The sequence below is a fragment of the Amphiura filiformis genome, chromosome 7, assembly GCF_039555335.1.
Source record: "Amphiura filiformis chromosome 7, Afil_fr2py, whole genome shotgun sequence".
Lineage (NCBI taxonomy): Eukaryota > Metazoa > Echinodermata > Ophiuroidea > Amphilepidida > Amphiuridae > Amphiura > Amphiura filiformis.
In genome coordinates, this window is record NC_092634.1 from 29,939,589 (window position 1) to 30,011,677 (window position 72,089).

General features: G+C 36.5%; 4 protein-coding genes across 4 annotated transcripts; 3 read left to right on the forward strand and 1 right to left on the reverse strand.

The window, feature by feature from the left end:
- Window positions 1-296: 296 nt before the first annotated feature.
- Window positions 297-9,507, forward strand: LOC140156996 (retinol dehydrogenase 7-like). Its single transcript, XM_072180049.1, has 5 exons — window positions 297-409; window positions 3,426-3,652; window positions 4,872-5,130; window positions 6,430-6,593; window positions 7,134-9,507. Exons 1-5 carry the CDS (start codon window positions 318-320, stop codon window positions 7,364-7,366), a joined length of 975 nt encoding a protein of 324 aa, XP_072036150.1. The 5' UTR covers window positions 297-317; the 3' UTR covers window positions 7,367-9,507.
- LOC140156997 (uncharacterized) lies at window positions 8,706-18,423 on the reverse strand. Its single transcript, XM_072180051.1, has 5 exons — window positions 18,074-18,423; window positions 15,870-15,984; window positions 15,093-15,206; window positions 13,791-13,869; window positions 8,706-11,773 (listed from the first exon to the last, which is right to left on the reverse strand). Exons 1-5 carry the CDS (start codon window positions 18,310-18,312, stop codon window positions 11,682-11,684), a joined length of 639 nt encoding a protein of 212 aa, XP_072036152.1. The 5' UTR covers window positions 18,313-18,423; the 3' UTR covers window positions 8,706-11,681.
- Window positions 18,424-36,027: 17,604 nt separating this feature from the next.
- Window positions 36,028-36,738, forward strand: LOC140156336 (uncharacterized). Its single transcript, XM_072179309.1, has one exon. The coding sequence runs from the start codon at window positions 36,028-36,030 to the stop codon at window positions 36,724-36,726; it is 699 nt and encodes a 232-aa protein (XP_072035410.1). The 3' UTR covers window positions 36,727-36,738.
- Window positions 36,739-50,233: 13,495 nt separating this feature from the next.
- LOC140157782 (uncharacterized) lies at window positions 50,234-54,268 on the forward strand. The gene is made up of 5 exons (XM_072181030.1): window positions 50,234-50,253; window positions 50,698-50,828; window positions 51,509-51,641; window positions 52,512-52,718; window positions 53,605-54,268. Exons 1-5 carry the CDS (start codon window positions 50,234-50,236, stop codon window positions 53,768-53,770), a joined length of 657 nt encoding a protein of 218 aa, XP_072037131.1. The 3' UTR covers window positions 53,771-54,268.
- Window positions 54,269-72,089: the final 17,821 nt, after the last annotated feature.

The window sequence follows — 72,089 nt, forward strand, 5'->3', positions numbered from 1 at the left end:
ACCAGAGTATATGAGCTTATATGAACACCTAGACCTATTTTAACTACGCATTTAAACCCAGCACAGAATTCGAGTCAAGCTTTATCTGCATTAGCACCCGCTAGCTAGCAAGGTCGCGTCATCATTTTAATAACAATATGCTATTTCAGTTAAGAATCAGAAACTCCGTAGTATACATGGCGTATTAAATGCGGTCAGTGTAGTTTAAATTGTTACGGCTCAGTTGTTCAAAGGTCACCTAACTTTATACACAGGACCTGTAGAACGACGTTAAATTAATGCGTGCATATGGGTGAATAACAGTTCCTTTATTAGACATGGAGTTTTTGTCGCTAGCTTTCCTGGTTGTATTCGTGTTTCTTGTCTCGATTTGGTTGCTTGACAAAATTAAAATTAACATAAGTGGAAGGTAAGTCTTCAGTTGATTCGCAGATTCCATACCGTTATGACTGTAATAACCAGGCTTATAAAAATGTAATCCACTGAACTATATGTTATAAAAGTAAGGATAATTTGAAGTGCTAAATTCAAAAATATTATTTTGTAATACGAATATTATTTTGTTGTACGTACAGTAATGAATATACATGAATACATGTCATTTGGTGAAAACTATTCGCAAATGTATATGTATTTTAACTCCCCATCCACAAACAGCTTTTAAACAAACAATAGAACTAACAATACGAGGAGGGAGGGTGCAACCCGCCCCTAATTTTCTATCATAAACTTCTTATACTGTAATATTTAATACCGTAGCTATGGGTCTCCTGACTCTCCTCTATCTATATAGTGATACCAAACTAAGTACAAACATTCCACATATGAATACCGCTATGCCATCATAATGTGGGCGTGACGGTATAACCTAGCAAAATTGGGAAATCCCCAGCAAACACAAAACGTGTTCGAATCGATATTTCGGCAAAAATATTAAGGGAATATAAAGAGTATAAAACGTTTTCATAACATTCAAAAACATTTTTTTTACTTACTGTAAAATATTTTAACATAATGTAATTTAAGTGTTGACAAAATATTTGACAAAAACATTTTGAATAGTGTGCTATCATAGTCCAAAACATTTTAAAAACGTTTTCATGACCTTTATATAACCCAACATTTAATGTTATTAAAACGTTTTTACCAAAACCAAAACCCAAAATATAACCCGTTTAAAACATTTTATGTTTGCTGGGTCTGGCTTTGTTCAAAAGTATAGCCAAAAAAGCTATGAACATAAGATTGTCACCGACTTTTCTACTATAATATGACAGGAAATGACTATTTCAACCAAGTACAAAGTCGATACCTCTTGCTCCCTCCCCCCCCTTGCCTCCGCCACTGCTCTTGTGACCTTGTGACCTTTGACCCTACCATTGTTGGAAACATACCTCTTCATTTCCACTCCCATTCACTTGACACATCTGATTGTTTGATAATTATCCTATATTGATCAACCTATCCTATTGGTTGCCTGATTGAAAATGAGAATTGAACCGACGTCCATAAGCTACCGCACGATTAAGTCCGCGTCGGCCGGGACAATAGAGTGATTGTGAAGAGGCGTTCACTGCAAACGCCATACGGGTTACGTATTACGACATTGTACGGTAGAACGTCATAGTGCCGTTCACATCCAAACTAGTCTCCTACACAGCCAGTTTGTATCGTTCCTAACGCTCGTCGTTCCTAGTATGTTCGTGATAGCCTCATAAAGTCTGACCGGAGACTATATCTATACGCAATTGCAATAAGCTCATAGAAGTGGCGCAGCCGCTATGCTGAGACAAATATATCTAAAGATATAGGAAGCACCCATTGATTCACCTTGGGTGCATCCTTCTTCTCTGGGTGCATCGAACCAGAGAAGATGAGAAAAGATTCTCTTCTTCTCTCTTCGAACTCACTTTCATCGGTATTGATACTGGCTGTATCTATTGCTCTAAGCATTCAGACCAGATTAGCGATATTTCAGTTTTGCGGGCTCATTGGAAAATGAGTAGGCCTATTGTTCACACGTGTATGATATTTGTCTAAATAACTAAACAGTTTGGTGTTGAATGCCTCGGAAGTCGCCATGGTGTATATTATTATTCGAACAACATTATCATATAAATAGTTCTCTGTTTACTTATTAAAGCAAAATGAAAATAGATAATTTAACATGCCTAGCTAGATTACTACCCACCAAACACAAAATATTGCAGAAAACGGGAAATGTCGGGTTAAAGGGTGTGTGAGGCCAAGGGTATATAAAAATATTTTGTTCAAAACTTGCTGCAAAACATTTTTACATAATAGATTAAAGTACACACAATGTTTGGCAAATGATATTTTACTTTAGCATTTCGAATTTTGGTTTAAAATGTTGTATTTTTTTCAGTATAACACGTTTTAAAAAATATTGAATTAAACATAAAACTGATCAACTGCAACTGGACTCACATCTCAAATAAAACCCGTTTTAAAAAAGAGTTTTCATGATTATAAACCGATATTGATATGTTATCAAAATGTTTAAACTAAAACCAAAACATATGCATTATCATGTTTTACAAACATTTTGGTGTTTGTTGAATAGTATCCATAAGCAAACACTTTGACAGCTGTTTAATGTAACGAAATAGCAATGGCGAAAAATGACGTTGCACGAACTGCTGTCACCCGTCCAAAACAGACAATTCTACCGCATTATGTCGTAAGACGTCACGATCTTGCCTAAAACGCCTCTTCGCAAGCTGATTTTTGGACGGCATTCTCCACACACAAATGAATAGGCAATCTGCCCGTTGAAATTCGCGTCGAAAAAAAATCGCAATTTATTCACTTCTTCTTGTCTATACTAGGTCAAATTGTAACCCTCAAAATGGATTATATTACATGTCGGACTCTACTTGTTCTGTTTGGATACTTTAATCGGCTTCATAACACGACAAACATAACATTTTTCTGCATTTTATAATGCGTTTTTTTTTTGTCATTTTGGAACCGACGTCATTTTTTGCTACCAACCGCAACCTAATCGCCTTACGGTAATTCCACGATTGACCAATTCACAAGAGATTTCACCCTCTACAGGGCATACTTACTGATTTTCGACTAATGTAGCTTGCCGTTGGCGTTCCCATATCACGTTTCACGTAAATTTCGCAATATTGTACCTTATTGTATTTGTTCTCAACCGATCAAGATCCCAGTTGCATGTGGATGAACATTGCGGATGACGTCACAGTAATTGTCCAGTTGTAGACCGAATGCGCACTCGCATACACATACATTATATGTGCTAAATACGACTACTGCGCTATGCCCAAGAAGACCTTAACCATCATTCGGCCGTCGCATTAACTTGTCTTGCAATCCAGAGGTCACCGGTTCGAATTTCGCTCTAGTTAAATTTTCTTGACTGCATTTCTTTGCAGGTATGTTCTCATAACGGGATGCGACACCGGGTTTGGTAATCTTATTGCCAAGCAGCTGGATAAGAAAGGATGCCATGTTTTCGCCGCGTGTTTTACGGAAAAAGGTGCATCTGATCTTCGAGCAGCCAGCAGTAATCGATTGAAGACGGTCCAAATGGATGTAACAAAAAGTGAAAGTATTGAAGCCGCTTATGAGATAGTAAAAGCAGGTATACCAGCAAATAAAGGTAAGTGAAAAGCGTCGAACCACGAGTTGTCAAACCACAAGTCTCATCTGCTTTCATGACCACCAGCTTTCGCCATCTTGGGCAATTTTTTTTTAAAATCCTACCCACTACCTCCACCACACCCTACCCCGCGCCTAACTACCACAGTATACTTATCCCTCCAACTCTCTACCGCCCCCCTACCGTGCCACCATACCCCTAACCCACCTCACCCAATCCCACATACCTGTACCGCCTCCTTACCCACCCTACACCTACACAACACTCCTACCTCTTACTCCACCCATTCTCATCCTCGCCCCTACCTGTACCCCAGCCCTACTCTAACACAAGCCTCTTCCACCACACCCCTACCCATTACCCCACACATCCTACCCCACCCTATCCTACCTCACCCCTTACCCTACCCATACACACCACACCCCTACCCCGCCTTGCAGCTTTTGGCAAAATGGCCCATGTTTTGTTCTATTCAGCCACTTTTTGTCATTTCAGGCCGATTGTCCCCCCTCCATTTCAACCCAGATCGGTTCTAATATGACTGCATCCCAACGTACCTACAACCCCAGCCCCATACACCCCTACTCAACCCTATCACACTCCTACTCTACTACCCAAACATTCCTACCGCTTACTCCTCCTACCTCCAATCTCAATCCCTACCCCTACACCCTCCCCACAAGGCCACTATAAATCATACACTAATTCACACCTATGCTACACCTATCCACTCACCACAAACGGGCAACATACCAAAACGACCCTTAACCTAACCCCTTGTACTACCCATCCCTAAACCACTTCACCCTTACCCCACCCATGCCATCCCCACCACATCCTAGGCACCCTTAATCCACCACACCCTACCACACCCTAACCCCAAAGGCCTACCCATACTTACCCCATCCCTAATCTCACCACACCATATTCCATCTCTAACCCATCCAACACGCCCCTACCCCAACCTCACCCTACCCATACCCCACCCTATAACTTCACCCCTTACCCACCCCCATTTCCTGACAAATGCACTCAAGCCCGTGGCACATACGTATACCATCAAACAGGGAGAACCCTCTCCGGGCTGGCTCACTACTTGAGGTGTGCTCCATGCACTGTTTGACTAAATGAGTTATTACAATCGACAGGTAAAATGTGTGACGTATTCTGTAAGGCACTTGTAACGTATATGTGTGTATCGTTGACTCGTTCTTTTAAGGTCTTTGGGGAGTAATCAACAATGCTGGAGTAACAGGCAATCCAGGACAATACAATTGGTGGACACGGGAAGAAATTCGCTCCATAATTGAAGTTAATTTATTAGGCGTCGTAGAGGTGACCAATGTTTTTCTACCGCTCATTAAAAAGGCCAAAGGTCGCATCGTCAATGTATCAAGTTCTCTTGGGATATATACTATTCCGACAGGCGGTTACGAAATGGCGAAACATGGCGTAGAAGCTTTCTCTGATGGCCTTAGGTAAGCAAAAAATACCAGATATTAGGTAGTGTAACGAGCAAAATGTGTTCATGCATGATCAATTTCGACTGTTACGAAATTAGCATACAGCTCAGAGCTCAGCTGAGGAGGATGACTATATGATTGAATCCAACGAAAAGTGTACACGACCTTTTAGGGCCATCTGTGGTCTTTGTGTATATTTAACTTAAAGCCATATTATAACATTTCTGTAAAAATAGATTAGTATTTATTTTCCATAAAATGTTAGCTTTTACTGTCAGATAATGTCCCCTTTTAATTTTGAGCAGAACAAGTGAGGTAAAGCATAGAAAATTGGAATTTACTACTAGCGCCCATGCATGTTACTCCCGCGGTTGTAATACGGTACGGTCCTCGGAGGGTTCGTGTATGTGTATCCCGCACGCCGTGTACGTACTGTGCATACGTGCTCGACTAATATTTCCATCGTAATAATAAAACGCCGGTTACGTCGTTTTATTACAAAATCTCAGATTTTGACAAAACTACAGCACCTAAAGTCTTGATTTTGCAGAGTATCTTTATTGACTAAAGTACATTACAATCGTGTAAAAACCAGAATTTAAAATTTTTTTGAGGGCGTTCTCCTCAGCCCAAATGTTATAATATGGCTTTAACTAGAAAGCAACTTTAGACTTCTACACTACTCAAATTTCACTCACTGAACCGCTTTTACCGGGTCAACCGGCGTCTTCTGCGGATGTTATTGCTCATGTTCTTGAGACACCTCCGATGACGTCACAGATGTAGATGAAGTCAAACTGGAAGATGATATGGCGTCCCCTTGGTGCCGGGAGGTCAGGAGGTTGTCCGAAACAGGGCCGATGTCTAACCTTTTGTCACGGTTCAGTCTGGGTCTTTTAGTTCTGATATATGGATTGCTTCCAAGACCTTACGAAGGAAGTCCTTAGACTCCCTCTCAGATACTTTTACGTTTTTCCAGTCAATCTGGTACCCTTTACTCCTGTCAATATGTTCCTTGATCGCTGACTTGGAACTGGCCGCTTTGGATTTATGTTATGTTAGCCTCTTTACAAGCTTGAGTCACAGTCTATGCAGGGGATGCTGCACACAACACCAGATTGCCTTTCTTGTCCAGTTTTGTCCTTTGGAGAGACAAGGGACCTGCGTAGGGTGACGTTTAGGGTTAGGGTTAGAATAAATATTAGTTATTGGTTTCTCGGACTAATGATCTTTTGGCCTTTCCACCTGTAACCTATACTTTCGGCATATTAACCTTGACAGTACTAAAACTGCTTAAATGTCTTTTTTCATTAGAATTCTAATGAAGCCGTATGGAGTGACTGTTCACATCTTAGAGCCGGGCTACTTTCGGACAGAAGTGACCAATACAGAAGGTATATTTCCACGGATGGATAAAGCCTGGAATAGGTTGACTCCGGAGGAGAGGGAAGAATATGGAGAAGAATATTATCAAGATTGTAAGTGTTTGCAAAATAAAACAAAACAAAAATTACAAAAAAAATTAAAATAAACTGGCATTCAAAATTATTGAGTTACCGGTTAAAATACATAGAACTTTTGACGTGTTTCCCTACAACTCAAGAACCCTAAACCCTACTGAATGTTGATATCCTTTTTGACATTTTCCGATAATTTCCTTTAAGATACACAGTAACGGCACTACGGGGGGCAAGAGGGTCACCCCCCATATCCCCCACACACCACCCCACACACTTATAAGGCAAAAAACCCAAAATTACAAACATTTCCACTTTTTGCGGCAATTTTGTGCAAATTTGTTCCCCCTGAAATTCACTTCCCCAGTGCCCCCCCCCCAATTTACCATTTATCCTGCAACCATTTTTACAGGCAATATCATATCTTTATCATTTTAAAAACATTCGTTGGGGTCCGCTTTTACTGGGATACCTGCATATAGACTTAATGAACAAAATAGGAGATTTTATGGAATGATTTGATTATGAGTCCTGCCTTGATGTTTTCATTTCCTAATACAGTGAAAAATGTAATGGCTGAAATTTTGGACAACGCGACTGATAAACTCTACCTCGTTACAGACGCCATGGAGCACGCCCTCACTGCATGGTGGCCATGGCGACGCTATCTTCCTGGCTTGGATGCTAAGTTGCTTTATAAACCATTGTCAATGTTACCCGCTATTCTAACTGATAATTTAGACTCGATCTTCAGAATAAAAACACCAACACCAAAAGTGTGCAAGAAATTATAGATGGAGTCATTGGAATAAAAGCAGATTCAATACACGCTTTGAAAACAGGCTTCTATTACTCATGACGTTGGGGTCAAAGGTTCATTTGATTTCCGGTATGGGACCAAATACCTTCAAAATGATGACGTCACTTGCGCATAGGCATAATGCATAGGTTATGTAGTTATGTGTCTATATGTCCGATATCATGAGCTTTCAGGTATGGGGCCCAATACAATACCGTCCAAATGTTTGTTCTTTCGCAAAATACATATGAATTACATTTAAGCCGTGGCAATGTTGATCAAATTTAGTGGATCACTTTATGACTGTGTAAGTGTCTAACTTGACTTGGACAATATACATTGACATGTGAATTTGTAAGCGCTCTTTAAGCAAAGTCATTGTTCATTGAATTTAAAACCGTATGACAAAACAGGCAAAACTAGTAACTTTTTGCACAAGATTTGCAATCAGAATTGGGCATTGCTCATTGAAATTAAGCTAGTACATGGACAATATAAGTGTGCTCTTTCATTTAATGACGTAAAATCTGGAAAATATTCTACGGATCACTTGAGATTTTGACTTTTAGAACCAACATTATGGTCCAAAAATTGTGCTTGGATAGGTCGTTTTCGACAGATTTACCACATTTGCCTTGCAATAAACATTGAAGTGCGTTATATGTTGACGTAATGAAAAAAGTGTTTTGGGGGAAGTGTTTCGTATATAGCTTCCGTTCGATATTTAAAAAAATCTGATTGGATGAAGGGAACACTTGAGGTTTTGACAAAACCAATCACAGATGCCTATTTTCCATTAGTCACCAGCTAGAAGCTCACACAGCTCTTATGATGCTATTTACTCAACCGCGTAGTGTAAACAAAGACGTGTGTAGATAATTCACTGCTTGCTTGGAACCTTTTGGACGAAATTGTGTGCTCAGGTGTATCGAGGTGGAAACTGTGCATAGCGGATGCGTTTATAAAAGAATCAATAAATATGGTGTACTGGGTACACAGAATTGGGGTCAAAAAAAGTTCATTTGATTTTCCGGTGTGGGACCAAATACCTTCAAAATGGTTTTTCGGCTGGCAAAAATATCATCAAATTTACAGAACGACATAACAACACAGTGGCCTATGGAGCAGTTTTAGACACATAATCATGCATAACTCGTAAACGCAAAATCGGAATCATCTGACATTTTGGGAATAAAGCTTTCTTTGTTGATAGCGATTGAACAAGATCATGAAAAGAGGATACTAGAGTTACAAAATATTCGTGTTTCTGGAGTTGGGAAGATGATTGCTGATAGAAGCCTACAAAACCACTACAGAAATTCAATACCACAATATTATTGACATTGTTAACAATTTTATTGTCACAATAGTATCAAAATTATACAAAATAGACCTAACTTATATTACATAGAAAATCTGAGTAAATTATCTATCACGTTATAAGCACAATGTCGTTTTCTGTCCTGCCTCAAATAAAAGATGATGGGCTTAATTCATTTTTATGATGGATCACCCAAACACAATAATAATTATTATACTTCATCGGTCGCAACATATAGTGGCGTACATGAAGGACAAAATATGTTCCCAGACAAACGTGTTTGACGGATATGTTACTAATAACAGAGCCGATATTCCTCCACTGTTATCTCTCAATGGCCCGATTCGATTTGAAATTGAAATTCAAGGTTCAAACTATTAAATTGTATCTTTAATACGTTAAAAAGGAATAACTATTACAGGATATAGCTACCTTTAAACGTTTCCGCCACTATGTGAAAGGGAAGATTTGGAAAAATCACTCTACTACTATTTGTTGCGACCAACGAATTTTAAACTATTGAAAACAAAACACAAAACGAATAGTAAACAAAACAAAACCAATGACAACTCTCTTCGCCCAGGGCCCACCTTAAAATGTATTGTAAATGGTTCGAATTCATGCAAACAGTGTGACCTTTTACTATGAGCACTATGAGGAAATTTTTGCCCAAAATTGTGATATTTTCAGCAATTTTTGTTCCGACAGGGACAACTGGGGGGGAGAGGATCAACGATCAAAGTTTGGATTGATACACTTTCCATGTCTTGCATCGTGTTTATTTTAATGTACTTCCATTTTTTTCTGAAACTGCACCTTAAATTAAAGAACATCATTAATTTTAGCCCATTCAAACAAAATGCCATAGAGCCAAGCAAATGATATCAGATGAGGAAGCTTACAATTCTAGTAAGTCATCCTGATCTGGTATCTGAAAAATATTGCACCTTATCTGCTTTCATAATATTATTAAGATCACCAGTTTCCCACAATCAACAAACATTGCACATTCGCATAAGATACTTTAAATTAAAAGTATAGATTTGTTGTTTTGGGTAAATTTATATTACACATTTTTGTAAATTAAGACAAAAAACAAATGAAAACATGCTTTGGCCCAAAATTGGGTGCAAAATTATCTTGTTCTTTAAGTGTATCTTTGCTGACAGGTATATGTATTATACTTTCATGCTTCAGTGCAGTGACCATTATTTAAAATATCATTTTTGAAATCAAATTGAAACCAATATTCTTAAGTACAATAGTTTCAATTACATGTATGCAATCAATTAACTTAGACACAAGGTTCCCATTGGTTATTATTTTGTAAACGTGATCAGGTTTTAAGATAGCATGAAGAAAAAATCTTTGCATATCGCTAGACCTTATACATGTTTTCTGGCAAGAACATTCCAAATTTTATTATATAGTTATATCAAACTCCAAGCTATTTTGGGTAATTTTCAAAATCAAGCTCCACAATGCCAAGCACCAACTACAGGGATTAATTGTTGTGGTTTCAAATACGTCAAAGACAAAGAATCCAATTTGGTAACTACTTTCCCATCTACAATAGGGTAAAATTAAATAGAAAGGACATGGTTGCTGCAGAAAATGTGAAAATATATAAAGTGTTAGGTCCTATTATTATCTTTTTGTTTTGTTTGTTTTTGTTTTTTCTTTTATCTTTTTCATTTCTTAACAAATTTCAGCCATTAGATCGAGGGCCAGCTTCAGCAGGGAGGCTAATCGCTTTCTGGGTGCTTCCTCGTCAGCAGCTTCTAAATGATTTTTTTGTCTCTGCTGTTAATGCCCAGTTATGCCATGTCGTTGAGATTTTTTTTAATTGAGACAATTAAAAACCTTGTGTCTAAATTTGAATGCATAATAATACCACCATTGTTATCATAGTAGATTGAAAAATACTTGATCATTATTCCTCAACTTTCTGGTGATGAGAAACCACAGTACAATAGGAATTTTGTACACCCTTCAGAAAAGTTCATTTAGATCAGGGGTCCTCAACCAGTGGATTGCAGCCCCATGATGAGATCACAAACTCAAAACCCAGTGTCCCAAGGACTTCCAGGAATGAAATTGGACACACAATAATATTTATTACGACATATGGCTAAGAGTGGTCTGAATTAAAAGAAATAGGGTCGCACTCCACACCGGGTTGGGAAACCCCTATTTATATCTTGGTTCACCTCTAGTTTGATTATGATGGCATTACCTTCAAGAGGTTGCCCCGCAAATGTGGCTACAAAATGCCCTTGTACGTGTGTGCATATACTCTGCCAAATAGGGCGACATGTGCAATTTGGTACAGTGACCAGCAAAATATATGCAACTTTGAAACTACCAAACTATAGGTGAAACATAGATTTATAGGTATAGATTGATGACTGACATATTGTGCTATACCATTTAATATCCACACTCCCCCTGTTGAAGATTTAGCTTAAGTCTTCTACAGAAGGAGTATGGATTTCAAATAGAATTGACAATTGGTTATTTCCATCTGAAATACTCACTCCCCCTGTGGTAGATTTAGCTAAAGTTTAGCAGACAACTGGTTAACTGAAATACTCACTAACTCCAGTTGTGGAAGATGTAAAGCATATATAAGAGTATGGGTTTCAAAATAATTAACCCAAGCCAATGACAGTTGAAAAACATACTCCCTCTGCGGAAGTCTTTTCTTAAATCTTCCACAGGGGTGTGGCATATTTCAAATGGAATACTGTAAAAGGGGATATTTTCGCGAGCAGTTATTTTCGTGATTTAGATTAAGAGAGACATTTTCGCGAATGTTATTTTCGCAACTGCCCTATACTTGTAATACATTGTTGCATATATTCGCGAGGTGTTATTTTCGCGGTTGGAGCTCCATTCACTAAAATCGCAAAAATTAAACTCCCACAAAAATATCCCCTTTTACAGTAGCACATTGATCCACATAGATTGTAACCAAACCAGTATACATCTAGTATTTCTCACAGTCGGCACTTGAATATTGAGTGCATACATCATCACTAGTTTTCTCTACAAAGCCAGTAGTCTCATTCAAGCCACTTCCTGCATGGGAACAAAATATGAAGCAAAAAGATTACTACTCCGACTGAATATTAGCGTTTTGTTTAAAAAGGCCACCAAAAAAAAAGGTTTGTCTGAACCGGTGCGCAAAAGTATGTGAAAGCCATCCGAGTGCTCATCCCTATGCGCAGGGTCTTTTTACAGGCTTTTTTTAGTTATAAAAACAAAACAAAATAGTGCCTGCGTAGCATCAAGATTCTAGAAACAATTAAAATCGCTGGGTGGGCACTCAACTTTAGAAGTGACGGGTACAGCCTACCGGCATCGCTAAGTAGGGCCTATCGGGTACAAAACGTTATTTTTAAAAAGGGGTCATTGGGTACGCATAAAATGAAAAGGGGGTCATTGGGTATAATATTTTGAAAAAAAGGGGGTCATTGGGTATAAGATTTCAAAAAGGGGTCATCGGGTAGAAAATGTTGAAAAAATGGAGCAAAATTCTTGTTCTTGTTCCAAATTATCAACTACAAATTTGTTGAAATAAGAGAATTTGAAAGTTTCGGCATTATTTTGTGGCATTTTGATGATGCTATTCTAGAAAAAAAGGGGGTCATTGGGTAGCCGCAACCAAGAAAAGGGGGTCATTGGGTAGCCGCAACTAAAAAAGGGGGGCCATCGGGTATGACTTTTAAAAAAGGGGGTCATCGGGTATTTTCAAAAGAGGGGGCCTATTGACAGGCACATACCGTCACTTCCAAAGTTGAGTGCCCCCGGATTAAAATACATTTTTTAAATCACATATAGCAATTACCTTGTTTTACTAACAAGCACATAGCTTTTTTGCTAAATGTTTAAGAGACAAACCCTTTAAAAGTAAGCTTTAAATAATTTTCCTATGATGGTTGGGAGACTTCCATTCTATTGTATCTCCCAAGATAATCTAATGGCCCTATTAGGCTATTCCAGTTGAAATCCATACACCTCCTATGGAAGACATGACCTTAATCTTCCACACAGTGTGAATTTCAAATGGGGTTACTTGAATGGGTGACTCCATTTGAAATCTTCACTCCATGTGTGGGAGATTTAAGGTCATGTCTTCCATAGGGGGTGTCCGGATTTCAACTGGAATAACCCATTGTGCAGCATGGTTTTGTTTATAAATGAAATGATCAAGATGCAATAATTACATAATAGTTCAATAATTTTTATTATTATTTAAATCAACCTTCCGAGTGGATCAATAAATCAATGTATCGCACAGTTTCTTCGAAATACAGATATATACATACCAAGGTTGGCGCGATTTAAATCAATTGATTTAAATCGCGATTTAAATCAAATGATTTTTTTTTTTAAATCACTGATTTAAATCAACTTGTTCAATTTTTACCATTTTTGATAAATTTAAGTTAATTTCTTCCTTGAATTGACTGTTTTACTTCATTTGTAATGCTTCTACACCTTTTGGGTACAATTTAATACCTCTATGATGTCATTTTATCTATTGCTAAAAAAATAATTTTCAAGGTGCAGAATTCAACAGGTTTTTTCTCATGATTTTACCAAATTTTTCTGTGAAATTTTCACATCTGAAAATGCGTTTTGACTTTTTGTAAATATGTGATAGGATTGTGCATTATGTCTAGCATTCTACTGGTCTCTTTTGACTTTATCATGGGGTATAGCAGTTCTTGGAATTAAAAAAATCAAAAAAATCGATTTAAATCAAAAAAATCTGATTTAAATCAAATAAATCGATTTTTTTTAAAAAAATTTAAAAAATCAAAAAAATCGCCAACCCTGATACATACACTTCACTGATCTGCATCACGTTCACACTGAGTTCGGTCAAATCAGTCAAATATAATTGACTTTTACAACGTCATGATAAAAAAATAATAATATAAATATGGCATGGCTTATTTTGTGTGATACAGGAATATATTGCATGAGATTTAATAATATTGCACTTGTTTTCAAATTATATTTGTCAATCTTGTGCAATATATACTTGTATCACACTCAAGGCCATGCAAGTGACATAAATGCACTCTACCTGTTATTAGGTTATGAAGATTGCAATAATTTGTGCCAGAATCCAACACTGCGTACCATGTCTCGGAAGTGGAAAATCCCTGAAAGCAGAACAATGGAACATTTAATAAAAAATTATTATTTCATGCAGGGGTGTCAAATGTAGTCATCCATTCAAGTAACCCTATTTGAAATTCACACTCTCTGTGTGGACGATTAAGGTCATGCCTTCCATAGGGGTGTATTTGAAGAAATCCTTTTGATGGTGAAGTAGACAAATCTTTTTGATGTCATAGCAGAGACTGCAGCTGGAGAGGCAGTTTCCTGGACCAAAGTACTCACCCCACCACTGTCTGTCCCAAGTGGGGGGGGGGGGCAATTCCAGTAGACTGAGAGAATTGACAACAGGATGTTTAACCTGGGCTTGATAATTACCATAGAATTCCATCTGCAAGCATATGCCTCTAAATGAGTGTTTTTTTGACGAAAGAGATGAAAGGCAGCCACCCTTTACAAAAACAGTGGGCTTACAATAATACATGTTTGTACAGCCTCCTGTATCAGTAATATAGTTGCTCAAACTTCAAATAATATTTTTGTAGAGGGTTTCTACCTTTCGTCTATTTCGTCCAAAAAAATATGCTTGTAGATGAAATTCTATGGTACCATCAAGACTGCATGTCCTAAAAAAACCAGGGGTATGCAGATCAAGGCAGGTAGCATGCAGCCACACACAGTCATGGGTTTTAAAACCTACGTGTACATATTTTCTTCTATTAATATGCCTGTGCTTGTCTGCCCGTTTAGGCTAAAACAGAAAAATATTTGTTTCCTGGAGGGAACACACATTTCTTATGTGGGCGTAGTTTCACAGCATTTCTTTTTTTTTGTATCAGACATATAGGAAATAGGAAAAAGTGCACACTTCTATTCTTTGGTTTGCTTCAAGTTCAGTAGTGATGTCAATGCTTACGCAACCGCCCTTGTACTCATGCATTTACATACTTCGCGATTAACTGCGGCCAGCAAAATAAGCACTGTGGCCAGCAAAATAATCGATACTGCGGCCAGCAAAATAAGCACATTAATTTGTCACTACCGAACTTGAGGTGAACCAAATTCTACCTACTTAGGGACCACTCACAAACACTACTTGTTAGGGGGGCCTGATGCAAAATATTCAATTTTCTCGGGAAAATTTCCGGTCAATTTTTTCAGGGCACCCCCTGAGGGTCAAAACTTTTAAGGGGCCCCCATTTTGCATTAGGCCCCCCAACAAGTGTTTGTGAACGGTCCCTTACAACAACAACAAACAAAAACTTACCTTAACATCACACATTTTTCCATTTGGCATGAAGTTGAACGTCAAATCATCTACATAGTGCTTGACAGGAGTCTCATGGGTTGCCTGTAGTTCTGCAGCAGTTACTGTTTTCAACTGATAAAAAAAAATCAAAAGATCAATTGATGTGACTCATTGAATGCATAAAAATTGGACTCTGACCAAACTCTGACAAATGTTTTGGCCAAATCTCACATATTGCCTGTTTTAAGCAAAAATAAAAATGTTTATACAAATTTTCAAATTTAAAATTTCCCAAAAAGGATGAGGGAGGGGAAGAAAAACATTTATTTTTACTTCACTTGGCCTACATACTAAATAGAATGTGCAATATGCTCAGTGATAGGGTGAGGCTAGTTTCTTAGTTTTTTAGGGTTCAAAAGCAAGACAAATATTAACGATGATGAAGCAATATAAATGTAGAATGAGCTGGCTTGCTTACTAAGACTAGAGCCATCTGAAGGGCACTTTTTCCCTCTACCCCTCCTATAATACTGGCACTCAACTTATCACTCAACTTACAAATTATGCATGTATACAATTACAAAAAACCTTTCCAACATTCAGTAACTCAATACAGTGGGTAGCATCTTAGAAGCATGCCCCCCCATGAATATTTTAACAAAATCCCATTGAAAATTGTTGAAAAGAGCGCTGATGCCCCCTCAATCAGGATCAGTGCCCCCCACCCCCCTCCAATCAAATGAGTCAATACTACATTAATACTCAATATACTTCTCACAATGAAGTTTGACTTACTGTGTATAGGCACTTTTCACCAGCTCCACCTGGACAGTTGTCATCTGTAGTCCATTTCTTAATTTGACTCACAAGTTTATTACTCACACCTGAACAATTCAAACTTGGAAATTCCCTGAAAATGGAATTTTGAAAGAAGAGAAAAGAATGAAAGAATGTATCTTATTTCAGTTCGGGTGTTAATATACCCAACTCTGTGTAGGACGTATCCTGCTGGCTGACAGAGCTAGGGACCAGGTACGCAAGAAAGCTACTGACCATCACAATACATTTAAGGTACCGGTATGCAGGAATGCACACATTTTTGTCACCTTGAAAGTCATATTACAGATCGCCCCCACCCAATATGAAAACTATTAAGTAGTCTTAATTTTTTAATAAATGATTTTTACTACCGGTATCACATCTTTTGTTTGCTCTACCCTTAATTGATATTTGGTATTGAAAATAAAATTATCAACGATGCATGCAAGAAACAAAGATGTGGTAGAAAGTTGAGTGTATCATGAAAATATTTTGGCAAATTCCTTTTACAAAGTACGTCCTGCTCACTGTCCAGTATGTCTAGCGAGAAGTCTAGCCACGAATTTCACATTTGAGGCTAGAGACAGTTGCATTCAAAATCTATTGGGATTCGCTGAAGCATGACACCATGTAAAGCAATAGAAGTTCAGAAGTAAACACAGCCGATCACGACGGGCGATTGCATCAAAAATGTTGCTATACATATATGTGACCCCTCGGCACCACTGAGCCCGGATGTCGCCAGTGCCACTATTGAGATATGCTCCATCGAACTTAACAATAAACAATAGGAAACAAAGGATTTATTGACTGTTTTATTGATTTTTCACTACTTAAATGTCAAGTACTATAGACATGGTATGTACATCATTTTAAAGCTAATTTCAAGCAGAATATTTTGGTTGAATATCTCAAAAATGATGATTGGCGACTTCAGGGCTCAGTTGTGCCGAGGGGTCACAATATATGCACAAAATTTTGGACTGTTCAAAATAGGCAATACTTTAAGGGGTACTACACCCCTGCCCATTTTTGAACCTATTTTTGCATTTTTCTCAAAAATCATAGCGTATTGGGGACAAGTAAGATATGTATATTATAGGGGCAAGGACTACACCTACTGCACTGGAAATTTTATTTCAGCACAGACAACAGTTGTGGAGTTACAGTCAAAAATGAGGGAAAACTAATATTTAATCAATAAATCAATAACTACTTACTTTGAGTTGCTGAATTTTCAGTACAGAAGTTGTAGTCCTTGCCCCTATAATATACATATCTTACTTGTCACCAATATGCTATAATTTTTGAGAAAATGCAAAAATAGGCACAAAATTGGCCAGGGGTGTAGTACCCCCTTAAAGGTGGATTTTGTGATCTTAGCATCCTCTTTTATGACATTTTTCAGTAGATATCCACGAAAAACGCTTATTTCCAAAATTTCAGTTGATTCCGATTTTGCGTGTGCGAGTTATGCATGATTATGTGTCGTACACGGCTCCATAGACAGTGTGTTGTAATTTCGTTCTGGTGCACCAGAACGAAATTCAAATTTAGCGATATTTTTGCTAAGCGAATTAATCTGCAAGAAATATTTGGTACATAAACATAATGTATAGCCAGAGGTATCCAGTGGTGTAAAAATCTCAACATTTTTTGGGAAAAGTGGCGGGATGAGGCTGTGGATCACGAAATGCCCCTTTAATACTCAAAAGATACAGTTTACTCATCAAAATAACTTTTATCTAAATGTCGACATTTTACAGAATAAATAACTTCTGTTGCAAAAAATTGCTACACTAATCAACAGCAACAAGAGCAACATATTCTAGTCTATAGCATCGAATGCGTACCTATAATGTGTAAATTCGAAGCTAGAGTTCTCGAGCAAGGTCTATTGTCATGGTTTTTGGATTACCATGGTCCTACACATTGATTGATTTATGTACAGGTATGTGAAAAATTAAAGTATATACAAATGTATAATTTGCATACATGCACAGTCATGAGTGACAACCATGGCCATTCACACCAATATGCATTCAGGCCATGCATTTGCATGTATGATTTTATAATGTAAATGTTAAATCGTTAAGCTTAAGTTCAATTGATTGGTAATGGTCACTGTCAGGTTGCAGTTATGGCTATTGAACTACGCCCATTAAGTCCAAATTACTTACCAATTGATTGTGCATTGTGCATGTAATGGTGCAGGCACAACATACGGAATAATAACAGCACCAATTATAACTAGCGCGACCAAAACTGTGGTGACTTTCAACGCCATGTTACACCATGAATACGGCTTTTGCGAATTACCACTCAAAGTTCTCTCTGAGTCTCTTTCTTCTTCGTCGTCACGAGTTTGTGGATCTTTAGTATCTTCTTCACCTAGTTTACGATATTTCACATTTGCCATATCACGTGAACATACTCCGCTTGCTTGGATCAAAGGTTGTCAACTTTGCATTGTTGGACCACTGTTTTTGCTTGCTCGACGTAAACAATGTTATGAAATCTATCGCTTTGTCACGTGTTTATGATCATATGACTAGCTACACGTAGCCTCCTTCACAGTCCATGAGCCGGTTTCTGTCGTTCCTGTTTTACGATTGTATAAAAATACGTTCCAAAATTGAGCAAAGTTTATTACTTTAGTAGGCCTACTTCAATAGGGCAATATTATGGGTTGTTTTACAATCAGGGTACACAGATTGTCTCACTAGGGGTGAAAAATGAAGTGTCTAGTTTTTCCTCAATTTATTTGTTTTTGTGTTGTAGATTGGTCAAATAGGAAATCTGTAAAAATTTTAGGCGTCAAGTGTTCAGAGTTTCAAGCATATCAAAACGTTAGGGTACCCTAAATGCCATTGATCATTTTCTTATTTCATTCCATTACAACCATCCATTGACATCAACAAAAATCAAACATTTTCTCAAGACATTTGTATTACTAAAATCAGAACTTTGAAATTACTAGTCCTATATCATGCTTCTTTCCCGGGGGGATCACTCGCATACCGAAGTGGTATGCATGCTCGTCCCAGCACCTCAAAAATGGACCCTAAATGGCGTAATCAGTGTGGAAAAATTTCACCCCTTATTGGCGTAAGGCTTTGTACATCTTCCCCCTAAAATATGGCGTAATTCGGCGTAAGAAACTAAGATGGACCCCTAAATGGCGTAAATTCTAAAACAAACCCACCGAAGTTGAAAAAATATACCCTAAACGTCGAAACTTTACCTAAAAAGCACCCTTTTTTCTAAAAACGTCGACGCCGCCACAAGGCCAAAAATCAACCCTTTTTCGACGTTTTTGGGGACGAGCATGCGTACCACTTTGGTATGCGAGTGATCCCCCCGGGGCTTCTTTACACCAAAACAAACATGAGAATGTCCTGCAATTTATGATCGTATCGACAATAATGTAGATGATATTGTTCACTCGCAAATAATTTTTATTCACCTTCACCTATGCATTAATATTGCTTCATTCTCTGCCTGCGATCCGCGTTTTTCAGCTTTTTCACTGATTTTCTACGTATTTTGACCATTTATCTCAAAGCATTTCAACGTCATGACACCATTTGTATACCTGCTTCCTGATATCCAATTGGAGCTTGGGATGTTTCTAAGCTTATCATCTAAGAAAGAATCTGATTGGTCAAGTATCTCACTCGCAAACAGCGGAAAAACTAAAACACCAGTATTGAACTTTTATACAGCAACAGCCAAATCACCTCTGCGTGAACCAGATATCGTTGGTCTTTCCGCACTCTGTATACAATACGTGCAGTGAGGCGGTTGGTATAGTGAGATTTCGAAAAGGTTAAGACTGGTAACATGAGCCTGCACAGAACGATATGCACAGATCTCGTTTGACCTTGTGATCCCTATAAACAGTGTTGGAAATAAGTAATAAGTCGCAGTTTGTAAAGGGTCTATCACAGCTAAAACGTTTTGATATGTTATGCCAGAAACATGTTTTTGATACACATGTTTCTGTATACCTAATTTTTCGGAGAGGACACATTTTGACGGAAACCTGACGTCCAAGTTTCAAACATGTGATACATGGAAACTAAGTGTAAGTGGACTAAGTGTTTATTATGAGTTTGTAAGATATCTATAAGTGTTTTTCAAGAAAATATAATTTTAGTCTTGGGTCAATTTTAACTATGGATTACGAGCTTGTATTCGGAGAGGACATTTTTTGACGGAATTTTCAACATAAATTTGAAGAAATGGTACAATTAATGAAACAGTCGCAATCTTATTTGGTTCTCAATTTTGAACAATCATGTTTCAAACATTACTTCTAAACTGTCAAAATATGTTTTTATGTTATTGCTGGCAGTGATATATCATTTGCAAAGTTCACAAAGGTCAAATGAGACGGATATTTTGTCCCAAACTCATACAGAAATGTATATTTTCATCATTTGCTAAGCATTTCAAACAGTTTCTTTGTGGCTGTAGGTTGAACTATTAGGGGCCAATAATTAGGCATGGCAACTTTTAATCACAAGTTAATCTAATATTTGAAACAGGGCACAATATGGTGCTCAGCCCAAATGTACCCTGATTGTAAAACAACCCTTATAAGTATCTAGTTATTGTTCCAAAATGTAATATCACTGAACAACATTTTTATTTTCAAATTCAATTGAAAATGAACAAAGCTAGACACCTAGGCTAACAGTTTCACCAAATAGGCCTACTCTAAAACCGGGCAATTTCAAGGAACAGGACTGCGACCTTCAAGTTGGTAAGCCTATGATAAAATAAAATAAAATAAATCTGTATGTAAATAAAATAATAACTAACTAACTAACTAACTAACTAACTAACTAACTAACTAACTAACTAACTAACTAACTAACTAAATAAATAAATAAATAAATAAATAAATAAATAAATAAATAAATAAATGAATAATCAGATTTAAATAAAACAATAAGTTGGTATAATTGTTAAAAACTCATCTTATGTCAGAGATATTCTGTAATTCTTAAGTTATGTTTTTTATTTTACTTCCAGTTTTCTTTGTCTATTATTGTTCAGTTTTTGTTTTTGTTTTAGTGCCTTGAGCGCTCTTAATTGAGTGGATATGTGCCTTGTCGCTATTATTATTATTATTATTATTATTATTATTATTATTATTATTATTATTATTATTATTATTATTATTATTATTATTATTATTATTAATTCGATCATGTTTTATGTAACTTGATATAAATATTTTGCTAGATATTTGTTATCTGACGATAGCAATAATTGCTGCACTTTTGCTGTCTACTAAGGGCTGTGCAATAACTATGTGTAGGCTGTAGTAGGGCCCTACCCCGGGGTGGTGACTTGGACTTTTCAAAAATAGGGTGCCAATTTCCAGTTGCATATCATTTTTGACCCGGTTTTCTTTTTTTTTAACTTGAAAATCAAGTTCCGCATTATTTTGTGGCATTTTGAATTTTGGATGATACAAAATGATTCTAGGATAAAGGGGTCATTGGGTAGCCGCACCTTAAAAAGAGGATTATCGGGTATATGACTAAAAAGGGGGGTCATCGGGTATATTCAACTTCAAAAAAGGGCGCCTAGTGACAGGCATACGGTATACCGTTGAGTCCCCCCCCCCCGGAATTGAGCACATTTCACGTTTCCTATAACATACCCTTCTTATGCGTAACGGTGCCCAAAAAAGTGCACCGGCCTGCAAACAAATCTTTGCCCCAACCCCTTTGGTCTACAACATCCCCCCTACTCACTACCCCGGGGTACACATAATTATTGATCCACCCATAAATTTGAAGTTTGATGTGGTACCGTACTGATACCCAGCAAAAATAAAACGTTTTCGAAAAGGTTGCAGAAAATGTTAACGTGTCGGGTTCTATAAAGGATAAAAACGTTTTAATAATATTTGAAACTATCTTTGAAAATTTGCTGCAAAAATTTCTAACATACTGTTAAGTGTTGGCATATCGACAAAATAGTTTACAACCACATTTTGACAACATTTTAAGCCTATGTTTTTCCTACAAAACGTGAATGTTTCATGAACTTTATATAACCCTACATTTTAATGTTATTAAAACGTTTTGACCAAAAAAAAAAAAGCAAACATTAAAAACGTTTTTGTGTTTGCTGGGTTGGTGCAATTTTGCTTGATTTTTGCTATCCACTGATGCATGATACATATAGCAAATTTGCTGGATTTTACTATCTACTGATGATAGCAAGTTTTGCTAGAGCTATAGATTATAGCAATTTTGGTGGATCTTTGCTACCTACAAATGAGACATTTGGATTTGGATTTGGAAGATACCTTCTCTTAAATAACAGTATTGCGAACCACCAGCATACATAACTCGATGTAGAGAGTCTTTCCTATTCAGAGGAAATATTGCAATTATTACACACCTTATTGCCTTTTAACAATAACCATTGAGGTAATCCTGTTGCACCTATCATAGTCCTTTATTCTCAAGTGGTGGGTTAACCAACAGTTAACAATGAGAGGAAGTTCCTGAACCTAGTTCAGTTGGGGATGAATTGAAGTGACCGCCAATTATGACCATTTGATATTTAATACATACTGCAGTTACTGTCCGTTTTCCTATACACAATACACAGTGCTCTTTCCCATTGACGCGTGACCTTTACAAATAGCCCTACGTTAACAGTATGGGGATATGACTAGTTAACGTCGCTGTGTGAAAAATAACCGGCCAATATTAAAAGTACTCTTCTAAAGTTCTAGAAAATATAGTTTTTAACATGTCCTAAATTTTTAGCTAATTTAGATGTTTGGAAATATTCGTACTTTGGTGTTTTAGTTAATGTTATAGGTAATAGTACATTGCCTAGTTAACGTCGCTGTGTGAAAAATAACCGGCCAATATTAAAAGTACTCTTCTAAAATTCTAGACAATATAGTTTTGTAACATGTCCTAAATTTTTAGCTAATTTAGGTGTTTGGAGAGGGTCGTACTTTTGTGTTTTATGAAGGACATGTAAACGACAGATAACACCAAAAATATGAAGAAATTATTTCCAAACCGTGTTAAGTCAAAAATCATTATGTTGCTCATTTTCAAGAATGCTGGTTTACAAAAAGCACGACATTGTCTGATTTCGTGAACAAAGCCACACATAACATTGTTTCCTTTCGTTTCCTTTATAATCGGTTACCCAACTGAAGCTATGAATACCAGCTTTATTGCGATATCGCACATGAAAACAGTCACTTGTGCACAACCAGAGAAGATCCGATTTAATCAGTTGAGCTGTTTCAATGAGTGTTATCTTGGTTTAATAGCTTTTAATGGGGTTAAGTCCTGCAAAGGTCGAGATGAATTCTACTGTAGACATGACTGCATCATGACCAGCAATGTGAAAAAAAGAAATAATGTAGTGCCAAAATAATGTACCCTTTTACGGAAGGAGCAAAGTTTAACAAGTTATAACTCCGCTTCTGAAGTACGAATGTCAGCGGCGAATGTCAGGTTATTATTTCCCAGTCTTTAAAAAAATTGCAGGCAGAGGTGGGAATCGATCTCGGTACCTCCCGGTTAAACAGCACTGTGCAAGACCACTAGACCAACTAAATATCTGTTGTGAGATGTGTGACATTAATCTTTGATATTGCTTAAGGGCTGGGGTATGAACGTTTGGACAGTATTTATTTTGGGACATTAGAGCACATCAGACATATCGAATTGCATTCTGAATACGAAGAATGTCATTCTGATATCAAATAATTTTGATTTTTGAAATTCGCAATTTAATACACATTTTATGGCAAATCATTAAAAATTGATATTTTGATATTTAACAGTAAAAAAAAAAAAAAAAAAAAAAAAAAAAAGCGCAGTGATTTATAGTGCGCTACGCACAGGCACAACGCCTAGACGTTGATCCACAAGCCTCAGCACACTTTACAGTACTTGAAGTAAACTTTATAAATCTGATGATTTATACTTAAAGTGTATGTAGGTGGGATGAAAAGCCGACGATCAATTGAAAATTTTGACCTTTCGTATTGAAGATATGGATTTTTTTCCCAAAACACACAAAAAAATTAGGTCTTTTTGGGAAAAAATCCATATCTTCAATATGAAAGGTCAAAATTTTCAATTGACCGTCGCCTTTTCCTCCCTGCTACATACACTTTAAGAATGTATCATTAGATTTATATAATTTACTTCGAGGACTGTTATAAACCTATATCAAAAATTTGAAAATATCAAATTTTTATAATTTGTCATAAAATTTGTATTATATTGTGATTTTTTAAAATGAAAATTATTTGATATCAGAAAGACATGCTTCGTATTCAGAATGCAATTCGATAGGTCTGAGGTGCTCTCATGTCCCACAAAAAATACTGTCGAAACGCAATAAACGCTCATTTTGGATCCCTTAATGGAACAAATCGCGGAATTAAATCAGTAATAAAAGAAATAGATTCTTATATAGCGGTTAAATTAGATAAAAGGGGAAATATTTGTCCCTGCTCGAAAGAAAATATAGGTTAGAAAATTATCAAATAAATTTAAATTACAAATTGAGATTTTATATTTCTTTCTTTCACGAGGCGACATTATCACAGACAAACACTGTATAAGCTAAAACTCGACTCTCATCACTAGATGCTGTCATTTAGCTCAATGGTAGAGCATCAGACTGCTGATATCAATATCGTTGGTTCGAGTCCTCCTGCCAGCAATGGTTATATTTATGATTTTAATGCTACGCTAAAATTTGTTCAATTTTTTTCGTTTATTTATTTATTTATTTATTTATTTATTTATTTATTTATTTATTTATTTATTTATTTATTTATTTATTTATTTGTTTTTGTTTATTTATGTAAATAATTTGATATATTTGAAAGAGGTATTTGAGCAATTTTATAATCCTATGGGGTCATTTTGAACCCCCACCTCCCAACTTGCCAAACGCACAACACCTATGAGTTTGCATCATACATGTCATCATTAGTCACGATTATGCACTTTCAGTTTCCCACGCGTTTGAACGGGAATTGGATTGCGTACTTTTTCGATGTCTAGTGAGCAAATTTTTTCATTATTTTGAGAAAATGATGTCAAATTTTCTATTCTATATTGTTTGGTAATAATGTCTTTTGCCAATAGCATGTTTAAAGTTGTAATTTTGTGTTTTTGATCGCAAAGATCGGATATTTTCGTTCCCGATTCGAATTCTGAACCCTTCGCAAGGGTGCCGATTTCGGCAGAACTTTGACGATAATTTTGCCTTTTTGGACACTTTTATGCTTTCGATCCTTAATTTTGTTTCAACCGAGTCTTAAATTATCAAGCACAATACAGTTGGTACCACATTTATATACATTGATGAAATTTTAAAGATTTTTTTTCAAGTTTCTAACCGGCGCAAATCGTTAAGTGTGTATTTCCCATTGACATCCAAAATGGCGTAAGCCAGTCCTCAATATACGGTGACATCCCGCTATCTCTAAGGTCCGCTATCTCTAAGGTTCGCTATCTCTAAGGTTCGCTATCACTAACGTGTAAAGTCTATGGAGACAGAATCCCGCTATCTCTAATAGAGAAAAGGTTCGCTATACCTAAAAAAAGGTCCGCTACTTCTAAGGTTCGATATCACTAATTTAAAATAAGGTTCGCTAGTTCTAAGGTTCGATATCACTAATTTAAAATAAGGTTCGCTATCACTAATTTAAAATAAGGTTCGCTATCACTAATTTTGAATAAGGTCCGCTATCACTAATTTATTGAAGGTTCGCTATCTCTAAGGTTCGTTATCACTAATTCCAATAAAGGTTCGCTATACCTAAGGTTCGCTATCACTAATTTTAAATAAGGTTCGCTATCCCTAATTAATTAAGGTTCGCTATCTCTAAGGTTCGTTATCACTAATTTCGATTAGGGTTCGCTATACCTAAGGTTCGTTATCACTAATTTTAAATAAGGTCCGCTATCTCTAATTTTAAAAAAAGGTCCGCTATCTCTAATGTTAAAAAAGGTCCGCTATCTCTAATTTTAAAAAGGTCCGCTATCTCTAATTTCAAATAAGGTCCGCTATCTCTAATTTTAAATAAGGTCCGCTATCTCTAATTTCAAATAAGGTCCGCTATCTCTAATTTCAAATAAGGTCCGCTATCTCTAATTTTAAATAGCGCCCGCTATTCCTAATTTTATATAAAGCCCACTATACATCTCTAATTTTCAATAAAGTTCGCTCTTTCTAATTTAAATTAGCCCACTATCTCTGACTTAAAAATTATTTTAAATAAAGCGGGAAAGGCGCCCTCGAGTTAAATAGTTTATACGGGTGAAAATATACACATCAAGTACACGAAAAAAAAAAAAAAAAAGCCGTATCTTAAACACACTAAAACTAAATTACAAGATAAAGTAGTCAATAGATAGAGAATTTTGTCATGCATATTTTCATGGTCTGCTACTATAAACTTGATGTGGGAGTTACCACCTATTGATGGAAGCAGCAGGCTGCGGTCTTCGGATGGCTGGTAAAGCTGCCGATCAGAAGCCTGATGTGTTATTGATGTAACTGCTTTATGGTAGGATGTTCCAAATGACACTGACCCCAAAGTGACCCCTTTTGTTGGGAAAAATCTTTGTTTTCCTTTCCATCACATGTTGTTTGGAAGATATAAATTGCATAAAGGACCCCCTGTTCTGATTTTGATGATATCAATGATATATTTAAAGATGGAAGTAACTCGACGTATGGCCTAAAAATGCGACCCCTATTTAGCACCTAAAATCTGTGGAAAGTTTTTTTTTGGGTGGTATGTACCATTTAAGGAGCATTTCCATGCGTTTTCGTGTCTTTACATTTAAAATACACGTGAAAAAATGAGGACATCCACAAGCGCGTGCATGGACGCCACCAGGTTTTTACGTGCGTTTGCCGGGAATAGGCCTACATTCATTTCCAATTGAAGAACAGCTCCGATTTTGGAAGAAGCTAGAAACCTTTTAATATATATGAGTAAAGAAGGGTTTAAAAATATAGAAAACAATGTTTATTGGTGTTTAAATTACAAAGAGACTTTTCAATGTTATTGTTAGCTGTTTTAACTATTTTTTTTGTAATTTAAACTCAAGTTTTGGCCTTCAATTTTGATTAAATTGCATAAAAATTAAGGTTTTTTTAAATAATTCATATAGGTTTCTAGCCAGGATTTTGGAACCGAGGGCGCACAACTTGTAAATGTACCGACGGAAATATTTTTTACCGACGGAAGTTGTGATTTGTTGACCCAAAATTTTTTAGCATGGTTTGAAAAAAAGGATAATAGGCGCTACTAACATAAAAACACATAGGCCTACTTTTTTTATGTGCAATTGTCAATTTTTCATCATTTTCGTTACAATTCTCCTCATTTTTCTGTCACCCTGGGTGGAAAATAGTCTATTGTTAACCCAATTTTTTTTTTCAACAACGCCTTCCGTCTACCGACGGCCTTACATGAACCGACGCCCATGACGTCCCCCCACTGGCTACGCCACTGGTTTGCTCTATCTATACCAATGTTTAGTGTGTTCCAAATTATTACTAATAATCAAAGTTGAATTTATATTAAAAATTTAATTTCAAATAGTCAATCATCACATTTGCTTAATATTGGACAAAACGGTTTAATCCGATGCTGGATGGGTGGGATAGGCCTGTTTGTGTTTCAATTTTTGATGATAGTACTTGTAAAAGATGTTCAAACGACTTTTATTCCTAACATCTATTGATATCTTCATGAAAATTGCAAATCAGCAACTATAATGCGTTGAATTCGCCAGCGTGTCTAAAGTATATTTAAAAGAAAATAACCCAAAAATTAATGATTGTGAAGCAGTTTCCGGCAAAAGTTTATCACGCTTATAGTCCCAACTTTGCATAAAATCGTGTTTTACAGATCTTGTGAATGTGATCTCTATAAATTTGAAAATAAAATGCGAAAATTTGAGCAATGTTTACGATTATGTGCGCATGAACATACGAGTTCAAAACGTGGTTAGCAGTCAGATGTAGGGTCTAAATACGGGAAAATCTGTCGCTAATTTTCTTAAAAAGTAGGCCTATACCTAAAAATGTGGTGTCATTCTCAGATATGCGGAATTTTGTTCTGATTTATGATATCAACAATATTATTATAAAGTTGGAGGTAACTCGACTAATGTCCTAAAACGCGACCCCCTACTTCTTAGGGGGACACAACATATATCCCCAACACCTGAGCGCAACGCGATCGGCTATCAATTGTAGGCCTATACTGGTACGCTCTGACTGGTACGCGACGGTGAACTGATTCAAATCTCTTTCTGGGTTGTTCGGACCGGACCAGTATACGTACTAGCGATCTTGCAAACTTTATCCTGTTTATTAAAATAAAATTACTGATCATAGTGAACCTTACAGTAAATTAGAAATAACGGGTCCTATTTTAAATTAGATGGGCCTTATAGCGGGGCTTATTTTTAATTAGAGATAGCGGGCTTTATTTTAAAATAGCGAATTTTATTTTCAATTACAGATATGAAGCGGGCTTTATATAAAATTAGAGATAGCGAACCCTATTTGGAATTAGAGACAACGAACCTTATTTGAAATTAGTGATAGCGAACCTTATTTAAATTTAGAGATAGCGAACCTTATTTAAAATTAGAGATAGCGAACCTTATTTAAAATTAGATATAGCGAACCTTATTTAAAATTAGAGATAGCGAACCTTATTATAAATTAGAGATAGCGAACCTTGTTTGAAATTAGAGATAGCGAACCTTATTTAAAATTAGGTACGGCGTATATAGGACTGGCAAGCGAGTCTATGTCATCATCATAAAAATTTAAAATTCAGGTCCCACAAAAATACAGTAATTGTGCAAAAGAGGACATAAATAATTTCTTTCTGCAACCATAATGGGCCGCAATATATCACTAACCGCATAGTCCGAGGCAAGGTTCATTATTGTCAGGGTTAGGGTCTTAGGGTTAGGGTCTTATGGTTAGGGTTAGGGGTTAGGGGTTAGGGTTAGGGGTTAGGGTTAGGGTTAGGGTTAGGGTTAGGGTTAGGGTTAGGGTTAGGGTTTAGGGTAAGGGTTAGGGTTAGGGATTAGGGTTAGGGTTAGGATTATATTCGTATTTATTATACTAGTAATAGTATATTGTGTGTATGCAGTTTATTCCGTAATCAATAAGTAGGTATCATAAACAAACACCTTTCTGGCACAACGAATCATAGCACAGTCGTGTAGGCATTAGACTATGGATACAAAGGTTGTGGGTTCGAACCCCAAAAAAACCGATAGAATTAAAATTCTATAACGGTTTACCTGGGGTTCGAAAAACCGTTATAGAATTTTAATTCTATCGATTTCTTTTTTATTTTATTAAGTAAGAGGAAATAATAATGGTAATAAACTCGTGTTATATCTAGCCTCATAGGCCTATTAATCAACGCACTGAATGGTCTATTGTTCTATTGTGTCCGATTTGAGCGCTGACATATTGGAAAATGTTGCCATTTATATTCATCAATATTCATGAGAGTGTACATTCAACGTCCAATTTTCGAAATTGGGTGGGGTGTGCTTGGCAGGTGTAAAATACATCTGACTAGGCGTTTTTAAATACGTAACGCATAAAGGCAATGACATCATCGAATGGCTGCCTATAGTGCTGCTAGTGTTAGGCCTATGTGTGTGTGGGGGGGGTTGTGTTTAGTTTCTATAATAATTATTATAAGGCCTACATTTATTTGTCATTCCTTTCTTTTCCTGTCTCTGTCCTTGCTAAAGTATCACTCCCTCTTCTTATCTCCCCTTCCTTCTCCATCCCCTCTTACGTTTTGTCCCCTCTCATTCCTATCATTTTCCTTACCTTTCTATTTATTTACGTCTATTTATTTATTTCTCTTTATTTCTTCCTCTTTCTCTCTTCCTCCAGTCCCCTCTCATTCTTCGTATCCACCCTCATCCCCTCCCAAGACCTCTCACAGAAGAGCTGCCCCCTTCAGTACGCCACTGTTTATGACATTCTCCTTCTTAAAATAACATACAGGGTGTCCCAAAAAAAAGAGGCCCCTCATTACGCCCTCTTTTTCTCCTATTTTTGAAAAGTTGATTAAATATATTTTTATATGTAAAGAAACCTTTAATCGTTAGCTTTAATAAACCAAAACAATTATTTCAATCGGCTCACAACTTTTGAAGATATACCCTTTTGAATAAAAGTACCAGTTTTTCACTCTGTCCACGGATAGCAAACAGAGTGGTTGGGATGGCTCATGCTGTGGAGTGGCCTGTACGATCACCAGACCTCACACCACTTGATTTTTTTTCCTTTGTCGCAAAATCCAAGATATTCGCAAACGCATTACTGAATGCATTCGCAAGTATCCGGCGCACAAGGATGGTACGCAACGCAATTGATGTAAAGAGGACCAGGGCTGAAACCTGTATTCGCCAAGGAGGCAACCAGGTAGAGGGCAGAGCAGCACAGTAAACTCACTTCAGAAGAACTAAAGACAAATCAAACAGCCTTTTAGGGCTACCTTTTATCCTAAAAAGAGAAATGACTTATGTTGTAAATAAAAAAAAGAAAGCAAGAAACAACAAAGTAAGAAAGCAAGAAACAACAAAAGGTAAGAAAAAATAAGTAATTGCAAGTAAAGCCAAAGAAGTCCCATTCGGCATCCATTTTACCCACAAATTAATGACACTATTAACAAAATCCATTGCCCATAAACCCACCGGTATTTTAAAGCCCATTCCATAAATAAAGTTATTTTATAAAGTTATCATTGAGGAATGTTTGATATTCATGCATGGTATGTGTACTCCTTTTCAATCTTTGAAGTAGCGAAACCTTCTCCGTGGACAGAGTGAAAAACGGGTACATTTCTTTAAACGAGCATATCTTCAAAAGTTGTGAGCCGATTGATATAATTGTTTTGGTTTATTAAAGCTAACGACTCAAGGTTTTTTGACATACCAAAATATATTTGATCAACTTTTCAGAAATAGGAGAAAAAGAGGGCGCAATGAGGGGCCTCTTTTTTTTGGGACACCCTGTATAATAAAATGTCAATTTGTGAAACAACTTTTATATAGGCCTATACCGGTATACTTATTATATGTTACATGTATACGTAGCTATTTACTATATATAGAAATGCCTACATGGCAGCCTTGATATGTAATCATTCAGCAAGCGCATTCAATTTATTTAAATGAAGCACCTAATGTCAGTGGGGTGACAACGGACTATACATTAGCGGCTAATGTGTGCCTTTTGTGCTTACGGCTACTCAATCACACCCTTGGGTTTCATCGTAACAATAGGTACTTTTCGTTCCATTGGGCGCTTTCACGCGACTTTCATTTGATCACTTATTGACAGTGCTCTGCTAGGTAAAGCGTTAATACACTGTCGGGTCAGCTTACCGATTTAATGGCGGAAGCCCTTTGTCCCAAACAAAAGGTACCTTTCGATGAATAGCTTGTCAGATTTCAAATCGGCACAAGGTTTCAATGCGTTACGTAATCTATTTCTTCTCCATCTTTTAATAGCTCCATGCTATTAATTACATGTATGTACTATGTGTTATCGCATTGTGGCCCATTATGGTTGCAGAAAGAAATAACGCACGCCGGCAACTAGACTTCTTTCCTGCTCAATCAATATAATACTTGCAAATAGATCATAGTTTACTAATCTAATCCTGTAATATAGACCTGTTATATCACCTGTATTTGCATGTAGAGTCTATACATGGTTTGTTATGGTAGGGATTAGTGTCCGATCTCTGTAATGTAATGTAAATGAAGCATATTGATATGCAGGAAGAATCGATCAGGGCGCTATCTATTAGGGAAAGATAAACACTATTCAAAATATCAATAGACAAGAAGAAAGGGATGTAGAGATTTGTAATTGAGTCATGCATGATTTAACAGAAGGTTCTTTCCAATTCCCAAACGTAATGGAGGATAGCAATGTTTACTGGTTTAGTTTATATCTTCTGATCATCATAGCAACTTCGGTGGATATTATTATCTGCTGCCTGGTAGCAATTTTGATGGAAAAATAAATAGATATGGTGCTTTCAGACCATGCTTCGAGTTCGCTTCAGCATGACATCATGAACATGAAGCGAACTCGAACTTCTTGAAGCATGGACTGAAAACACATAGACCTATCTGGTTTTTTTTCCAAATATATATACCGTTTGGGCGTTTTAAGGACATAGGGGCCTATTGTTTGAGTCTTGTATGAAATCTGTTCGATGCAACAGGGATATAAAGAAATCACAATGGAATAATTGTGTAGACCCAATTTGCTTAAGGTTATTAACTATTTTAAACTGTTGTGATTTGGTAGTTCACAACATCTTACGAATGGTAGTGAGCTTTGGCAAAACCTGTATTGCTCAATTCATAGCGAGCGTGTAGAAGAATTAAATTATCACAGATATACTTTTATAGGTGATGCGGTTCTTGAGTTACGTTGTAAAGAGGGCTGAAACAACAACACTTTTGTAAAACTTACATAGGCTAACTCATTTAACAACAATAAATTAAGCAAGTTTGCAAAGTATACGATTTGTAGAATGAACTTTTGCAAAACATCTCTCTCTCTCTCTCTCTCTCTGGGTCAGATGGCGCAGGATTGAGCCGCTGTGGTCTTCACAAGAGTACGCCATCTACTTCTATCAAAAGCCAAACGTGTTGCACCATACATTCCGTGTGATGAAACGTTCTTCACATCATTTGTCCAAGATGTTGGTGGACGTCCCCTTCCACGATGGCCTTCCACAGCTCCCTGAAGAATCTGCTTCTCAAAGCTTCTCAACTCCACCATCCTTTCTTACAATGTGGCCAAAGCAGCGCAATTTCCTCTCAATTTATGGACTTTCTGATGTTTAAGTATGTGCCAATCTTATTCAGGACCCAGATATTTGTCTTCTTGTCTTTCCAAGATACTCCCAACAGCCTCCTATAGCACCACATCTCAAATGCATCTATCTTCTTCCTGTCATTCTTTGTCATTGCCCAGGATTCGCACCCGTATGTAGCAATTGAGAAGACTGTTGCAAAACATCAAGGTGTTATTTTTCAATAATATATTGATCTAGACAACGAAAATTAGGCTGCTTCGACCAACAATACCTCGTCTACCCTTAACACCACACTTAGAAAATATAGTAGAGAATTCGGTCAAATTTTAATTTTGATATTCTTTTAATTTCTATTAATATTAATTAGTTCCTTAACCCTAACGCTCCTGAATACTACAAAATACTACTCTATGCGCTGTTCGTGCATGCATCCCACGTGGTGTGATGACGCAATCGCCCTAAGTGATATATAGGCACGGTTTCGCTGGCCAGCGAAGCCCAAGACCCGTGGCAAAGTGTCGCCGACCGAGTGCTTGGCATGCGAGGGTCTCGGGTTCGAATCCCACCCAGAGCAAACAACTTATTTCCTTCTTTTCTCTCTTTATTCTTTCCTTCTTTCCCTTCCCGTCGCCAAAAAGCCCCTAGGCGGTTAGGGTTAGGGGATCCAAAATGAGCGTTTATTGCGTTTCGATAGTATTTTTTGTGGGATATGAGAGCACCTCGGACCTATCGAATTGCATTCTGAATACGAAGCATGTCTTTCTGATATCAAATAATTTTCATTTTTTGAAAATCACAATAAATACACATTTTATGACAAATTATAAAAATTTGATATTTTTCAAATTTTGATATATAACAGTCCTCGAAGTAAATTATATAAATCTAATGATATATTCTTAAAGTGTATGTAGCAGGGAGGAAAAGCCGACGGTCAATTGAAAATTTTGACCTTTCATATTGAAGATATGAATTTTTTCCCAAAAAGACCTAATTTTGTTTGGTGTTATGGGAAAAAAAATCCATATCTTCAATACGAAAGGTCAACATTTTCAATTGATCGTCGGCCTTTCATCCCACCTACATACACTTTAAGTATAAATCATCAGATTTATAAAGTTTACTTCATGTACTGTTAAATATCAAAAATATCAATTTTAATGATTTGCCATAAAATGTGTATTAAATTGCGAATTTCAAAAATCAAAATTATTTGATATCAGAATGACATTCTTCGTATTCAGAATGCAATTCGATATGTCTGATGTGCTCTGATGTCCCAAAATAAATACTGTCCAAACGTTCATACCCCAGCACTTAACATGCTTTATATTTTATATGGTAGGCCTGCTGACTGCGTGGCAAGGCCTTCATATCAGCATATCAGGCAGTCAGAAAATATTATTAGTTTATTTGAACAGCACTCATTCATCCGCTCATGGTTGCACTGATTTATTTGCTTGTGTAATGACAAGTATGTACAATAATCTTTAGGGCACAACAGGAGAGTGACGTTTTACTATTGATTTCCATTTCGTTAATTGCTCCGGTTAAATATTCATTTCAATAGTAATTATTTGCTACTTTTGTATTGTTTCATTAGGCTTGTTCCCAGTCTTTCTTTTGCAATAATTGATGAATATCGTGATTATGAAACGAATTTGTAAATTAAAAGACTTGTATACAGTCTATGATTTATTTAGCCATCTTAGCAACTGGGAGTCATATTTTGGAAGTGTTCAGAGTGTGTTTGAAATGTAAACGTCCTCTTTGCTTCATTTCAAGGCATCACAACAGTGATGAAATCCTTATAGTTTTTTTATGCGACATCTTAAGGAACACAAAAAACATTTTTTCATGAACGCATTATATTTTTGACGGAATAAAAGATCGAAGCCACCAATGGCTACTGAAATCCGATCTCATCATGACATCAAAATATAGGTCTATATATTTCTGACCATTCAATCCTGATCAACACGGGCAATATGATCGACACAGGAAGCTGAATACGTAACCAAAGGTAAGTTCTATATTGTTGTATTTTGCTGCGCTTAATTCTTGCTTAACACAACCTTACATTTCGAACTCCTTAAATTTTGTTCAAGGAAAATGTTTCTTGCTTAGCAAGAAACATTTGGAAACCTTTCATGCATATTTTCACGACGTAGTTTATAGCTTTGTGTTAATTGTTGTTCTTCTGGATGATGTAGGTCTGGCGATTTGAAGCTTTATTTAAATAAATTAGTATTATTTTGTTTATTGGTGGTAACGGAATATGAATTTAGGACGTTTTGAAAATAGAAAAGAAAGCCTAGAGTAGAAAAAACAGAAGTTCTCACAAATAGGCTAATTTTGACCAAACCATGCTGTTTTAGTATGGAAATTAACATAATACAGAAGCTCTTGTGCACAACTTGTCATTCAGGTTAGCAACTATTTTAAACTGTTGCGATTTGGTAGTTCACCGTCAGCATCTTGCGAAATGCGAATGGTAGTGAGCTTTGTCAAAAATCGCTTTGATCATTTCATAGCGAGTGTGTAGAAGAATTCAAATATCACAGATATACCATACTTTTATAGATCCTGTGGTTCTTGAGTTATGTTGTAAAGAGGGCTGAAACAACAACTCTTTTACATAATTCATTAACAACAATAAATCAAGCTAGTTTTCAAAGTAGATGATTTGTAGAATGAACTTTTGCAAAACATGAGAGTGTTATTTTTTAATAATACGATATTGACTTAGATAATAAAACCCCCTTTTTTTTTTTTTTTTTTTGGCTGCTACGACCACCAATACCTCGTGTAACCTTAATAAATTCCGGAAAGGACAGTCAAATTTGATGCATATCTTAATGAAAAAATCCCATGGAACAGGACTTATTCACAGAAAATGCCTCGAAAACGTCGGAAATATATGCTATACATTCTAATGTCTATCTGTAAAAGTTGCGGGAAGGGTATAGAGAGATTATTCTTTTACATCAACTTTACTCCCACAAAAATGTTTTATAACAAATTTGGAACAAAAACAGCAACATGATATTCTGTCAATAACAAAACTATGATTCACTTGTAGGCCTAATGTTATGTTTTCATCTTTTAAACAAAATTAATTTCAGAGACTCTGGGATACTGGAATCGACAAGAGGATCATCTTCAATCAGGCGGTGACCCGACAGAGGGCGAAGTACAAGAACAATGGACAAGAACACGAGCTCTAGCCCCTTCAGCAAGCGAGGCAGTTCAAATTTTGCCAGCGGTTTCGACCGATGGCTTGCCCTCCAAGACATAAGTGAGAAAATGAGTCGTCGAGCAGGCACTCTTAATGCTATGGAAAAACTTCGTCTAGATCGAGCTACAAAACAGATTGATTTCAAACTCAACATGAGTGAGTCACATTATACCAAAGTATGCGACAGACTTAAAGATACGCTAAAGAACCATGACTTATATAAACGAGCACTGAACAGAAGTCGCCGTCGAGTCTACGACGAGGTGCCAGAGCAAAATGCGGCCGATATGAATTCGCCCGGCCGATATCAAAGAAAAACATTTCGCACGCTGGAGGACGATATCAAAGAAGAAGAAAATGAAATACGCGAAAGACGCATGCGCAGAAATGCTAAATTACTTGAAGAAAGTCGCAAGGAAAGTGAAACATTGATTGACAGACGTGTTCCAACTTACCATTTGCTGAAAAATAAAGGAGCGCCTTTATCTGAGCGCTTAAGAACTAACGCAAAATTACATTTACAAATGATCAAGCCTAAAATACAAGTCCTTGTCGCTTTTACTGACCTACGAGAAAATGCTGCCAAAAGAAAACAGACGCTTCAGAAAGGAAAAGTAAAAATGACATCGAAAGGAACATTTCAATCAGAAGTAACTGATACCTGACTTTGGAATACAGGGTGTATCAAAATTATTGATACCCATCAGATGTGTTGTCTAATGAAATGCCTGCTTTGTCCAATTTCAACATTAGATTCTCTTGAAGTGACTTTAATAATGTTATGATGTTTTATTACATAAATCTACAAATAAGATGGATGTTCATACTCACCGGCTATGCATGGGTACCATGCAATCATTTTGATACACCCTGTACGAATAACACATTAGATAACAGTCATTATCTATCCTGAAATGTTTTATCCTTTAAAATCATAAAATCGAAATGTCCAGAATGAAATTTGGAAGCGAGGTTGTTTGATATGTTGTTGGCTAGTACAGTGTACAGACTCTGCGAGGGTAAATTAAATTCACCTGTGAGCTTCGATGAAAGTGCAAAATGTGACCACTTTTAACTTCAGCGGCAACTGTCTGTATGTTCATTTTTGAGTAAGAAGACTATTTTGTGAACAAAATAACTCAATAAATACAGCATCTGTAGGTAAGCAATAATGCTCATCGTAAAATAACGACCGCTCCAAGAACGATTTTAGGCAACATTTTGTGCAAATATGCATATGTGAATTTTTAAAAAGTAATTATTTTTTGCCAAATACAGTCAATATCTCCCAAAATAAAGCCAATGTAAATTCTTTTTAAACTATTCCTTGAATGGAGTCTTAAGATTAAGAAAACAAACACAACAAAGTATGTCTTGCCTTATAAAAAAAAAAAAGTATACTTTTATTTGCCTTGTGTGAATAATTAAAAGGTTATGGCACTTTTACTATATGCATGTCTGAGAGTTCACAGACATCTTAATGACGTTATAATTAATGCATCACTCCTAGAAGCTTTGCTATCATTATAATGACATTTAAAGTACGAAGACAGAATATGGCATTAAATGAAGCAGAGAAGGAAATGAAGCGATTATATTAATTGATATTGTTTCAATTAATGCACGTTACTGATTGGGCTGCAACAATTATATGTCACGCCAGAGCACGCTCATGCCAGTGAACGTCTTGGAATCATCTCATATCAGTGTGTAAGCGCTCTTTAAGTGAACAACCCAAATGTTCGATGAAGTCCTATAAACGAAAGTCCTTTCGTTAGAAGGCTTCCCCCCCCCCCCTCTAACGTAAGTGTCAAATATCGAAAATTCCAACCCGTATTCATAGGATACAGGGGCCGTCGCTATGGTGCATGGGGTTGTGGAGGGGTGCGACAACGCTAGGATATTGATCACGTTTATGGAAGAAACAAATATTGTTATTTATTCTAAAATATTTTTCTTCATACCTTTTTGCCACGAAAAAAGGACTTGCTGGATTTTCAAATAAAAAAGAACCAAAGTATGGTATAGCTGCTTTAAAATGAACTTACAAGTTGCAGGTTGCGAGTATTGCACTCTATATTGATTTGAAATCATTTTGAAGCAACTAATGTAAAATGTCAATATCGTACTTCAGAAAATACCAAAATTTGGAAAATGATATATTAAATCCTTAAAAAAGATGAACTTTGACCGATGTTGTAAGTACTTTTTTACAAACGTAATCGGACTTTATAGGGCTTCATCGAACTTTTGATTTGTTCCCTAAGCGAATTCATTGTTCATTGAATTTACAACTGTATGACAAAACAGGCGAAAATAGTAACTTTTCGCACAAGATTTGCAATTTAAAGAGAATTTGACTCATTGAAATGAATCTACAATATAAGTGTGCTCTTTCATTCAATGACATGACATTTGAAATGTATTGTAAGGATCACTCGGGGGTTTGACTTTGAAAACCTACATTTTGGTCCAAAGTTGTGCGAGAATAAGTTATTTTCAACAGATTTACCACATTCGCCTTGCTATAAACATTGAATCTGTTGACGTAATGAAAAAGGTGCTTTTAGCGGAGGAAGTGTTACTGTATTTTTCGTTCGAAATATAAAACAACATTCTGATTAGATGAAGGGAACACTCGGAGTGTTGACAAAAAACAATCACAGATGCCGTATTTTCCACTAGTCACCAGCTAGAAGCTCAAACAGTTCTTATGATGTATGGACTCAACCGTGTAGTGTTGTGTAGAGACAAGGTACTGCTTGCTAGCTCTAGCTTGGACGATATTGTGTGCTCAGGTGTATCGAGGTGGAAACTGTGCATAAATGCGTTAATAAGACAATCGCTTTGTAGCCAATCCTTTCCATATGAGCCCGCTTTCTGCTGATCTTCTTCTCTTCCGCCTACCTTTTACCATCCCTTCCACAATTGATTTTGGTAACATAATACAAAATAGTACAGCTTTCGTGAAAATATTTCTGCACGTAGGGTCTTCTCTGTTCCAGTCACTCTTAGGTTCTATTTTCGTTTGTGTCCAAGATACACTTAGGATTCTGCGATTGATTGATAAAAAAGACTTAATTATTGATATTGTTTCCATGCGTGGTACACATGGTGCCATTTGTGACCATAGTTACTACATGTGATGCGTGTCTGAATCTAAATCTGAATAGGTACTGCAGGAACGTACGCTCCCATGTGGAGCCAAGGTTGAAGTGATGTGCGCTTTACCTTTTTCCCTACTTCCCAAGATGCACTATTCCAGGGGGTGCTTCCGCCGCATTCCGCCTTTCGAATGTCGCAAACACATCATCTCCCTAGAGGTGTAGAGTTCTGTTCACTACATTGATAGAATACGGACATTTAGTCTGGTGCATTCATTTGAAATAAGGAATCACGAATAATGGCGCGGATGACTAACACTTTTCTAGGCGTTATTGACACGGAATCGTCAGGAAAATATTTCTTGTAACTTAAACCTAACAGAAGTTTTATAAACCTGAAGTTGCAAAACTAATGACGAGACACGCAGTGATATATTGCCGGTGTCCATTTCAGAAATGTTAACAATTACGTAAACATTAATCTCTTGCAATGTTATACATCGCTCTGGGTTATGGTTTTTACGATAATGGAGCCAGTATACCCATAGTAAGACAAACTAATTGCAAATACCCTTGCACACAATCTATGAGGTTGGTGTACTACGTCATACCCCATGGAATAGTGCATGATGCATGATGGGAAGACGGGACTTTAATTGGATTCGGATAAGTGTAGCTTGATTTGAAGAGTTGCGGACTTGAATCTTGTAGGGTTAATTTCTTGTATAAGGTAAAAAGCTGTAAATTGCTCCAATCGTTACTTGTCTTTGGAAAATATGACAGTCCTTTTGGCAGATAATCGGTTGATAGTGCAGTGATTCACGCCGGATCGGTTGGAATAGACTTTCCACTGTCTTGCTTTGTAGCGGATTGTGAGCTTGTTGGTAGTGCTCCTATCTTTCACGTAGTTTTTGAGACACATGCTGCAGAAGTGACGCAGGATTTTCTGTTAAAATCCTATTTTGTGAAGCGGGCTGCTGTGCTTTAGACCTGTTCTATTTTACAAATGAGATAAGCCGGTAAGGATCCCCACGGAAAATGACCATTGGCTTCAGGAAGGCAATCATGGAGATTGTTTGTCATTTACTGTTTATTTTAGCCTGTTTCAGTAAGTTTGTATTCGGTTTGTACGTTATTTTTAAGTATATAATGTATTATTTTAACAAAATCGAGTGTTATTTTCTTATTTTTAGGCACCAAAACCAAATTTGTTGATCTTTGGATCGACCGTCGATGCTGCTTTGATGCTTGTTATTAAATAAATAGCAACTAATTAATCAAAATTAATGCTGCATTATATTGGTTAATATCAATACGTGCATCGCATAAATTAAAGTATAAATTCAGCTTAAAGGTGTCGAATCCCTCAATGAAGTCTTGCCAATAGGCTGAATTGGTGTAGGCATAAATGAAGGATAGACATAATATTAATTATAGTGTTATCATCAGATTAAATGTCTTGCAAATAACGCATTGTTTTACAACAGATTTACATTTGAACCATGTAGAAGGGATTACATGCTTCCTGGATTTACAACTTGATGCAACATCAGACGGATTTGGTCGATGGGGCTTGGAACTTGAATCGCGATGTAGTTGTACTAAAATTCTAGGGAGACCTCAGAACGCATTTGGATGTGCACTAATAAATCCTGTTCCTGTGAACTTCTGGTATACAGAGAAGCCCGGGTTCCTAGTTGATCGCAGAGTTTGGAACACGGAGGAAATGAAGTACTTGCTCGATTGTCCCTTTGAAGGTAAAACATTTATCTCTATTGCCGTTAGTGTTCCACAGATCTCTTATTCTGTGAGGACCCCACTTATTTGAAGTAAAAATTGTACTTACTATTTGAACTTTTTTGCCAATAGAGTGTTTTTATGACGCAATTTACTCATATTTAGATTCTGAAAGATCATGCTATTTTCATCATTAAGGTGGTACTACAGTACACCCCCTGATAAATGTTATGACCAATTTTGCATTTTTCTCAAAAAATAACTACAGTTATGTATATTATAGGGGCAATGAATCCAATTCAAGACAAGTGTATTATGTATATTAAGAAATGAGGTACATTCTAGCGGTACCTCTTTTCTTATCATAAATAACGTACTTCCAGTGTAGTAACTGGATTTCTTTCCCCTATAATATACATAACTGTTGTTACCAGTGTGTTATTATTTTTTGAGAAAAATGCAAAAATAGTCACAAATTTATCAAGGGATGTAGCCCACCTTAAACAACCCTTGAGCGTGTTTACGCCCAAATAACTTAAGGTAATCGTAGATCCATCCTTCGCGCTCATTTAATAGTGATAACACTTTTTACCCCAGCACCTTACCCAGGGTAGAACCGACCATCAAAATTTTTTGAATGGAATGTGTTGACAAAGTTGACAAAAATGACAAGTCGCCGGTTCCAATCTTTATGATACAGTTTGTATTTTTAAAAAACCTGGCGTCCATTTTACTAAGCTTTACGAAGCTTCGTAAGTCTCGAAATCGTTCGTAACTTAAGACGAGTCGTAAGTTCCATTTCACTAAAGTCGTAAAGTAGCGTATAGTATTAAGTATTCGTATACTTTACGAACGGTTACTTGAGTTACGAAGGGTTAAAAGCTTAATGAGCCCCAAGTGATTTACCCAAGCAGACGCCATTTTCACGATAAACGCATCTGCAGAATCGCCGTTGTGTAGCATAATGCTAAGTCTGAAGGAACGGTGACGCGCGGGGTCGAGACACCGTGTGGTAGTAGGGGTGCGGAAGTTTTTACTACTTCCCCGCGTTCGTGTAATTGCACAGGCGCGAGGAAGTAGTCAAAATACCGTACCGGAGTTATTAACCAATAAGATGTCTGGATTACTTAATAAATATTTATGAGGTATAGTAAAGCTGTATATAACATAACCCGGATTGTAGCTCTATGCCTTTACTCAAATCGAGAGTAAATGAAGTGAATAAGAAAATTAGTCAATAAAGAGAATGTTTAATGTATAATTTCTTCCTAGACATTGATGAGTGTTCTTCCAGCCCGTGTGTTAATGGAGGCACGTGTCATGATGGTCTATTCGCATTTACCTGTTCATGCTTGAGCGGATCCCACGGCACGTTGTGTCAAGGTGAGATCGTACTTTTAAGGACACAACAACATGTCAAAGGTTGGGTAAAGTGTTTTTACCTAATTTTGGTTATAAAGACCTCACAAAAAGTAACGCAGCCGTTATAATTACGTCTGTAGCTTCAGAACTATTAATCATATTCACAATCTTTTAACTTAGACAGATGATTTATGTACGCGCATTTGATACCCCATTTATTCAATTTCGTTATTAACAGCACAGCAGCATTTTTAAGGACAAAACTCCCGAAAAGTTTCACTTTCATCGATCATTGGTTATTACGCAAGCATTGTGGCATGTAAAAACCTTTCATTACCTTTACAGATGTTCAGGATACGATCATAACTTCATATTATTATCATTTTGTTTCACTTGACTTTGTAGTAATTGAAAGGCTAATAAATTGACGCACCCCTTTTTTCCAAAATTCAAATATATCATAATGAGGACTGAATCGTGTAATACTACTTATGGTGGATGGTCAGAATGCGAAGTTTTGATTTACCCGGTGTTCAAAATATTATTTTGTTAGATCTTTTACCAAGAAGTTGTGAAGAAGTCTCACCGGACTCGATATCTGAGAGCAATGTGACTCTAATTGATCCTGATGGTCCTGGTAATCTTGCACCGTTCAACGTCACGTGTACCACAGATGGTAAGCAGTAGCGTATGAGAATATTTTCAGGCCCTTTACTTGCGAACTGATGGTGAACGGCATGATAAACAGAGACGGCAAAACTGCCCAGTTGTATACAAGAGAAACAGCTAGAAACCTTGGTAAAGAACCAGATGTATTGTCAAAACACGATTTCTTGCTCCTAAAAGCTGGTTTGTCGATCAATATAATCAAAGTATAAACCTTTCATCGCTAAAAAATCAGTAACATCGCCCCTGTTGACAAAATATACAAAAGCGTGAGATCATCGAAACTCGCGATATGTAAATCTATTAAAGCGGTTTACGTGTTGGTGTTTTAAACTGTAATTCGGTACTCTGTCGTATTCATGAAAATATTATTATTTCATATTTGAATTTTTTAATTTTTTTTGCAAATTTGTTTTCAAAGGCGTTACTCATGTTCTTCACGATTTGGAGCCAGATCACCATGTGGATGGGCCAGAAGATCCCGGTGACTACGTCAGGAACATCACATACTTTGAGGCATCTCTTGAACAAATCGTCGCACTCATTAACATATCTACAGATTGTAGGCAGTTCATTGAAATCGATTGCTTTAACGCTTTTTCTCATACTGCAGATGGTGTTAATATACATTATTGGTTAGATCGCTTTGGTAAGCTGATGACCAACTGGGGTTCTCCAACTGGCACTAATGGTTGCATCTGTAGCCTCACACAAGGTGAAAGTTTGTATATATTTTCTATTAAATAACATACCGTAAAACCTCGTCTATAAGCACATAGTGTTTTTGATGAAAGCTAAATTAATACGAAGCAGTCGTAAATATGCCAACACAATAGATCGCTTTTACAATAGGACTTTTTTGTATATTCATGTATCGGTAATTTATTTGCTCAAACTCCATAATGCTGTAATTTTATCGATGTATGGCGCCTGGATTAATTTAGCTTTCGTCAAAAGCACTATAATGCCTGTAGACGAGGATTTACGGTATTCGAATTTGTCTTTCGCCTAGACCAAGGTAATTAGATGGCGGCAAAAATTGTTTGTAAACCCGATACATACAATGAAATGTGAGGTACCCAATTACACTTGGTCTTAGCCGTCTTGTGCTCCTTCGTCACAAAACAAATCGTCTGGCGATATTCTCGAAAATAACAATACTGATTAGATAACAATGTGATGAAGCGTTGAATTGACCGACGTAAGAACACAGACGTAGAAATTATACCACAAACAGCCCCGGCGATCTTTTTAATTCCAAATTGGTAGAAAAAACAACAATTTGATTTGATCTGATTTGATTTGTTCGGGTTTGGGAACCCTGGATAACTCATGAAAGCCTCTTATGAAGCTTATTTCCTTTGGGGTCCATTTCAACACCGTGACGCGTTGGGAAAAACAATCAGTTTAACACCCTAATCTTCTCAACACTGACTGCGAGCTACATGTACAGGTATGTACACGGGACCGCCGATTTAACGCCAGAACTCTCTCACGGTATACTATACCCAACTCTAAATGCACAATGGGGAGAGCTGAAGTATGAATTTAATCTACATATGTTGCCGGGAGATGTTGCCAATTAAATTCAGACTTAATTTCAATATACCAGCAAGTTTTCCACCACCGGGAATCGAACCCGGGACCTCACACCAAAAGCGAGAATTCAAACCACTGAGCCACGCTCCCTCTTAACCCTAACCTTACTAAACATCAAAAAACTTCAATTCAGAAAGCGTAGGCACAAGCAGGTATCCCACGTGATGATATTGCGTCATCATGCGAACAGTCATATGGGGACGGAAAGCTTGGCCGGGCAAGCTACTCCCCCGTGGCAAGGTAGGCCAGTGCACGGGCGTGGCACCCGAAGGGTCGGGGGTTCGAAACCGCACCCGAGAAAAAAGTTTTCTCTTCTTCTTCTTTCTTTCTTTCCTCCTTCTTTCCTTCCCCCTCGCCAAAAAGCAGTTGGGACGTAAGGGTTAATATTTTCTTGTTTTATTTACAGAATGCGCTGATGATTCTTCCCTACTCTGCAATTGCGAAAAGAACGACGCCACGTGGAGAAAAGATAGCGGATGGTTGAATGATAAAGACCACTTACCAGTCACCGCTGTCTCTGTAGGTGATACTGGGTATTATGACGAGGAGGCCCGCGTTACGCTTGGAACACTTCTTTGTAGTTAAGGGTAGAGTAGGCATTTTTGGTCGAAGCAACCAAAAAAAAAAATCGATTTTCATTATCCAAATCAATATATTATTGAAAAATAACAATTTGATGTTTTGCAAAAGTTAATTCTACAAATCATATACTTTGAAAACTTGCTTGATTTATTGTTGTTAATGAGTTACAAAAGTGTTGTTGTTTCAGCCCTCTTTACAACATAACTCAACTCAAGAACCACAGGACCTACAAAAGTATATCTGTGATAGTTGAATTCTTCTATCGCTCGCTATGAAATGATCATGCAATTTTTGCCAAAGCTCACTACCATTCGCAAGATGCTGTGAACTCATCATCATCATCATCAGTCGGCTGCGGAGCAGGCGACTACAAGCTTTCTCCAACTGTTGCGATCTTGGGCAAGCGAAACAATTTTGTTTGGCTGCAGCATCCCTTCAGTATCTCCCAGGAGGTGCTGGACATACTGTAAGTACAGTGTGCGCGGCCGTCCCGGTTTCCTCTTCCCATGTGAACTACCAAATCGCAACAGTTTAAAATAAACATCTCAAAAAAAGTAACTGACCCCGTTAAATAATGACCATTATTCAAAAACTGCGTTGGAAGCAGAATTTAATTCTGCACATTTTGACACCTTATTTGTAGCAATTGACTAAATATTGACGTCACAGCGTACATTTAAATCAATGTAGTCCAAGATTTGAAAGTTGCAGTAAATTCTATTGATTTTGCATTCAGTGTAATGGAAGGAAATCTGTGTAATGATATCTGAGTGTTTTTGTATTGTAAAAATTTGTATGTAAGTGCAACTTTCAAATCTGAACTTCACTACATTAAATTGACCGGTGTTTTATTTTTTCTGGGCTATCGTATCAGATGAGGTGTCAAAATGCGCAGAAATAAATTCTGCTTCCAACGCATTTTACAGATTTGCAATACAATAGCCCCCTTTTGAATAATGGCCATTATTTAAGGGGGGGGGGTTAGTTACTTTTTTTGAGATGTTTAGTTGCTAACCTTAGAGCAGGGCTATGACACCTGTCCACATGATGAAGTCACATTATACTGGGCACAAAAAGTATCCGAACACTTAAAGCAAAAAACATTTCTTAAAGACACTAAAAGTAAATTACAAAATAAAGATTTGTTCTGCATATACCAACGACAAATCACTACATTATGAGCACTATCATGTAAAGCTCATGAGACATGAAATGCAAAATTTCTATCAAAATTAATTTGGCACCATCTCCCAACAAATATTTAACCTGTGTGGTTTATGCAGACACCTTTCAGATTAGGTTTGACACTTCGTAAAGAAATATTCCATTCTTAATGTCAAGTCAACTACTGTAAAAGTTAAATTAATACGATACATGCGTAAATATGCGAATACAATAGATTGGTCTTACAATAATACTTGTTTGTATATGCTTGGATCTGCAATTTATTTGCTCAAATTCCATAATGGCGCCAGGATTGCGCCAGGATTGATTTAGCTTTCATCAGAAGCACTCTCTATATATATATGCTTGCAGACGTGGTTTTACGGTATATGAACTGTCACTCCAATAAGCAGCTGTGGTATTTGGTATTGGCTGTTCTGTTTACTGATTTTAAAAACAATAGTGATAAATTTTCTGCACTTAACAATATTTTCATTTAATCTTTCTTAAACTACATGCTAATATAATTAGGTATATTTATACGTAGCGGTAAACGTAAATAGAAAGCAAAATTATACTTCTACGCTACTCATATTTGGTATACTCACCGGAGCGCTTTCACCGGCGTCTTCAGCGAATGTCATTGTTGTGACGATTTCTTGTTTCAGAGCAATAACATCCGTTGAAGACCCGGTAAATGTGCTCCGGTGAGTGTACCAAATTTGAGGAGCGTAGAAGTATGATTTTGCTTTCTGTTTGTATGCTAACAGTTTTATGACATAATTGAATAATTTGAATAAAAAGTTTTTCATGATTTCATGAGATTTTGCACGATGTATTTTTACACTAAAATAAACAATAATACATATAAGCATGATAAGAGGTTGGACTGTTAAAAAAATCAATACTTTTGCATTTCTGAATCACCCTAAGGCACAGTGACCAAAAGGACACTCTGCAAGGTTTCCTTTTCTCAGTCCAGTGAACTTATATATATTTTTCTGAAACAAAACATTATTGGGTCCCCGGATTGGTTATTCAGCAGTTTTTATGATAATCAAAAAACCTACTTCCATATGTAACAAAAATTCCTTGAAATTGTTAGAATTTAGATAATATATCGTTTTCAATTTGATAACAGGGCCTTTTAATTTGAGAATTTAAATTAAAAAATTATTTTTAATAATAAATTTAAACAGCTGTATAAAGTGCTTCATTGAACCATGACATCGCCCATGACTACCTTTATAAAATAAAATAAAATAAAATAAAATAAAATAAAATAAAATAAACTTGCTTAAATTGCTTCTAGTGGTTTGCTAATTTTAGACTCTACGTGGGACAAAATATAAATATTGCTCGGTTTGAAACTCGGTCTAAAATTGTTCGACATGTAAAAATAATCAAATAAAGTTTGCAATTTCTAGTATGCTTCGGATTAATAAAGTGAGGTACCATCACAGAATAGGTCATAGTCCATAGGATGCTATGGGGGTTATGATATTTCATGCATTATTACAAACCAAACATTGTAGACAATGCAAATCGTTATATACTTATTAGTTTTTATTTGAACAATTTCAGATCAGTTTCGTCAAAATCGGAGCATTTGGCTCCATGGAACCTAAAATTTACCGCATCCAAGTTATACTATACCAGTAGACTTCGGTTGTGTATATAAATGCGCATTTATAAATGCGCACGTGACCAGTTGGCCAGCGCCATATTTGCATTACATCACTGTCAATCACTGAAATGGCGACCATTGAAGGAGTGGCTAAAGTTGTGACCTTGTTTCGTGGCTAGCACTGGCAAGGAACATTGGCTGGAGGTTCGATGCTATAAATTTGCAAGGATAAATCATGGATATCGAAGGATCATGATGATTGCACAGCACCTCCCCCCCCATGTACAAACATAACTAATGTTTATTTATTTTTATTTATTTATTTATTTATTTATTTATTTATTTTTATATTTATATATATAATTTTATAAATATTTTTTGCCCCCCCCCCTTCCCCCAAAACCACCCTCCCCCCTTTTACACTCATAAATTAATTGTTTTTTGCTAACTTTCCCCTTCCGTGTAAAGTAAAACTTTATAAGCCGGTTGAATCAAACTGAACAAAATTGACGTATACAATTACAATATAATACCATGACAATAATGTGTATGACGAGATCTAACTTACTAGCTGAATAAACCTCAAACCATGCATCACATACGTGATTGTACGTCAAATTGTCATATAACGTATGAGCGTGATGTATAGTATGCGAGTCTTCCTCAACATCTTCCAGCCGGGATGATTAGATCATGTACAGTCATCTACGTGTTTATACTCTAAATTGTACGTCAACATGGTCAAAGGGTGTACAGATCATCGATTTAGCATGGGGGACACAAAAAGGTGCTTAAAAACACATTTTGAATTAGTTTTTTGTCAATTTTTGATGTGAGCATCTGTGATGTGAGCGAGCGAATGAGTAAGTTAGGGTTGAGGAAGTCGGGCGGGGACATCTAGCCTATTAGTTCGAGAGGGTCATTATTCCGAAAAGGGCTAAAGTTATAGTTTCGTCAATTGACGTTAAAATTAGAGTTAAAATTAGGGTCAGGGTTATGTTCAGTGGCGGCACTACGGGGGTGGGGGGATATTTATCGTGACTCCCAAATAAATAAATCCATGACCCATTCCTTCCGAAAAAATGACAGCCCCTAAGTTCCCTATCATCCCTATCATCGGCAGCTACTCAGTTCTGACCTTAATGCCAGTAAGAATCACATTTCGTCATCAATATGGCCAATTGCCACGCCCATTTAGCACGGAAATAATGAAATATAAGGTTTTTAAATCTAGCTTTTCCGTCATGAATTTTTTTTCCGTGATGGAAAATCCAAATAAAGAGTTTATGTTTCGGGTCAAATTATTTTGCCCTTTGCAATCAATGCCACTATTTTGTAAAAACAATTTTCCTTGTAACCTGTCATTTTCGCCTATACTTTTGCGTGTGGAATTTGTGCACATCCGGGTACCTTACATCGTTGAACACGGTATGGCGACTTGTAGATGTCACGTGCGCATTTATATATGCGCATTTATATATATACCCGAAGTCCACTGTATACACACGGAATCCTTAAAGCCATATTATAACATTTGCTGAGGAGGACGCCCTCACTGATTTTTTTAAATTCATTTTTACACGATTATATTGTACTTTATTAAACCAATATACCCTGCAAAAATCAAGACTCTAGGTGATGTAGTTTTGTCAAAATCCTAGATTTTGAATAAAACGATGGAACCGGTATTTTATTATTACGATGGAATTATTAGTCGAACGCATACACGATGTTCATAACACACAGTACGTACACGGCGTGCGGGACGGTGATCTACACAACAAAGGGTCGTGCCATAACATGACCGAAGGAGTGGTACGTATTGGCGACATATGCGCTGATAGTAAATTCCAATTTTCTTTGCTTTGCCGTAGTTGTTCGGCTCAAAAATAAAAGGGGATATCTGACAGTAAAAACTAACATTTTATGGCAAATATTATAATATGGCTTTAACTTCGTTATTGCAATATATTAATACTGATACCATGCAACAAAAGGTTGTCTATGTCAGTCACTTCGTGTTGTTACTCTTCGTGTACGTACGTACCGTGCATTTTATGTAATGCACTTTCAAACCAGATAGTGTAATTTGCCTTTTTATGTATAATTCTTTTGAACAATAGACTGCAAAACATTTAAAAACACTTTCGTGTTAGTCACTAATTTATCATAATTAATTTCTTTGGTTTTTATCTGCCGTATATGCCATATAAGTTGCACCATATTTTTGAGATTCTTTCTTCACGTTATTACCGAAAGATATAGTGGTCAGTAGTTCAACTAATAATAGTGAGGGAAATCGACAGTGCAGAAGCTTTTGGTATGGAATACATGGATATAACGTTCCAAAAGTAAGTACAATGAACGGATTTTGGTATTAATGCCCTACGTGCTAGCCATGCGCTCCAATAGAAAAATTTCAAGTTTTGAAATATTTTCTCAAAATATCAAGAGCTATCTTAAGAACTACTGAAACAATACTAGGCTTGTTTGTACCCATTTTAATGCATTTTTCATGCTGATTCCAAATATGGTTATGAAAATTTACATTTCTGCAGTCGACACCCGCGTGGAGAGAGTTAAATGAAGGTTAATAATATGATGGGCGGTCAGTATAGTAATGGAAGTTGACCTGACATTTCTCTATGATCATAAACACTTTGTCTTTCAAACAATACATATAAAATGAAGTTCGCTATCGGAGATAAGATCATTTTGGATTATAGTGATTTGCCCACAATAAGCAAACACAATGCAATGACAATAATTTTTGTTATCATTATCCATTTCAACAGACATCGAACTGACGCAGATGGAAGTCTTTGTGATCAACTATGGGAAGAAACTAAGGATCTTAGAGAGCAAGCTTTAAACACCATATGGATCCAAGGAATTGCCTTAGGAATTCTTGATCCATTGGACTTTGGTGAGGAGAAATAGCTACGTAGAACCAGTGGCGTAGCCAGGTGCAACGCTCTCCCTATGAGCAATTTCCATATAGATGTAGTCATTGTCCTCTGCGTATGAGCAATCCTGGCTGCGATGGTTTATTTGCTGTAGAAGTAGTGACGTAATAGGATTAATTACCATAGCGATGTGTCTACACTATTCGAGAATGTATTGCCATGCACTGGACATGCTGGACGTCACGTCATCATGACAACTGTTCCTCTGCATTCCACCATAGATTCTCAAAGAACAGAGAAAAAGAGTTGTACGTTATTCTATAGAAATACTTTCTTTGATATAAACTATGATTGCTCACATACACGGGTGATGAGTGCAGTAGTGCGGGCAGGGAATTGAAACAGTCACGAGGCTTGTCTAGTTATGGTATTTAATCTTGTTATATCACTGCTCCTACGGCAAATTGTGGTATGCTTAGGGTGTGCGCTTCTTGATACGCGTCCCTGATTGTTGCTAAGATGGTTTATAATTATGGTGCGTCTTTTAAGACAGTGGTCAGTGAATTCCTCCAAAGTGTGCAGAACCTTATGGATAATGCCTATGTGTAGCGCACTGTAAAGCACTGCGCTTTTGTTTAATACGAAAAAGATACAAAAGACTTGTCTATTTCTACGTTTCTCTATTTTAATCAATATACAGGCCGACTTTTGGCTCAAGATACCATTTATTTAGCAAATCATGCTGCTTATGCAGATATAGCTAAATGTAAATATACGGGAGACATTCGCGTTTATCTCGAAGCACATGAAAAAAGTATTGCAAGTGAACAAGAGTGAGTATTAGCAACATGTCTAATTTGGTCCTATAGCACTATCGGTGCCCGGTTTGGTACCAGAGGATGATTTAAGGAAGCCCCATCATGCACTGCAAAAGTGTTATCACTAGAGTTTCAACTGCCACTTTACTTTTCAAATCCCATTGAATTCTGTGCAAAAGATGTTGTTCTAAAATTGTGTGTGTGTCATTATTACTTGGTCGATTTCAGAACAAAAGTGATGTATGCATAAAGGATAATTCACACCTTCTGTAGATAACATAAAATGTGAAATCGACCAACATTTTGAATGTGTTTTATTGTAAATATATTTGTCCAAATTCAAATTTAACCATGCACGTGCAGCACGTCTATGCAGTGGGCGAGTATAGTGGTGTCATGTTCACTCACACTATGCTTAACACCGTGGAATGTTGGGTAGTGCTTAAATCATCCTCTGGTTTGGTACCGATGACTCTTTTTATCATATCTTCATGATGTAATAAATGGTTTCAAACATAACAATTAACATTTTCATGGCGTTATCGTTTTGAATAAATAACGAAAGCACTATGTACAGCTGTATGCAAATGTTCATGGTACGACATGGGGGTAACGATAGTGCTATAGGACCAAATAACACGGTGTAACTACTAACATGACTAAGATATTTGGCCACTGATTATTCGTGTCCTTGTAACATTTCCACATAATAAAGAATTTATTGCTACCAGATTTGTTCAAATATTTGAAAAAGAACAAAAAAGCGTTTTCTGGAATCGGCTCAGGCAATCGGGAGCAGTTAGAACACTTTCTTCTTGTCGTTGTCCATCAATCAATTTGTTAATACATGTACATGAATAAACTTGATTGTTTTTATATTACCAGGAAAACAACCTCGCAGCTCAAAGACTGGCATATAGCATTTGAAGGAGGAATCGAGATGAGCTCCGCTGCTCAACTTTACTTAAAGTTTCAAAAACACGTGGCAATGACTATGAATCCTCTTTATTTCATCGTAGCTATGCTGCCCTGTTGTCGACTATGGCCGTGGTTGGCGAATGAAATCAAAGACAAATCTCCGGTATGTAATAAGTTCTTAAAGCCAGATCTTTGAATTATGGTAGCATATTAGTACACGTAATATCACTGCGACGATCCCATACAAAACATCGTGAGGGAAAAATGAACCAGGATTTGAACATGGGTCCCGGGTTTTACCAACTGAGCTGTCAAAAAAGTCATCACTATTATAGAATCGACCACTTATAAGTTCTCCTAAAAAACAATGTACATGTAAATGGAAAAATGTTTTACAAGATGTAAAATTGTATATGTAGCCTTATTTGTTTTACACGTCTGGAACAATGTATATACATCTAGCGCCGTTCTTTTGTATATAACTGTCGATTATATCAAGTAATGGGAACAGGTCAAGACAATCTTGATCAGGTCAAGATAATTACACATCATTGCATTCATCTGAGATTCATAGGAGTCAACTCTCAAACAATACAGTAGCCAGGCCTATTCATGTGTTTGTTAAGGAAAGTTGACTCCTCGGTAACTAATGTTCCTTGTATCTGATCCAATTATGCACTTACTTCTGGACGTTTCAGCAATCACTGTTGCCTTTGTCAACATTTTTGCAATATATATGCCCTTTAAGAATCGATAGCCGACTGGTCTAGCGCGCACACGGGTACTATACTAGTAGTTCGATAGCGGTAGTGTGCGGTATGGAATCGAGACCCACCTTTCATTTTTGCTTTAATATTTCATGTTAGGGAAACGGGGCTAGGCAAATTTATGTATGGTGTAGGGTGGTGTGCTTTCAAATGTAATCATGTGTTTTTGGGAACAAGGGAATATCATTCATACTTCACAATATCTGAAATTGTGCTAAGCATTTTAAAACCATCTCTGGTCACATCGTTGATAATGTTGAATCAATCTGTTTTCTTCCATAGACTCCTGGTAGCAACGTATATCAATTCTGGATAGAAGAACATATAGGGTTGACGTTCTGGCAGAAAATGCAAGCCGTCGTTGATAAACATGCAGATGAAATAAATGTGAGCGAGGCAAGAAAAATATACCGAACCTGTATGCAAGGGGAAGTCAATTTCTTCAGATCGGCAGCATAAGAATTTTGCTCAAAATTATGCTCATTATACATTGTTATAAAAGAACTCTTATTGATATGGTATGGCACTGGCTCCCATTGTACCCATTGTACTCGTTCCACTCTCAGTGCTCATGGTCAGTGAGGTCCAAAACCATAATCTATAAATCATTTTGATTATTATAATTGCATATTTCACTTGTTTGAAGTGTGCTCGGCATCAATTAAATTAAAACAATGAATCTTCACCCTATTACTTTGTAAACGCAACTTCTCGATTCTATATTCTTAGCCTCGTGCCCAGACCGCATGGTCTGTTATGAACGACGAATTCCAATTGCGAATGAACTGGTAGAGCATTCCATATACGCTTGTAGTGTATGGTGGAAATGGTCTGGAAATAAATCATTATGAACGACGAATAATAAGGGCATTCCATATACTCTTGTAGTGTATGGTGGAAATGGTCTTCTGTGACCGACCATGTTGGATCCTTGAATAGTTACAGCTAGGCATTAAGGTTAGCCGAGAGTTTTTCATGCGCTTGATTTCAGAGGGGCGTAAGTTCATAACAGAAACAGCCATGCAGAAAATGAACAAGCGTACTGGGACGTAGGCCTACTTTACAATAGAATATTGATCCACGGTCAAGACATGAAACTTGGCTTAGCTCGTGCCCGGAGCTCGTGAGTCGGGGGCGGGCGGGGGGGTCATGAGGGGCGGCATGCCGGGTCGGATGCCGAGGGAGAGGCACAAGCCGTTTTCGGCAATTTTCATAAGGATTTTATAAATTTTAAATATAACATCAACAACAGTAACAAAAAGCAATTATTTGCAAATCGAATTTGGGAAGAATATGCAAAAAGACAGACTTAGCAGGCCTACAAATTTCTGAATTATCTAAAGTGAAAAACAATCAATCACGATTCACTGCAGTCAGCGAATCAATCAAATAAAACTAAAAAGAAAGGAGCAAGAAAGAATAAAGAAATAGTGAAAAGAGAAAGAAAGAGAGAGAGAGAAAGAAAAAGAACGACAAAGAAAGGAAGAAACAGAGAAAGAAATTTTAAAAAAATGAAAAAGAAAAGAGAAAGAAAAGAGGAAAGAAAGAAAGTAAAAATGAGAAAAGAGAAAAAAAAAAAGGAAAGAAAATTCAGCCACACGGGGACTCGAACCCACAAAAATTGTTCATAACAGATTCCCAGTCCAACGCCCTATCCACTCGACCATACATCAGCTTACGAAATTTCTTGTTCTCGAAGCGGATATGTAACTATTGATGCAATTACTTAATGATTACAATCGCGTCCGCACAATGGCTCTTAGAATAAACACACATGTCGGCGCTGAAATTTTGAACGAAGTGATGGAGGAAAAACCTTGTTTTTTGCAATACTAGCTTCAATTTGGAGTGAAAATCAAATGGGATAGCAATTGGCAGAATGTTGAGAAATAATGTAGGTATTCAGATGTCTAAATTAACGCGCCGTTATCAAGATATCGATAATTTCACAAAACAGTTTTTTCTCAGACAAGATTCTCGAAAATGTTCCCCAAAAACGGGCTTTTTAAATTTAATCGGTACTGTATTTGGTTCTTCCCCATGGCAACATTATTTCTTTTATCGATTTGTAGTACAATACAAAAAAGGAGAAAACAATCACTCGGCGTGGTTTTATACGGAGCGAACATTTGAAAAAAACTGCATGGAACGTGTTTTTGATCTTGTGAACATGGTGCGTAAAAATGATTTAAACGAAGGATTTTCAAACGGATTCTAAATTTTTTTATAAACACACAAAAATAATGTAAAGATACATCCATGCACCAACATTTGACTCACTGCGATATTTGATTGCTGAGAAAACGCGGTTTTAGAGAACAACTTTATACGTCTTTTATACGTTTTTATACGTTTCTTCGTGTAACCTTAATCTAAGCAACGATCGAGAGGTCAAAGGTCAGCACAAGTAAGGTAGCAGTTTAAGAATCATACCTTATGGTAAAAGTGAGGATAGATTGCAAAATAAGGTGACCATAATGTACACCAGGATATTTTTCTTTGAAATATAAATAACAGAAATGATGCAGAATTAAATAACAGAAATGATGCAGAATTAAAATCAGCAAGTTATGAAAGGTGTAGATTCGATTCGAGAGCACTTTTGGCCGATGTGTGCACTCATTGAAATCAATACATTCTGCCACGGGACACGTTGAGAGAAAGCGAACATTACAGCTTTTGCCAGCTTTTGCCTTCACCGAGCTGACGGTATAATGAGGCTTTAGGAGTACTGGGCTATCACAAAAGGTTTGCAGCTTCATAACATACGACAGAAGAGAATGAGGAATGAAGAGAGTCGTAGTTCTAATTGTTAATCACTGTAATTAGCCCACGCCCAAAGTGGTTTGCTTGTCTACACATGACTTGGCGCACAGCGTCACCATCAGGACAATAATTATATTTGTACAGACGGAATCACGTGCAAATGTAAACGCACAATCAAGCGCTAAATTACAAATGAACTGAATTAATAAAATAAAATAAGTAATTAAAAGAGTCATAATCCTATTGACCAGGATAATTGAAGCTTGCACTCTCGCATTGTGTCTATAGAATTGTCAGCCACACACCGCACAAAGTTTAATTCATACAATACATACAAGAGCTTATGATTTGAAAAGACCACCACTTGTATGTTGATGGTGGTGCATTTTCCATTGATATGTCAATGTGTGATTATAATCTCTAATCATGGAAAATTTTCTTTTATTTTTGGTCATTGTTAAAATCCATTGTTTGACTTGCAGTTGAATATATATGTGTTGAAAGAATATGGTAATCTCTTGTCAAGGGATTGAACTTCCAGTCAGGGTATTGAAAACAAAAACCTGACACGAAATTTTCTTGTGTTGGCAACGTCAATAGGGTAATGAGCATGTGCAGATCCTAAAAACGTGCCATTTTAGCTAACGAATGGAAACGCTGTGGTATCTCATATCGTTCAGGTGATGTGCTTAGCCTATGTCGCTCGGCTCGAACAAAATCGCCATGCGTAGCTGTTGATGAACTAGTGGATTTGCACTACGATCACTTTTTTTTGACACGAAGATATAGGGATGATGACGCTGTGCAGCGATTCTTATCTTGAAACTTGAAACCATTTTCCTTCAAAACGTTGACATCCTGAATCATATCATAAATGCTGTTTAAAACAATTTCTTCACATTTCTTAAGTAGGGTAGACTTAAAATGGTAATAAAGTACATTAGTAAAATATCCAGTTTCACACATTAGTTACTTTGTTTTCAGTGTTATTGTGAGCACATGAATGACTATCTACCTTTAAATATTACCAAGAGGTTACACACAGCAATATAACAGTAGCTGGACCATTCAAGATACAAGGATATACGCGAAGTTAAGTTCTACGTGTGTAACAGTTTGTACGTTTCATGTTATTTATTCCCTTGATTAAGCACGAAACACGGCTTTAATACGCTTCTTGTAAAACTGTTTTATCTTACTTTGTGTAGCCGCGTAAAGAATTGGATCTAAACACGCGTTGAAATATTGTAAGAGGAGTACACTGTAAAGAACTGTAGTGTTACTGCACTGGGAACAGATCCATTCAACAATTATCACATAGAAACAGTATGGCAGCATTGAGGTACCCATGGCAATCACCAAGGCAATTTAAGTCAGTCCCGGTTTGATGTATCGATTACGTATAAATTTGACATCACGACTGTAGTCGTTAGAAGATCTTTCGTTACCACTGGGACCTTCTTCAGTTTCAAAATGCACTCCTGAGCTTATATTTGAAACTACTGGACTAATATTATGCGAATGAGTTAAACGATTTCCTGTCGACAAGGATTCAACTTGAATACGTTTCATTTTGTGGATTCTCTTTCGAAGAAAAATGAAGAAGGCCATACTCAAAGAACAAACAATCAACACTGGCAGGCAGTAAAAGAGAAGGAAAAATGCAGAAGAAAAAGCAGCAAGTCGACGTGGAGGAGACAAACATATTTTGTCAAAATCTATACTCGCAGCGATTTCATTCCAGGTCTTTGCAACATTCCAGAAACTTTGCTCCAAGAAAGCTACTATGAAAGCTGCACTTGAAGCAATTGCGATGCTCAGGAAAATCGTGCTTTTGGATTGAATTTTGAGGTAAACTGGATACTCTTTTGAGATTAACAGGTACCTATCCAAACTAATGGCTATAAGTAAGAACATACTTCCCGTTAGCGCTGCTGTCGATAAAGTTACCAAAACCCTACATCCAACTTCTTGTAGTGGCCAGCTACCTGGTATGATGTACAACGGTGAAAGTAAAGGTATTACAACAAAGCCGGTTAAAAAATCAACACATGCTAAAGCACATATTAATAAGTCCGATGTTTTCTCTCTCAGTTTTGGCTCTTTCCAGAATGCCAAGATGGTTAAAAAATTGGCGAATGTTGCCACAAAAGATAAGAGTGGTAACAAATATGTGTATACCTCCATCATTGTGCCAAGACTGAATGAACATAGCACAATGCTAAATATTGTCTGTTATCGGAATAATATCTTTTGACGTGTACATTCTGCTCCTATCGGAATCAATTTAGTTAATCATATCGTTGACCTTGTAAATCTAATGCAAATTAATTGTTTTGATCCGTTCAAGAGAACTTTTCCATAAACATGAGACTAAGCTCTACTGTATAATATTATCAAAAAGTCAAGATACAAATTCTACTAACACGATTATATTAAACTCAGTGGAATATTATGCGCATGTGTTTGACCTTGCAAGAAAACATAATACCCTTCTTGCTCAGTCAGTGTTGCTGATACATTATTAGCAGTAAAAGAAGCACAAAAGCGTGGCGTATCAACAATCATGATAGACCTCTCAGTCCTTGAATTTCAAAGATATTACCTTTAGCCAACATAGAAACACTTCATTAGCCTTTTCGAGATATGGCGTACACAATATGAGGGCAGTATTCAATATGGGTAAAATCCGGCAAATTCAAAAGACTTTACCCATTTCATGCAGCACCCAGTGGCGGCGCTACGGGCGGGCAAGGGGGGGAGCATTTACCCCCCAATATTTTTCTGCCCCCCCCACATTTTTGAGGCAAAAACCCAAAATCACGTCAATTTTCACTTTTTGCGGCAAATTTGCGCAAAATTTGCCAATTTTGTCCCCCCTGAAATTCACTTTTCCCCCCAATGCCCTCTCCCCGAAAAAATTCTTGGCGCCCCCACTGGCAGCTCCATCCTATTGAGTTCGCCATATCTCGAAAAGACTAATTGATAACCCATAAAATATCTTGATGTATGTTGCTCCATCAAAGAAAACATAATATACTTTCAAACGATATCCAAAACAGAGATCCAAAGATCGATACATGTAGTCTTATGAAGCCGTGATAAACGATCGTATGCTATAAACTGAACGCAGTGTTCACTATATTGTACCGTATTGTCAATTATTTCTATACCTTTTATTCTTTTGTAGCGAATCTTTATACATGTTGAAGAGCGAAAATCCCACTCAAGGTCACCAGAAACGGGTCACCTACTATGATCCCATCAGACAGCGATTTGTTGTTGTTGGGGTTTTTTTCAAAGAAAGTCTAGTTATTAGACATGGAAATAACTTTTGGTAATAAATTTCCAAATTAGGACTTGCTGTCAATAACACAAAGGAAGTACGTGACAGGTATCACCTCATCTTCCATCATGGCACCATATTTGGCTATCTGTTTCTGTTCATCTCCTTATGTCAAAATACCGTAAAACCTCGTCTACAAGCATATATACTGTTTTTGATTAAAGCTAGATTTATACGATACATGCGTAACTATGCCAATACCATATATTGGTCTTACAATAATACTTGTTTGTATATGCTTGGATCTGTAATTTAGTTGCTCAAATTCTATAATGGCGCCTGGATTAATTTAGCTTTCATCAGAAGCACTATATATGCTTGTAGATGAGGATTTACGGTATTAGCATCGAGGGTTGAGAACCAGAAAGCATTTTTGTGGGACCTGAGAGTACACCAGAAACACCAACTTGCATTCTGAATACGAGGCATGTCCCTCTAATATCAAATAATTTAGTGGGTTTTAATACAAATTATTAGAAATTGACATCTTTTATATTTTCTTATATCTAACTGTCCTCAAATTATAAATCTAATGAAAATGTTGACCTTTCGTATTCAGGATAAATTATTATACGTTTTCCTCCAAAAGACCTAAAACATTTACGTGTTTGGGGGATGTATACCTTCCAGCGCTTTGCTTTGCTAAAAGAAACCATGCTTGATTTGAACTATATTTTGTACTTTGTTCTCCAAATTACAAAAAATGGCAATTATCGTAGCAGGCTGACGATATACCCTATACAGTACTGCGTCATCAACACACTATATATGACATACCAACACGAAATAAGTGTAAAGTCGCAAGTTGATAGTTTCGAAACATCCTGGCTGGCTGAGTTGATGTGTTTTTTGTTTGCAGCGCACCTGTTCACGCCAGTAGCATGTCCTTCGTGAATAGCCGATTGTACCCCCATTCACAAAGGACATGCAGACATACTACTGGCTTGAACAGGTGAGTGTGAAACAAAGAACACTAATGCAATAGCCCGGGCATCTGGAAAGTCGAAACTACCAACTTGCGACTTTACACTCATTTTGTGGTAGCAGGTCACATATTCCAGACAACAATATATCAGACAAAATCCTCCGCTTGTTTTGACAAGTTTGACACGGAATAAATAACAGAGACATGATTACTTATGACTTTTAATAGGGTTAGGGTTAAGGCAATCGGGTTATGATTATGGTTAGAGGTTGCCGAGTCGTAAAAGTGAGGTGTCGAACAAGGAGAGCTACCTTTAGCCGAAGAGCCACCTGACGCCTATTTTTTATCAGTATCCATGTACCAATCTGTTTTATTATCAGCTTTAACAAAGCTGTTCACAATTATATATATCAACGATCTTGATTTGCGCAAGTAAGGACATAATTAGTTTCCTTAAGGGGCAAGCTAAAAGTGCTGGGACATTTCCTACTCCTAATCACAGCGCCAGGTAAAGGCCAGGCCACCAAGTGCGAATGCATGTCTATTTTTGGAAGGCTCGTGTTTGTTTACAATTTTGGGGAGCGGCATGCCAAAGACAAATCTTTGGGCACATAGCTTGTTACATTTCGTTTTGGGGATTTACAAATATTTACATTTTGTGACTGCATTTTGACGTTTTAAGGTTACCGTGTAATTAACGCCGATACCTGGTGACGCTTCTTTAAATTTTGTTGTAGGAATGGTCGGCAATGGCAAACAACAGACTGTAGATTGGTTAGATGTCGTATTCCTCTCGGTGGGTATTTTAAAGATAAAACTAGTCACTGTACCAAGATTACGTTTTACTTCTAAGTACCGGGTTGCGATTGGAAAAGCCTAATACTATACTTCTTTGTATACGTTGGTTGCATAGTGATTGGTTACATATCAATGAAATCTATATATCTGTATTGATGATGGTTCAGGTACAGACCCTGTATCATCTTCCGTGCATTTTCTATGACGTAGGATCTTTGCCCACAGACATGTCAATATTGCGTAACGCCAGAGATATATATTTATTTCTTTGAACCAAAAAAGTCTGCGTGATTGGGTGGCCGTGCGGTCTAAGGCGTTGTAATCGTTGCTCTGATGATCTGATCGTTGCTGGTTCGAAATCTTGGGTTTTTTTTAATGTATAGAAACTGGTGTATTTTTTCATTTATTATTTGGACATGGACAGTAGTGATGTATTCCATTAAGCAAATAACAGCAATTAGTTAGTTGGTTTAGATGTTCTATACCGTGCTTTACAACCAGGTATACCGCTCTGCCTATTTTTTCAAGACACCCTACACACCCATTAGTAATGACAAGTATTAATGTACCTTTGTTTGGGCTAATAACTCTCACGATGCACATTAAATAATCAATTACAATAAAGCACTGGTATCACTTTAGTTTAAATATACAAAGCAATGGTGAACAAGTAGATAAATTTGAGTCGTGTTCACACGGTCGGACTTAACTCACTTATAACCGGTAGTAAGTCGCTATTAACGGTCATAAATCGCTTATTACCGGTATTAACTCACTTATGTCCGACCGTGTGAACACGACTTTAGGGTACTAGGCTAATCCAATGGATTATTGCAGCTCAGGGTCTTCAAAGAACCCATCACTGGTTCGCTCTACATTAAGGGATGTAAAAGAGCGAACCGTGGTATATCTTGAACCAGTTGGCCCATAACGATCACTGTCTATAACTAAAAATGTTTGTTAGATAATCAATATTGAAAAGTCTGTATGGAACTACAAATATACTTCAAGGTTGTCAATGATATCAGCTACGTATACCGGATAATGAACTTGACCAAAATTCCATCTTTTTGGAACATTCAACTCCAAAGTTAACCTTTAAAGGAAAAGTATGATAAAATGTTGTCAAAATATATTACTAGCTGTCATTGGTAGAAATGTTGAACTTGGATAGAAATTGTACAAATCCATCCCTCTAACTCATTGTTAGACCTTTTGATGGCCGGACCGGAACATTTGTTCTTACCGTACTTCTCCATTATTTTGTTGCGAGCACAGAATGACTATATCTACCTTAAAATATTACCAATACGGTACGTTACATAATACACACAGCAATATAACAGTAATTGGACAAATTACTCGAGATACGCGAAGTTCTGTTACAAACGCCAAGTTTGCATGTTACACAGCATCATGTTCATGTTATTTAGTCCCTTGATTAAGCACGAAATACGGCTTTAATACGCATCTTGTAAAACTGTTTTATCTTACTTTGTGTAGCCGCGTAAAGAATTGGATCTAAACACGCGTTGAAATATTGTAAGAGAAGTACATTGTAAAGAACTGTAGTATTACTACACTGGGAGCAGATCCATTCAACAATTATCACATAGAAACAGTATGGTAGCATTGAGGTACCCATGGCAATAACCAAGGCAATTAAAGTCAGTCCCGGTTTGATGTATCGATTACGCGTAAATTCGCCATCATGGTTATAATTGTTAGAAGACGTTTCGTTGCCACTGTGACCTTTTTCAGTATCAAACTGCACTACTGAGCTGATGTTTGAAACTACTGAACTACTAGAACGATTTCCTGTTGCCAGGGATTCAACTCGATAACGTTTCATTTTTTGGATTCTCTTTCGGAGAAAAATTAAGAAAGCCATACTCAAAGAACAAACGATCAGCACCGGCAGGCAGTAAAAGAGAAGGGAAAATGCAGACGAAAAAGCAGCAATTCGGCGAGAAGGAGACAAACATATTTTGTCAAAATCTATACTCGCAGCGATTTCATCCCAGGTCTTTGCAACATTCCAGAAACTTTGCTCTAAGAAAGCTACGATGACAGCTGCACTTAAAGCAATTGCGATGTTCAAGAAAATCATATTTTTCGATTGAATTTTGAGGTAAACTGGATACTCTTTTGAAATTAACAGGTACCTATCCAAACTAATGGCTATAAGTAAGAACATACTTCCCGTTAGCGCTGCTGTCGATAAAGTTATCAAAACCCTACATCCAGATTCTTGTAAAGGCCAGTTACCTGAGATGATGTACAACGGTGAGAGTAAAGGTATTACAATAAATCCGGTTAAAAAATCAACACATGCTAAAGCACATATTAATAAGTCTGATGATTTCTCTCTAAGTTTAGGCTCTTTCCAGAATGCCAGGATGGTAAGTAAATTGGCGAATGTTGCCACAAAAGACAAGAGTGGTAACAAATATGAGTATACCTCCATCATTGTTCCAAGACTGAATGATCTTAGCCCATTGCTAGGTCTTGTCTTTTATCTGAGTAATATCAATCTAATTCAAATATGATTGTGAAGAATATTATTCATCCCGGTATTATATAACTATGAACTTGATCTACTAGACTTGCGGTTTGAGAGGCAATATTTCACATCCTGAAGATGCATCCGAGATAGGTTGTGATGAAAATTAATATTGACACTCATAAAAACACAAGTCCAGTAGATTAGATTATAATCGTAATCTTCATATTAATGCAAATACCTTGTTTTTAATCCGACTTTTCTTCCATCTTCAATAAATTTGTTGACCTCAGTGGACCTTGTCGATGCACGATATATATAGATAATATAGATAAAATGCTGTATAAATACACAGATGGCTGTTGCAGTTGAAAAGAATACACCACCTGTGGAAGACATTGAGTTGCATAATGGATTATAAATGTATACATTATACATGTAACTACTCTGATAGAGGTGCTTGGAATTCGTCCAACTGGAAAATGTGATCATCAATCAATACTCAGATGATGCTTTTCGTCCATGAAAAGCGCAACCGTCAACACCATATAAAATGTGGTTTTTGTTTAGAAGAATTTCTATATCTATTAAAGAATTTCTATATCTATTTATCTTCAAAGCTTATGAATCTATTCAGTGTGCAATACATCTATAATTCTTTTCCATAAAAACAAAAGATGAAATCGTGTTAATGCAGAAACGTCGTATCTGCATTTTTGTCACGCAACAGAAAAAGGATAATATATGTGACCAGCTCCAACAAAACCCGGAACAAGTCACCAGGCAGGTTTTTTTTTTTTTTTTTTTTTTGAGTTATAGGTCTATCAATATTGCTTTTTCAGAACCTCGCTACATGGATTACGGTCTCCCACGGGGCTCAATTGTTGGACCTGCGTCATTCAAGATTTACACTATTCCTATCGGTCGCATCATCAGAAAACATCACATCTCTATATATGCAGATAATATTCAACTCTATCTTGACTTCAATCCGTCAGATGCTACTTCAATTCAAAAGTTTCTTTCAAAACTCTCTGCTTGACGGACAATATGCTCATGTTGAATGACACCAAGACTGAGTTTTTTGTAGCAGTGTCACATAATAACAAACGCAAGATGCCGCCAGTTCATCTCCAACTTGGTACTTAAAGTGTCCACCCTTCAGATACTATTCGAAATTTGGACGTCTTGTTTGACACTCACATGTCTATGTCTCCTTATATTTCCGGACTCTGCAAATTCATCACTTTTCAACTCCGCAACATCTCGCGCATACATCGGTTTCTGGACACAGATTCTTGTACTCTATCATTAGAGCTCTTGTACTCTCTCGTTTAGATTACGGAAATGCACTCATTTTGAGATCGAAACATGTGGACCTTGCCAAACTTCAACGTTTACAAAACTGGGCTGTTAAACTCATTCAATATGCCAACAAACGTGATCATGCCACACCATACCTGAGACAGTTACATTGGTTGCCTGTACAGGAACGTATCCAATCTAAAATTCTGGTTCTTGTTTTTAAGTGTATATATAACATTGCTCCGCCATATCTTGCTTCAAACTTGACTACTTACACATCATCTCGTAGTGGCTTGCGCTCGTCTACAGATACTACCCGGCTTATGGAACACAAAACCCATCCATGGAATCTCCAATCCGCTGCTGATAGATCTTTTTATTACTATATGCACCAAGATTATGGAACAAAATCCCAATTGCTCTGCGCACTGCCAAATCGCTTAATATCTTCAAGAAAAATTTTAAATCATATCTATTTCCAAAATGAGTTTGTAATTGTTGCATTTATATTTATTTGCTCTTTCATTATTTTTAATGCTTGTTGATTTAAGGGATCAGGAATGAGCGTTTTGAGCGTTTCGACAGTATTTTTATGGAACATTAAAGCACCTCAGACGTATCGAATTGCATTCTGAATACGAAGCATGTCTTTCTGATATCGAATAATTTTCATTTTTGAAAATCACGATATAATACAAATTTTATGACAAATTATAAAAATTTGATATTTTTCAAATTTTTGATAAAATACGAAAGGTCAAAATTTTCAATTGATCGTCGGCTTTTCATCCCACCTACATACACGTTAAGTATCATCAGATTTATAAAGTTTACTTTGAGTACTGTTAAATATCAAAAATATCAATTTTTAATGATTTGCCATAAAATGTGCATTACATTGCGAATTTCAAAATATCAAAATTATTTGATATCAGAATGACATTCTTCGTATTCAGAATGCAATTTGATATGCCTGATGTGCTCTAATGTCCCACAATAAATACTGTCCAAACGTTCATACCCCTTCCCTTAATGCGGTATTTTAATTTTGGTACCTTTGTCATTGCCATAGTTGTGCTAACATAGCCTGCTAGTGGTTCAGTCAAAAGCCGTGTATTTAAGACAAAATAAGACATTTTACACCCAGGGGGTCACTCCCATTGTGGCCTGTACACCATCCGCGATAATGAAAACGCGTAAAAGGGTTGTTTTTCGTGGGTAAGCACGATACGCGCGTATCGTGTTTAGGGTGTCAAAAACATGAAAAATTGGAAAAAAGGGTAGCAAAATTGCAATTGCTAAATACGCGGAAATGAAATTTAGGGTATGAAATTTGATGTTAGGAATAAAATCCCTGTTTAGGGTATCGTTTTAGCCAAGGGTTAAATCCTTGTTTAGGGTGCTTTTCAAAAGTTCATTATCGCGGATGGTGTACAAGCCACAGTAGCAGTGACCCCCGGGGATTTTACATGAATCTGTAATTTATATACTGATAGTAGGCCTATAGATTAGCTACGTGTATTTGAATGGGGCTTCAACTTTGTCAATAATGCGTTCCCGTGTTTGTTTGTTTTTTGCCCAAATTATGGACATTCCTCGCATTCATAATGCAATTCGATATGTCGATATGTCAGCTCCAACCGGAAGCAGCCGTCAATGTGCAGGAATTGGTCAGTCAATTTGAGAAAGTGCTAAGTCTTAGCACGAGGCTGTCATTGAAGTACGTAACATCAACCCATAATATTGGATTTGTTTACAAGAATCTTTCAATTATCTGCTATATTCCGTGAAATTGTTTTTGAAATTCCGTTGATATGATTTTTCCATGTGAGATTTTCATCGATAATTACATCCAAGAAAAAAATCTAAAGTAATATCTCTGTTTTCTTGTGAATTATTTATCGAAGTCATTTGAGAGGAATGATTGGCTTTAAATACAAAATGTTTATCATTGAGAATGTTATTACCCACAGATGAAATAAGGCACATTGTACTCAAAAGTTTTTCTGGCATATCCGTCAGGAGTATCTCCATTTATTTGTAATCCAGAATTGGATTTAACTTCAGCTTATCCAATAAAATACGGACCCAAAGGGTACCGTTCCAATATATCAAACTTGGCTTAACTTTTCAAGAGAAAACTTCTCAAGAGAAGTTTACATACATTTATTGAGTCAATCCTTTAATATAAATTCATTAGAAAAGTATACATTAATCCTACTTTCCTGAAGCCGGAAACATTCAGGAAAGTAATCTGGATATTTGACATATTTCGTTTAACTTCTCATGTACTATTTCTCTAATTTATTAGTAACGAATTATTACTATTTGTAAACACTTATTCAATTACCTATGGTGATCAAATTATTTTCATAGAATTGGTTTCAAGATTAAATTTGTGGCCCTGTCCCTTTTTTACCGCCACCAGTTTTGACCCAAATAGTCTTTACTTTCCCCGTAAATACAGAGCTCTCTTCCCGGGCCTGTTCCCATGTACACAGAGTGTGCCTGCTCACCCGTAAGATACGGTGCCCTCCCGGAAATTATCTACTCCTTGACCAACTGGGCAGTGTCAGAATGTTATTGACCACTTCCCATTGGCTACTGCAAACAATACACCCTAAACCTCACTGGCTCTTGCATAAAGCCATAACTTGGCAACCAATCAATATATAAATCATATTGATTTGTGCAAGCACTGGCTTTGGACCAGTCTATTCCACAGGAGGTAAATCTGTTTATTGTATAGATACAATAAACTTTATTATTATTAATAAATTCAACACTTCTATTAAGGGATCTGGAATGAGCGTTTCGACAGTATTTTTTTGTGGGACACGAGAGCACATCAGACATATCGAATTGCATTCTGATTACGAATAATGTCTTTCTGGTATCAAATAATTTTCATTTTTTGAAATTCACGATATAATACAAATTTTATGACAAATTATTAAAATTTGATATTTTTCACATTTTTGATAAAGTCCTCGAAGTAAATTTTATAAATCTAATGACATATTCTTAAAGTGTATGTAGCTGGGAGGAAAAGCCGACAGTCAATTGAAAATTTTGACCTTTCATATTGAAGATATGGATTTTTTCCCAAAAAGACCTAATTTTTTTGGTGTTTTGAGAAAAAATCCATATCTTCAATACGAAAGGTCAAAATTTTCAATTAATCTTCAGCTTTTCATCCCATCTACATACACCTTAAGTATAAATCATCAGATTACTGCTAAATATAAAAAATATCAACTTTTAATCATTTGCAAAATGTGTATTACATTGCGAAATTCAAAAAATCAAAATTATTTGATATCAGAAGGACATTCTTCGTATTCAGAATGCAATTCGATATGTCTGGTGTGCTCTAATGTCCCACAATAAATACTGTTCAAACGTTCATACCCCACCCCTTAATGCTCTGCGTGCTAGCCATAGGCTTCAACATAAAAACTCCAAATTTTGAGATATTTTCTCAAAATATCAAGAGCTATCTTAAGAACCACTGAACCAATACTAGACTCATTTTAATGCATTTTTCATGCTGATGTCAAATATGGTAATGAAAAATTACAATTCTGAAATTTTTGAATTTGATTTTTTTTTTAACTTGTCGTCTGCATTCGACACCCGCGTGGAGAGAGTTAAAGATCAATCTTTCAAGGATTTTGGAGAAAACTGGTAGAAGTGATATAGGTCTGTAATTTGATAATATCCCGGCATCGTCTTTTTTTTTTTTTATAGATAGGGATTATCTTAGCTAATTTTAATTGGGTAGGAACATAACCTGATGACAAAGACAAATCAAAAATTGCTGTAAGAGGTTGAGGTATCAATTCATCATAATATAGACCTTGAAAATGTTTTACAAATCTATTATAATCATCTTCAGCATTATTAATGTCAATAATCTCTTCCCATCTTACCTTTGAAAGGCTACTTTTTAATTTTGTAATATTGACGTCATTATGAATTCTTTTATAAACATAGGCTTGTTACTTGTACTATCCAAACTCAAATTACTCACAACAACAGTTGGCAGGTGATCACTGGTATCAGTAACCAAAATCGCCTATTTTATTACATTATCACAATTAGTTAAAATGTTAGCAATAAGTGTAACTGTAGTTTTTGTAACTCTGATTGGTTTATTTATGGTTAGAATCAAGGAATGCGAATGAATGAGGTCCAAATAATCATGAGTAAGCCTGTCAGTATCATCTTTGAGGAGGTCTATGTTGAAGTCTCCCATTATGTAGGTCATTTGGTTTTGGATATATCTACCAGTTTGTGGTTTTGATTTTGGAATGGAGGCCGGTTCCTTCCAGGGCCCGTTATCCTTTTAATTTTAATTAGGGTATTATAATCAGCAAACTTGGTCTGGAAATTAGGACGATCAAGTAGACCCCCTCCCCTCCAACTTGTAACTCGACCGAACTCTTAATCGAACTTTAAATACAACTCTAACTCGAACTTGTAACTCTAACTCTAAATCGAACTCTTATATGTAACTCGAACTCCCCAGTATATATTGCGCCTGGCTGCAGGCTGCATCTCTCAACTTCTCCAATTATTTGGATCTATTTTTAAGGGGGTACTACACCCATTGATTTTTTTTTGCATTTTTTTGCATTTTGTGAAGAAATTACCAAAAAAAATTGGACAAAGTGGTATGCAAAATGAAGGGGCAAATCTTCTCGTTTTATTGGTGGTATCGGTATCAATGTAGCTTACATGCTTTTACAGATAGAAGCCAAAAGGAGGTACATCACTGATGATTTAAATTCACTTCATTTTGGAAAGCTTACTATCAACGGATTTCGTTAAAATTTTGGATATGTGTTGCTAACACATTAGGGAAATAAAGTTGATATGTAAAATGGGAATAAGTGGTTCCTGATTTCTTTTATGACTTCATGAACTTGGTGCTCCACAACTATCAAAAAGGAACTGGTTAAAATGCTTCTATTTTCAATGTTGAGCTATATTTTGCATTTTTAACTTGCGACATTATTGCACTGAAACTTAATTAAGCCATAGGTAACAGGTTACAACAACCATACTACAGCAATGATGAAAAAAACCGTATTTCTTGTCACCTATACAACCATATTGGGTAGTTTTCCGTAAGCTTAAGTTTTGTGATTTTGGTAACTATTTTATATTTATTTGTGAAATCCGTCTCAACTAGGCATTCTAAATTGTACTCACCATTTACATCCCAAGGTATATTAGTATATCCACCATGCACTTCTCGATATATATCCAGTTAAAGACAGAATATCAAAATTATGCCTCATATGATATCACAGACTCTCACATGTGTATTCAAAATTGATGCTTAAATTTGACCTGAACCAATTGACCTATAACCTGACATACGGTGACCTAATAGCCTTTTCTTCTCCTAACAACTAATGACTATGCATCCATTGTATAAGTGTTTATTTAATTTATTCAGTGTTATATCATGGTAGGTATTTTGCATGCACCACTATAGATTTTCTATAGAGAGTATAACAAAGGATTTAATGTATTCTATTCATGTACCCTACTTGAACATTTTCAAAAGAATAAATTATGGTTTGTTATGAAACACAGATCTGAGTTACTAGGTTACAGTAAACAAAAAAATATATAGGGCTAAAATGACTTACTAAAATTGTTGAAATTCACTTTATATGTAGATATATTTTATAAGTTCAGGACATGAGGTGATAAACATATATATGTACTTAATAAATTTGCAAGAAAAAAAAGAAGAGGGGTACTGATGAAAATCGGGGTATTATATCGCCTTAATAGAGTTAATGAGTACAATATTATCGATCCACTAGGCACAATCCCATTTACATGATCACGAGCATTTCGTAGGTAATGTGTTGTTTGTACTGTTTACCCCGCATGACTGCTCATATCCATATATACACTTCCAGTGCCCGTTTCTATTCATCGTTATGTATTCTTCTCCCGTGCATTATTTTCGGAAACTACCCTTCACAGCCCAAATTATATAAACCTGTACGCTAAACAATGCATTATCTAAAACCTGCACGCTAAACAATAGATTCTAGATAATACGTGCACGCTCAAATACTAGAAATACTACTTTCACATAACTATATAGTAGAGTTAGGTGACGCTTTCGACACAGAGGTCACATAACTATATAATTGTCTGTTCGATATATATACCATCAAAAAAGTACGAATATACATTCTGTGGTGTTAAAATGGTATAGTTACAAACGGTGTTCTATAAGACTAGTAGAGTTGCACCCTATTCGGCAATCGCTCGTAAGATCATTGTCATAAATTATGATTAATGACCTCAAATAAATCAAACATCAAATGAGAATAATCGAGCTTCTATTAATTAAAAAGGGCCAAAAACAGGTGGATCATAATTATACAAGATGACACCATTGCAAAATATTCAGCATTTTACAAATGAAATACATGTAGGCCTATATCTAAAATAACATAGCCGGGCCCGGGAAACACACACTAGCGCATAATATCATGATCATGCTTTATAATACCATAGGCCTTCAAACACATGTGTTTGAAGGCCTATGATAATACTGAACAAATTGTTAAATCCCAATGTCGTGTGTTTTAATATAAGTAGATTTTAAAGTTCAAATTATAGAGCTATAAAGTCCAGTTGATATTCACCGTAGTACTAGTCGGACATCTAAATCGATCGTTTCCATGTGAACTGGTTCAGTGCTCTCTGTGTTCGAAACCACGATATTAAATGATCACAACATAAAGTCAATTGGTTACAAACCATGCGTGAATAAGTTACTAAAGTATGACGTATGGCGCAATCGATACCATTGATAGCTAACTTATATACAGGGATTGATTTTCTTTACCAGTTAAATGCTACGTAGCTGGTCAATGTCCTGACGGTGTTTTTAAAATGTAAGATATTCTCCCTAATATTAAAACTAATATAATGAATGCAGCAATTAATATTGCCTATTGTTTTAATAGGCCTACACTCAAAGTGTATGACGGATAATGTTCTCGTGTAAATGCATTCGTCAAGATAATTGCACTTGCCATGGAGTTATTGCATTTAGCTCTTGAGCCTATCGGCTCTCGAGCTAAATGCAATAACT

What these genes read in the sequence shown, in the direction of transcription:
- LOC140157782 (XM_072181030.1), top strand. Translation starts at nt 50,234, where the DNA reads ATGGATATAACGTTCCAAAA. An exon ending in ATGGATATAACGTTCCAAAA is followed by an intron (nt 50,254 to 50,697) that starts GTAAGTACAATG and finishes CCATTTCAACAG; the next exon opens with ACATCGAACTGACGCAGATG. An exon ending in TCTTGATCCATTGGACTTTG is followed by an intron (nt 50,829 to 51,508) that starts GTGAGGAGAAAT and finishes ATCAATATACAG; the next exon opens with GCCGACTTTTGGCTCAAGAT.
- LOC140156996 (XM_072180049.1), top strand. Translation starts at nt 318, where the DNA reads ATGGAGTTTTTGTCGCTAGCTTTCCTGGTTGTATTCGTGTTTCTTGTC. An exon ending in AGGTATACCAGCAAATAAAG is followed by an intron (nt 3,653 to 4,871) that starts GTAAGTGAAAAG and finishes CGTTCTTTTAAG; the next exon opens with GTCTTTGGGGAGTAATCAAC. An exon ending in GCTTTCTCTGATGGCCTTAG is followed by an intron (nt 5,131 to 6,429) that starts GTAAGCAAAAAA and finishes TTTTTTCATTAG; the next exon opens with AATTCTAATGAAGCCGTATG.
- LOC140156997 (XM_072180051.1), bottom strand. Translation starts at nt 18,312, where the DNA reads ATGGCAAATGTGAAATATCGTAAACTAGGTGAAGAAGATACTAAAGAT. An exon ending in GAAAAATGTGTGATGTTAAG is followed by an intron (nt 13,870 to 15,092) that starts GTAAGTTTTTGT and finishes TTCTGCTTTCAG; the next exon opens with GGATTTTCCACTTCCGAGAC. An exon ending in TCTTCATAACCTAATAACAG is followed by an intron (nt 11,774 to 13,790) that starts GTAGAGTGCATT and finishes GTTCCCATGCAG; the next exon opens with GAAGTGGCTTGAATGAGACT.
- LOC140156336 (XM_072179309.1), top strand. Translation starts at nt 36,028, where the DNA reads ATGGACAAGAACACGAGCTCTAGCCCCTTCAGCAAGCGAGGCAGTTCA.